Below are 72,089 nucleotides of genomic sequence, written 5' to 3' on the forward strand. Positions count from 1 at the left end.
CCATGCTAATTTTGTCGTTTATGAAAGCATCAAATTATTTGTAGACTGGAACCAAAACTGAAATGTTAAAATTTCGTTTGGATAGACAAGATTACATGCCAGTTATTTCTTTTTGAAAAATTACAACACTTATATTTCCCTTATCTGGTATATTCTGTGTTACTTCCTTCGGCCCTGTATTTTTCCCATTAATCTCAAGGCATAAAAAAAGAGCATGGGTAGATCATGATCACGATCGATCTATGGTGATGAACATGCTTGTGAAAAACTAAAACAGTTTAATTCTCACAAACTATATTCAAGTGATATTCTTACATGCTGAACGATTTCAGCACATTATTAAATCAAAAAATGAAGCATTCATCCCAATGCACCGTGCCGCGCTTTAGCTCCATCACATCCAGCAGCAATGCCTATGCCTAGAAGCATAAAATTTAGTTAATGAGAATGCCGACGAAAAGAGAAATGGATAAGAGAAGACAATAGTAGTTGGTAACATAGTTGAGCTTAGAAATATCACTTGAGCAAAATATCTCATTTCCATCTATATGTTGCATAGTGTTGGTGCTACGGAGGTGTTGATATGGACCTAAGATTAATAACTAGATCAAAATAAGATAAAAGTATTAGATAGAAAATATAACTAGCTTTGAGGTAACAAACATGCCAATTGAGTTACCGATTTGTCATTTGATATGGTATCTCGGAAGAGTGAAAACATCTATACTGGATGATAGTTACTAAATAGTACCACTATATGTCTGTTTGTATATCTAGCATAGGAAGGAATTATAATTAGATTTAAGTTGTTATTAAATAGTATAGTAGCATAACGATAATATTTGGGCAATCAAGTGTAAGATGTAACCAGATCACACACATATAATATAAGGCCTAAGGATGAACAATCACTTGGAGGACGGAACCTCTTAAAAGGATAATAGCGACAGTTTGCATAATTGGTGACTTCATCAAGTTTCTTGCATTGCATTGACTTAAGTTAAACCATATAGACTCCCCGGCGCATATGTAGAACTATTGCTTCAGTATCCTCATCATACCCGAGCAGTCGTGTCTTTTTTATCTTAACCTGAGGACAGATCCCAAGAATTGTGTTGTTCCGCAACAACCAAGTGGTAACACCTTGATAATTGACCTTCATCTGCCACATTTGAATGCTATATTCAGTTAACACGAAAAGACCAACATGACCATCCTCTGCTTTGATGATCCGATGTTTGTGGGGTTCATTAAGACCAGGCCCCTCGATCATGGCGAGCGTCTCTCTATCCAAATCAAATTCAAGTATGTCATCTTTCATGGACAACCAGTAAATGGCACTACCAGTTAGGGTCCCATGATTATGAGCATAGAAAATCGCATGTGGAGCCGATATGGAGACGTAACTACCCCATATACCAGTCTCTGAGGAGTAAATGCATGCGATGACTCTGTTGTAAGTTTCATACATGGACATCAGTGCCACCTTGTATGGGCTGGACTGGCAGATACCGTGCATGCGGTCATGCGCCGTGGCGGCACAAAGCACCACCCCGTTGAGGAGGCCACGGGCCCACTTGAATTCTGCCGGAATCGGCACGCGGTGTTGCTCACCTGTAATGGGTTCGCACACAACAAGCTCTGTCCGCCGCCTGTCTTTGACGAGGACACGACCATGACGGCAATCGAGCACACGGTAATGACGGCGATCGTTGCAGTGTCCAAGGTCAAAACGCTCCAAAGGGGTGCCCTCCGTGGGGTCTAGGATGGGGGTGAACACAATCTCCTCGTCGCTGCACACGAGGGCGCCAACGCGGGGCGTCTCCAAGCGGCGGCGGAGGAACCTGGGGTCGGCGACGAGGCCTCACCAGCGCTTGCAAACTGCGGAGACGCGCCGGAGAGAGGACCGCTGCGGTGGGAGACGGAGAAGGATCTCCTCGAGGAGATCGTCGTTGTCCAGCGGGGAGGCAGGCGCCGCCGGCGAGCTGCTGCTCGTGATAATTTCGTCGCTCATCTCGATTAGGGATCAAAAGTTCGAGACGACAGAGTAGACAGGGAAGTAAAAGAAGTTTTTTTTAGGGAAGGGAAGTAAAAGAAGTTCGGCGCACGTTCCTTATGGAGGTAATATCACAGGTGGTGCTTAAACTTGCCACCGATGTTCACTTTAGTGCCTAAAGTTGAAAAATACACTGAACTGGTTTCAAAACTTGGCACGAGCGTGCAAATACAGTGCTAATCCTATTAGTAGACGTTTTTACGCTGACGTGGCACCGTAGTTCGCTTAGCATGCACAGACAACCTCGCCCTAGCAAACTGGAACTACTGGCGAGTACGCCATACGTTTTCTCATGCATGTTAATGAAAACAGATCTTTTTTTAGAATAATGAAAGCATTTCCTATTTTGTTAGATAAAGAAACACGTTCTTGGGTTTTAATGGCCTGCTGCAGTGCAGCCCAGTTTGCGCATGTTAGTTTGATTTAGAAATTTGTAAAAAAATGTTTGTAAATTATAATCACAGTAATAAAAATACATTTCAAATATTTGTGCTTCAAATTTTTTATAAATACATATAAATTAAATAACTAAAATGTTCATGTAATTTAAAAAAATAGTCAGCTATTTACATGTGATTTATAGTTAAAGATTTTAGTAAATAAATTTTCTAAATTGTTTAGTATATGCAAAAATAATTATAAAAAACTTAATTTTTTGAGTAAATTCCAAAAGATTATGCATGCTTGGCTTATGCTTAAATGAGAAAAAATGTTATAAGTAGAAACATTTTTATTATTATTCACATGTGTATAACTTTCTTTTTTGCGAGAAACATGTGTATAACTTTCATCGTGTCATATATTCAAAAAAAATTATAATTAAAATATAGTCAGGAGTGAATATTTTTCATAAACTGAAATTTTAAATTTTGCATATTCATGAACATTTTACATTGATGAAAAATTCTTAAACAATATAAATCGTAAAAGTGTACATGTAACTATTAAAAGGTTTATGTAGTTAAAATAATATTTATGAATTGCAGTATAGAAAATATTTATAAAATTCTAAATTGTACAAGCATTTTTTATAATCAGAAATACCATTTTATTTATAGGATACGTTTAAAACAAATATGTGAATATTTTTATTACTGTGATTATAATTTACAATCTTTTTTACAAATTTCTAAATGAAACTAAGATGCGCAAACTGGGCTGCGCTGCTGAGCCGATTAAAACCCACGTACGTGTCTCTTCTTTCTTATCTAAAAAAATAGGAAATGTTTTCATTATTCTAAGAAAAAGGATCTGTTTTCATTAACAGGAACGAGAAAACGTATGGCATACTGGCCAGTAGTTCTTTCCTAGGGCGAGGTTGTCTGTGCATGCTAAGCGAACTATGATGCCACATCAGCGTAAAAACACGTCTATTAATAGGATTAGCACTGTATTTGCACGCTCATGCCAAGTTTTGAAACCAGTTCGGTATATTTTTCAACTCCAGACAATAAACTGAACATCGGTGGCAAGTTTAAGCACCACCTGTGATATTACCTCGTCCTTATGCAAGGCAAAAGAAAAGGAACAGCGAATTTTTTGCCAAGTTGTGCGCGTGCGTGCATCCTTTTAAGCAGCCTCGTAAACCCTTCCATACCCAAATCTTTCCCTATCCCTATCCCTATCACTATCCCTATCCCTATTTTATCTCCCCTAATAATAAAGCAGATATTGTTTCTGGTGGTACGTCACATAATTTGCCCTTAAAGTTGCTAAATATTACCCACCTATAAGTAGGAAAAACGATTCAGTTTTCTTTCACAAGTCGTTTTGTTTAGAGGGTTGTCTATAATGCCGAAGAAGGATTCAGGTATTGCATTGGCTGGAGCGTGGGTCTTCTACCCGGGAGACGCAGGTTCGATCCCCTGCCCTGTCAACTTTTTTCACCTTTTGCTGTATAACCTTTATTTTTTCCCTTTTTCCTGTTTAATCTTTCTTTTGTCTGACAGATTAAACTGGTCTTCAAAATATTTATCTTTCAAACACTAACTCAAAAAATAACATCTTATATATGAAAAAGAACTAAGAAAAATGTGTATAAATTTTAAATATACATACGGAAAATCCTTTCGTCGGCCTAATTTTTTTATGTCCGACGGATTAAAATGGTCTTCAAAATATTTATCTATCAAACACTAACTCAAAATATAACATGTTATATATGAAAAAAAAACCTGAAAATGTGTATAAATTTTAAAAATACATACATATCTGAAAAATCCTTTCGTCGGCCTAATGTTTTATGTCGCATTGGTCCGAGTCAGGCACAGACGATACATGCAATTTTTTCGCTCATCTCCCTTTGATATCCCATCTGAATCTGTTGAACGTGGACATAGGACTAGATATGTACATGTATAAAAATATCAGAACCAACACGCTTCTTGAAAAAATAGGCTCGCCTCAGCAAAGTTGTCGCTAGGGCCGCTTGTCGCCGCCTTCAGCGGCAGCCCTAGCATGTGGACGCATGGATCTAGACGCCATGCAACACGTTTTCGATCGGGCACATTAGTACCACTATATTGATCGCATCAGCCATTGCTTCCATCAATCAATCATCAATGGTATAAAGGACCCTCGATGATCACATCGTATGCACATATGATTAGCATATGGGAGTTGGTCATCTTGTGATTGATTATATCATTTATACGTATATGCACTCCATGGAAAGACCGGCACAAGAAGTACTGCTACGGCAACTTTTGATCGCCCTAAACATACTTGTGATTTGGCATTGATTAGTCTACAAGTTTACAACGAGATGGGGAGCTCGCCGATGTTGAGAACCGAGCTGGCTTCACATGCCTTGCTTCCCTCGAGTGGGAGCTCACAGGAGAAGCAGTTGTCTCGATGGGAGGTAGACACGGTCATCCCCGTTGTATCGGTCCCTCACATATCTTCTTTGACTCAGAGCTCAATCTGATGTACATGCCCTTGCCTGCTGACCAACTGGCTGCAACAACACCTGCAGTAATGGATGTCGCAAAATCTAGGTAGATGCTTTCTACCGACCATACAGTATTTGACACGTACTCCCTCTGTAAATAATTGAAGCACTCTTATATTTCTTTAAAGAGCGAGTACTATTTTTCAAGTTGAATATATTTTTAGGTAACCTACATCTTTCTTACCCTTCACCATCATTGGTACCAAATTTTTCCATGTGCATGATCCCACCCAAATATATATGATGCAACATCACAGCCTTCTATTGCAGTTATAATGATTACCATCAAGTGATGTGGACACTAGCTTCAAGAGGAGCATTTGGTTATGTAACCCAGATACAAGCAAATCAAAATCATTAATTTTGCTGACAAGGAAAGTAAAACAGATCAAGGCTCCAGTTATTAAGATGGCACTCAGAGTACGCCTTCACATCCACCTCTCCTTTCTAACTGGCATTTGCTCAGTATGATGATGGAAACCACAAGGCCGTGTACATAATAAAAGTTGCAAAAGGGCGAAAGGAAACTTCCAAAAGGGCAGGAGGATGAATAGGTTGATGACAATGACGAGATGAAGCAATTGTGATAAGTGGCGAAACATAATTTTGTTACCCCGTTGCAACGCACGGGCTCTTTTGCTAGTTTTACTAATAAACCACCGATTGCTTCTGGTCGTCCGTCGTTAGGATTTTTGCAGAAAAGTCCCTCCATTTCTGAGAAATTAACCCGCAGTCCTTTAGTAAGTGAGAAAAACGTTTCGTTCAGGTTGTTTTCCAAAACTCCCCCTATAGTTTTCAATATTCAACCTGCAGTCCACCAGCACAAAAAAGCACGGGCTCTCCCTCGCCTCCCGATCTCAGCCGCTAGGAGGCGGCTGGCCCCGGCGACGCTCGATCCGTTGCTGCGCCGGCCGCCGGTCGACGCCGGCGAGGATTTTCCCCCTCTCCCGACCCACGTCTCTCTCTCTCTCTCTCTCTCTCTTTCGCGAAAATAGGGTTGGGCGCCGCCGCCGTTTTCCTGGTTGAAAGCGGCCAGAGCGCCGCACGGGAGGCCCTTGTTGGGCGAAGCCCCGGATCACGGTGTTCCCGCGGAGGGAGAGGGCGGCGGAGTCGAGGATGGGCGCGGCAGGCGGAGCCCCGTCCTCCTTTGTCCTCTCCCGTCGAGCGCCGGATCGAAGAAGCATCAGCTCCCCCACCTCCATCCCGTGTCCTCTCCTACATCGGCCACACCACGCCGCGCTCGTGGAGCAGAGTCGCGGAAGCACGACGTCGGCTGCGGCGGAGTGAGGAGAGCTCGTCAGGTCATCTTCTCCCTCCAAGGAAGGTTCAGGCCCAACCTCCACGCCATCAGCTCCACCCCATATCTGTTTCCTGTCAGGTTAGTTTCAGGTCCGCTTAATGGACGTCGATAACTGCCACACGTGTGGCAGGAAGGAAGACGCACCACACGCCTCTAACGTAAACAAATTGCCATGTCATCGCATGCATGCATGTAGGAATCTTTTTGGATTTTCAGTTTTTAAAATGTTTTATCTCTTAAACGAAAAATCCGATTGAAGATCCGTTTTCACCATTAAATCCCTCGCGACGAGATCTTTGAAACTAGATCCCATGTTGATATGTTTTGATGATTTTTTTTTGGATTAAAAGTTGCCATGTCTATTGCATATGAATTGTCATGGTGTTTACACTGAAATTGCCATGATATGTTTCAGCTATTTTCTTCTACATTTAAAAGTAAATTTTGACATTTATAAAATGGGGAATTAAGAAACTAGACTTGCCATGAACCATAAACTAAAATTGCCATGATACATGCACGTAAAATTGCCATGGTTCATACAAAAAATAATTTTCATGGTCAAAAGTACTGGAGTTGCCATCATCAAAATACTAAAATTGCCATGATCTACAAACTAAAATTGCCACATGGCAACTTTAGTTTAAGCTCTAAGGCAAATGCAGTGTAAACATCATGGCAACTTCTAGGCAAAAAAAAAATTCGTCAAAACATATCAACATGAGGTCTAGTTTTGAAGATCTTGTCGAGACGGATTTAATGGTGAAAACAGATTTTTAGTTCGCTTTTTTATTTAGGAGATACAACATTTTTAAGCCGAAAACCAAAAAGATTCCTACTGATGTCATCTATTCATACGTGGCAAAATGTGTTGGAAATATGCCCTAGAGGCAATAATAAAAGCATTATTATTATATTTCCTTGTTCATGATAATTGTCTTTATTCATGCTATAATTGTGTTATCCGGAAATCGTAATACATGTGTGAATAACAGACACCAACATGTCCCTAGTAAGCCTCTAGTTGACTAGCTCGTTGATCAACAGATAGTCATGGTTTCCTGGCTATGGACATTGGATGTCATTGATAACGAGATCACATCATTAGGAGAATGATGTGATGGACAAGACCCAATCCTAAACATAGCATAAAGATCGTATAGTTTGTTTACTAGAGTTTTTCCAATGTCAAGTATCTTTTCCTTAGACCATGAGATCGTGTAACTCCCGGATACCGTAGGAATGCTTTGGGTATACCAAACGTCACAACGTAACTGGGTGACTATAAAGGTATACTACGGGTATCTCCGAAAGTGTCTGTTGGGTTGACACGGATCGAGACTGGGATTTGTCACTCCGTATGACGGAGAGGTATCACTGGGCCCACTCGGTAATGCATCATCATAATGAGCTCAGAGTGACCAAGTGTCTGGTCACGGGATCATGCATTACGGTACGAGTAAAGTGACTTGCCGGTAACGAGATTGAACGAGGTATTGGGATACCGACGATCGAATCTCGGGCAAGTAACATATCGATTGACAAAGGGAATTGTATACGGGGTTGCTTGAATCCTCGACATCGTGGTTCATCCGATGAGATCATCGTGGAGCATGTGGGAGCCAACATGGGTATCTAGATCCCGCTGTTGGTTATTGACCGGAGAGTCGTCTCGGTCATGTCTGCTTGTCTCCCGAACCCGAACCCGTAGGGTCTACACACTTAAGGTTCGGTGACGCTAGGGTTGTAGGAATAAGTATATGCAGTAACCCGAATGTTGCTCGGAGTCCCGGATGAGATCCCGGACGTCACGAGGAGTTCCGGAATGGTCCGGAGGTAAAGAATTATATATAGGAAGTGCTATTTCGGCCATTGGGACAAGTTTCGGGGTTATCGGTATTGTACCGGGACCACCGGAAGGGTCCCGGGGGCCCACCGGGTGGGGCCACCTGCCCCGGGGGGGCACATGGGCTGTAGGGGGTGCGCCTTGGCCTACATGGGCCAAGGGCACCAGCCCCAACATAGGCCCATGCGCCTAGGGTTTAAGAGGGAAGAGTCCCACTAGGGTAAGGCACCCCTTAGGTGCCTTGGGGGGAGGGAAACCTCCCTGGCCGCCGCCCCCCTAGGAGATTGGATCTCCTAGGGCCGGCGCCCCCCCTTGGCCCTCCTATATATAGTGGGGGAAGGAGGGCTCTTCATCCACGCCTTTGGTTGCCTCCTTCTCCCTCTCCAACACCTCCTCCTCCTCCATAGTGCTCGGCGAAGCCCTGACGGAGTACTGCAGCTCCACCATCACCACGCCATCGTGCTGTTGCTGGAGCCATCTTCCTCAACTCTCCCCTCCCCTTGCTGGAATCAAAGAAGAAGGGAGACGTTACGCTAACTGTACGTGTGATGAACGCGGAGGCACCGTCCGTTCGGTGCTAAGATCTTCGATGATTTGGATCATGTCGTGTTCGACTACCTCATCCCCGTTCTTTGAACGCTTCCGCTTGCGATCTACAAGGTATGTAGATGCATCTAATCACTCGTTGCTAGATGAACTCCTATATGGATATTGGTGAAACCGTAGGAAAATTTTTGTTTTCTGCAACGTTCCCCAACAGGGCATCATGAGCTAGGTCTATGCGTAGTTCTTCTTGCGCGAGTAGAACACAATTTGTTGTGGGCGTAGATGTTGTCAACTTTCTTGCCGCTACTAGTCTTATCTTGCTTCAACGGTATTGTGGGATGAAGCGGCCCGGACCAACCTTACACGTATGCTTACGTGAGACCGGTTCCACCGACTAACATGCACTAGTTGCATAAGGTGGCTGGCGGGTGTCTATCTCTCCTACTTTAGTTGGAGCGGATTCGATGAAAAGGGTCCTTATGAAGGGTAAATAGAAGTTGACAAATCACGTTGTGGCTTTCACGTAGGTAAGAAAACGTTCTTGCTAGAACCCTATTTCAGCCACGTAAAACTTGCAACAACAATTAGAGGACGTCTAACTTGTTTTTGCAGCAAGTGCTTTGTGATATGATATGGCCAAAGTTGTGATGAATGATGAATGAAATATATGTGATGTATGAGATGTTCGTGCTATTGTAATAAGAATCACGACTTGCATGTCGATGAGTATGACAACCGGCAGGAGCCATAGGAGTTGTCTTTATTTTTTGTATGACCTGCGTGTCATTGAGAAATTCCATGTAAATTACTTTACTTTATTGCTAAACGCGTTAGCCATAGTAGTAGAAGTAATGGTTGGCGTGCAACTTCATGGAGACACGATGATGGGGATCATGATGATGGAGATCATGGTGTCAAGCCGGTGACAAGATGATCATGGAGCCCCAAGATGGAGATCAAAGGAGCTATGTGATATTGGCCATATCATGTCACTATTATTATTTGATTGCATTTGATGTTTATCATGTTTTGCATCTTGTTTACTTAGAACGACGGTAGTAAATAAGATGATCCCTCATAATAATTTCAAGAAAGTGTTCCCCCTAACTGTGCACCGTTGCGACAGTTCGTTGTTTCAATGCACCACGTGATGATCGGGTGTTTGATCCAAACGTTCACATACAACGGGTGTAAGACAGATTTACACATGCAAACACTTAGGTTGACTTGACGAGCCTAGCATGTGTATAGACATGGCCTCGGAACACAGAAGACCGAAAGGTCGAGCATGAGTCGTATAGAAGATACGATCAACATGAAGATGTTCACCGACGTTGACTAGTCCGTCTCACGTGATGATCGGACACGGCCTAGTTGACTCGGATCATGTTATACTTAGATGACTAGCAGAGGGATGTCTATCTAAGTGGGAGTTCATTAAATAGATGAACTTAATTATCATGAACTTAGTCTAAAATCTTTACAATATGTCTTGTAGATCAAATGGCCAACGTTGTCTTCAATTTCAACGCGTTCCTAGAGAAAACCAAGCTGAAAGACGATGGCAGCAACTATACGGACTGGGTCCGAAACCTGAGGATCATCCTCATAGCTGCCAAGAAAGATTATGTCCTACAAGCACCGCTCGGTGATCCACCCGTCCCACAAAACCAAGACGTTATGAACGCTTGGCAGACACGGGCTGATGACTACTCCCTCGTTCAGTGCGGCATGCTTTACAGTTTAGAGCCGGGGCTCCAAAAGCGTTTTGAGAGACATGGAGCATATGAGATGTTCGAAGAGCTGAAATTGGTTTTTCAAGCTCATGCCCGGGTCGAGAGATATGAAGTCTCCGACAAATTATTTAGCTGTAAGATGGAGGAAAATAGTTCTGTCAGTGAGCACATACTCACTATGTCTGGGTTACATAACCGCTTGACTCAGTTGGGAGTTAATCTCCCGGATGATGCGGTCATTGACAGAATCCTCCAGTCGCTTCCACCAAGCTACAAGAGCCTTGTGATGAACTTCAATATGCAGGGGATGCAAAAGACCATTCCTGAGGTATTTGCAATGCTGAAATCGGCAGAGGTAGAAGTCAAGAAGGAACATCAAGTGTTGATGGTAAATAAAACCACTAAGTTCAAGAAGGGCAAGGGTAAAAAGAACTTCAAGAAGGACGGCAAGGAAGTTGCCGCGCCTGGCAAGAAAGCTGCCGGGAAGAAGCCAAAGAATGGAACCAAGCCCGAGACTGAGTGCTTTTATTGCAAGGGAAGTGGTCACTGGAAGCGGAACTGCCCCAAATACTTAGCGGACAAGAAGGCCGGCAAAACAAAAGGTATATATGATATACATGTAATTGATGTGTACCTTACTAGTACCCGTAGTAGCTCCTGGGTATTTGATACCGGTGCAGTTGCTCACATTTGTAACTCAAAGCAGGGGCTGCGGAATAAGCGGAGACTGGCAAAGGACGAGGTGACGATGCGCGTCGGGAATGGTTCCAAGGTCAATGTGATCGCCATCGGCACGCTACCTCTATATTTGCCTTCGGGATTAGTTTTAAACTTTAATAATTGTTATTTAGTGCCAGCTTTGAGCATGAACATTGTATCGGGATCTCGTTTAATTCGAGATGGCTACTCATTTAAATCCGAGAATAATGGTTGTTCCATTTATATGAGAGATATGTTTTATGGTCATGCTCCTATGGTGTATGGTTTATTCTTAGTGAATCTCGAGCGTAATGCTACACATATTCATAGTGTGAGTACCAAAAGATGTAAAGTTGATAATGATAGTCCCACATACTTGTGGCACTGCCGCCTTGGTCACATAGGTGTCAAACGCATGAAGAAGCTCCATGCAGATGGACTTTTAGAGTCTCTTGATTACGAATCATTTGACACGTGCGAACCATGCCTCATGGGTAAGATGACCAAGACTCCGTTCTCAGGAACAATGGAGCGAGCAACCAACTTATTGGAAATCATACATACTGATGTGTGCGGTCCAATGAGTGTTGAGGCTCGCGGTGGCTATTGTTATGTTCTCACCCTCACTGATGATTTGAGTAGATATGGGTATATCTACTTAATGAAACACAAGTCTGAAACCTTTGAAAAGTTTAAGGAATTTCAGAGTGAGGTTGAGAATCAACGTGACAGGAAAATCAAGTTTCTACGATCAGATCGTGGAGGAGAATACTTGAGTCACGAATTTGGCACACACTTAAGAAAATGTGGAATAGTTTCACAACTCACGCCGCCTGGAACACCTCAGCGTAATGGTGTGTCCGAACGTCGTAATCGCACTCTATTAGATATGGTGCGATCTATGATGTCTCTTACCGATTTACCGCTATCTTTTTGGGGCTATGCTTTAGAGACTGTCGCATTCACTTTAAATAGGGCTCCGTCGAAATCCGTTGAGACGACACCGTTTGAATTATGGTTTGGGAAGAAACCTAAGTTGTTGTTTCTAAAAGTTTGGGGATGCGATGCTTATGTCAAGAAACTTCAACCTGAAAAGCTCGAACCCAAGTCGGAAAAATGCGCCTTCATAGGATACCCTAAAGAAACTGTTGGGTATACCTTCTACCACAGATCCGAAGGCAAGATCTTTGTTGCCAAGAATGGATTCTTTTTAGAGAAAGAATTTCTCTCGAAAGAAGTAAGTGGGAGGAAAGTAGAACTTGATGAAGTATTACCTCCTGAACTGGAAAATGGCGCAACTCAAGAAAATGTTCCTGAGGTGCCTGCACCGACTAGAGAGGAAGTTAATGATAATGATCAAGATACTTCTGATCAAGCTCCTACTGAAATTCGAAGGTCCACAAGGACACGTTCCGCACCAGAGTGGTACGGCAACCCTGTCTTGGAAATCATGTTGTTAGACAACGGTGAACCTTCGAACTATGAAGAAGCGATGGCGGGCCCGGATTCCGACAAATGGCTAGAAGCCATGAAATCCGAGATAGGATCCATGTATGAAAACGAAGTATGGACTTTGACTGACTTGCCCGTTGAACGGCGAGCCATAGAAAATAAATGGATCTTTAAGAGAAAGGCAGACGCGGATGGTAATGTGACCATCTATAAAGCTCGGCTTGTCGCTAAGGGTTATCGACAAGTTCAAGGGGTTGACTACGATGAGACTTTCTCACCGGTAGCGAAGCTAAAGTCCGTCCGAATCATGTTAGCAATTGCCGCATTCTACGATTATGAGATATGGCAAATGGACGTCAAAACGGCATTCCTTAATGGTTTCCTTAAGGAAGAATTGTATATGATGCAGCCAGAAGGTTTTGTCGATCCTAAGAATGTTGACAAGGTGTGCAAGCTCCAACGCTCGATTTATGGGCTGGTGCAAGCATCTCGGAGTTGGAACATTCGCTTTGATGAGATGATCAAAGCGTTTGGGTTTACGCAGACTTATGGAGAAGCCTGCGTTTACAAGAAAGTGAGTGGGAGCTCTGTAGCATTTCTCATATTATATGTAGATGACATACTTTTGATGAGAAATGATATAGAACTCTTGGACAGCATCAAGGCCTACTTGAATAAGAGTTTTTCAATGAAGGACCTTGGAGAAGCTGCTTATATATTAGGCATCAAGATCTATAGAGATAGATCAAGACGCCTCATAGGTCTTTCACAAAGCACATACCTTGATAAGATATTGAAGAAGTTCAATATGAATCAGTCTAAGAAGGGGTTCTTGCCTGTGTTACAAGGTATGAAATTGAGCTCAGCTCAATGTCCGACCACGGCAGAAGATATAGAAGAGATGAGTGTCATCCCCTATGCCTCAGCCATAGGTTCTATTATGTATGCCATGCTGTGTACCAGACCTGATGTAAACCTTGCCGTAAGTTTGGTAGGAAGGTACCAAAGTAATCCCGGCAAGGAACACTGGACAGCGGTCAAGAATATCCTGAAGTACCTGAAAAGGACTAAGGAAATGTTTCTCGTTTATGGAGGTGACGAAGAGCTCGTCGTAAAGGGTTACGTCGACGCTAGCTTCGACACAGATCTGGATGACTCAAAGTCACAAACCGGATACGTGTATATTTTGAATGGTGGGGCAGTAAGCTGGTGCAGTTGCAAGCAGAGCGTCGTGGCGGTATCTACATATGAAGCGGAGTACATGGCAGCCTCAGAGGCAGCACATGAAGCAATATGGGTGAAGGAGTTCATCACCGACCTAGGAGTCATACCCAATGCGTCGGGGCCAATCAAACTCTTCTGTGACAACACTGGAGCTATTGCACTTGCCAAGGAGCCCAGGTTTCACAAGAAGACAAGGCACATCAAGCGTCGCTTCCACTCCATTCGTGAAAATGTTCAAGATGGAGACATAGATATTTGTAAAGTACATACGGACCTGAATGTAGCAGATCCGTTGACTAAACCTCTCCCTAGGGCAAAACATGATCAACACCAGAATTCCATGGGTGTTCGATTCATCACAATGTAACTAGATTATTGACTCTAGTGCAAGTGGGAGACTGTTGGAAATATGCCCTAGAGGCAATAATAAAAGCATTATTATTATATTTCCTTGTTCATGATAATTGTCTTTATTCATGCTATAATTGTGTTATCCGGAAATCGTAATACATGTGTGAATAACAGACACCAACATGTCCCTAGTAAGCCTCTAGTTGACTAGCTCGTTGATCAACAGATAGTCATGGTTTCCTGGCTATGGACATTGGATGTCATTGATAACGAGATCACATCATTAGGAGAATGATGTGATGGACAAGACCCAATCCTAAACATAGCATAAAGATCGTATAGTTTGTTTACTAGAGTTTTTCCAATGTCAAGTATCTTTTCCTTAGACCATGAGATCGTGTAACTCCCGGATACCGTAGGAATGCTTTGGGTATACCAAACGTCACAACGTAACTGGGTGACTATAAAGGTATACTACGGGTATCTCCGAAAGTGTCTGTTGGGTTGACACGGATCGAGACTGGGATTTGTCACTCCATATGACGGAGAGGTATCACTGGGCCCACTCGGTAATGCATCATCATAATGAGCTCAGAGTGACCAAGTGTCTGGTCACGGGATCATGCATTACGGTACGAGTAAAGTGACTTGCCGGTAACGAGATTGAACGAGGTATTGGGATACCGACGATCGAATCTCGGGCAAGTAACATATCGATTGACAAAGGGAATTGTATACGGGGTTGCTTGAATCCTCGACATCGTGGTTCATCCGATGAGATCATCGTGGAGCATGTGGGAGCCAACATGGGTATCCAGATCCCGCTGTTGGTTATTGACCGGAGAGTCGTCTCGGTCATGTCTGCTTGTCTCCCAAACCCGTAGGGTCTACACACTTAAGGTTCGGTGACGCTAGGGTTGTAGGAATAAGTATATGCAGTAACCCGAATGTTGCTCGGAGTCCCGGATGAGATCCTGGACGTCACGAGGAGTTCCGGAATGGTCCGGAGGTAAAGAATTATATATAGGAAGTGCTATTTCGGCCATTGGGACAAGTTTCGGGGTTATCGGTATTGTACCGGGACCACCGGAAGGGTCCCGGGGGCCCACCGGGTGGGGCCACCTGCCCCGGGGGGGCACATGGGCTGTAGGGGGTGCGCCTTGGCCTACATGGGCCAAGGGCACCAGCCCCAACATAGGCCCATGCGCCTAGGGTTTAAGAGGGAAGAGTCCCACTAGGGTAAGGCACCCCTTAGGTGCCTTGGGGGGGAGGGAAACCTCCCTGGCCGCCGCCCCCCCTAGGAGATTGGATCTCCTAGGGCCGGCGCCCCCCCCCCCCTTGGCCCTCCTATATATAGTGGGGGAAGGAGGGCTCTTCATCCACGCCTTTGGTTGCCTCCTTCTCCCTCTCCAACACCTCCTCCTCCTCCATAGTGCTCGGCGAAGCCCTGACGGAGTACTGCAGCTCCACCATCACCACGCCGTCGTGCTGTTGCTGGAGCCATCTTCCTCAACCTCTCCCTCCCCCTTGCTGGATCAAGAAGAAGGAGACGTTACGCTAACCGTACGTGTGTTGAACGCGGAGGCGCCGTCCGTTCGGCGCTAGGATCTCCGGTGATTTGGATCACGTCGTGTTCGACTACATCATCCCCGTTCTTTGAATGCTTCCGCTCGTGATCTACAAAGGTATGTAGATGCATCCGATCACTCGTTGCTAGCTGAACTCATAGATGGATCTTGGTGAAACCGTAGGAAAATTTTTGTTTTCTGCAACGTTCCCCAACAAAATGAATGGTCATGGAGGCGTGTGGGCGATGTGCAAACGCCCACACGTGTGGGCGTTAGCTTTTTCCTAATATTTTCAGGTTAGCTCATCTAAAAAATAGTTTCAGGTTAGTCTGCATAATTAAATTAGAAGTGTTATTTGGTTGTCTGTCATTGTTACTTATCCGATCTGAATCTAATGAAATATGTATTGTACCAAAGGATGGTTCAACACCTATTTCTGTGTGATTGTCACTGTTCTAGACTTGTGGTGGATAGAATAACACAAAAGACTTGCAAGCATTACTAGCATAAACCTTGTGCAGGAACCTTGCACAAGCATTTAGTAATGACCATGCTGAAAAAAACATTTAGTAGTGACTGAAGCCTTCCGTGAATCCACCACCATTTTTGCTACATTGCATTACATAGCAGGTTTTTATTTCTTTGAGAAACACTACTGCTACAGCCGTTTGCATGCCAACTGTTCGGTCAATTGCCACAATAGACCGGAGGTAATTTTCTGTTTTTTTACTTAGGTGTTTCCATGTTATCACGACCACTGCCACTGAACAAGACTAATCTTATAAGGAAGGCATCAATAGCGATCTCATCAATGGATTGTCACCAGAGGTATGTAATGCCTCGACTCCCCTCAAAAACAGCCCTGCTGCTTTGGTTGTGAACTTGTGGTGCCTCTGTTCCTCACAGTAGTTGTTTTTGATGTTACTGTAGTTGGTACACCACTGTATGATCGATGAATTCAACCGATTTTCCTTTGTTTGCACTGCTAATGAATGTTACTGATTTGCCCCCCTTAGATCTACCCCTGTTTCAGTTTATTTTTTTGAAAAATTGGTGCTACTTCTGATTGCTCACAATTTCAGTTTGGTGAATATCTACATGGTCGGTATATTTGGGAGTAGCATCTGATAAAATCTCACTGTAGTGGTATCGATTTCAATGTTATTTATCTGCCCTAGAATCTCGGAAGTGCACTTAGTTGGAAACATGCATGCAACATTTACTTTTTTCTACTTATGTTACTTTCCTGCCTGGTCATCATGCCAACTCTAGCATCCATGTATATGATTTCTCAAGGGTCATATTCTGAATAATAACGCAAGGTAATTTGAGTAAAAGTTCTGCAAATCTGAGCTCCTGGAAAGCTAGGATTTGTAGGGACAAAATGTACTCGATTGCTCGACAAAGTATGGCAACAAGCTAAGAATCTGTCATATATCACGAATTTACATATGTTTTGTTCTGTCTAATTTGTTGTCAAGTTTTGGAACACGAATCGGTGGCGAACCAGCATCATTAGTCCTTCATGTCTTCAAACCTTAGATGCCATTGCCCAGGCCTATTTGTATAGAAATCAAAGACTGAGAATATGACGGTATCACCCTGTTTTCCTACTTCATCAGTAGTGCACCTATTTAATCATTACATTGGGGATGCCTTATATGTTGTATTACATGTGCTGTTTTCTTCTTCATCTAGAGACTACTTCTATTCTGCTTAGGATTGTCTTTGCCAACTGGGATGCTTGTATTAAGTAAACAACATCGGTCTCTACTCTACTCTTAAACTAACATAGTCCACAGCTGGGATGCTTAGGAAACAGTAAGAATTTCAGGCATTACCTAAAAGAGTACAATCTGGTATTCCTAGAAATTAAGGAGCTCTTAAAATTATGTTATCCATTCATGACATATCCACAAAACGTGCAATGGTTTCTGAGCAGGCACAAAGTCCACACGTGTCCCAGCCCGAGGCATGAACAAAGCGTCAAAGAACAACAGTAGTACATTTCCTGGACTAAGTATCTCCTTTAATCATGGACATAAATTCTTTTCTGGCTTCTTCTCCACACTTTTCTTTAACAACTCAGTTTCCAACAAGGTCTCTTTGCGGTGCGCAGGGACGGAGCCAAGATTTGAGCATAGGGGGGGCGAAGACAACGGCACAAGAGATTTTTTTCTTCTTAGGTTAACCCCTTTACACTAATTTCACAATAGAACTAACCCGCCTCTTGCAATGACAAAAGGACAATGGTATATAGCAAACTAATACTCCTATAAAGACAACGACACAAGAGATGTAGATTCATGAAATTTTATTAGTGGCATAATTGTTTGATTAGGAGTTTGCATAAGAACTAAATTATGTTCCGGCTATTACCTTGGTTCTTGGAATCCCTACACCTTTGCCTCTATCAATCCCCATATTGATCTTTCCTCCGAAGGGAGATGATTTGGACAGTAACCACCTGATGCAATCAATAGAGAAAAATTATTAAATATCATGTATTATGAAATTCTAAATGTTCGAAATTAAATACTTCTTGCCTACACCATGGCATCAATTGAAGTGTTGCACATGGTTTGCAGTAGCATCGTATTCCGACAGTTGAGAGCTTGAATCAACTGGGTTTAAAAAATATGAATTGATTCTGCTCTCTTCCTCGTCACATCTACACAAGCACAAATAAATAACTGAAAATGACATAATTTGATTCTTAATGCCTACCGTGTATGATTATTCTTCAATAATTTGTAAAGCCGTGAACTAATCTGATGCAAAAATAAAATACCTTTTCCCCTCATGTTGTTGCCGCACATCCATGCGTCCGGCCTGCCGGCAACCTGTCCGTGGTCCGCTGATCGACGCATGTCTGTCCTGGCGTCCCCTTCCCTTCTCCGCTTCTAGATGGCGGCGCAACAGCGCGAGCGCGATGGACAGATCCAATCGCAGCAGGCCTACAGTTCCTGGCGGCTTGGAAAGGAAGATATTAGCAGCAATAGACATGTTTTTTAGATCTGTGCCTGCGTAGTGGCTGCAACTAACAAGCCACTTTGCCTTCCACGATGGCATTTTTCTATCAAAGAGACCACGATGGGCTGCATAGCATTCTTCTTTACGTGGACTTTGTGTTTTTAACTTGCAAATGGACTGTATATGGGCTCAGGCTTCACGTTAATAAAAAGGCCCAAGAGGCATAGGGGGGGGGGGGCGAACGAGCTACGATCAAGTGCGCACGTGATTTTTTTAGTGAACAAGCCATCGCTGTCAGGGACGAGGCGATCGGGGAGGGGGGGGCGCCCCCCCCCCCTCCCCCCCCATTCGTCCCTGGCGGTGCGACGGCACACATAATTTTCTTTCCCTTTTTGAGGCACTGTTGCACATTATGCAGCGAACCATATTTAGGCTGGCTTGGTTACTTTTATACCAAGCTAGCTGATCAAAAGGCACACAATTAGTGTACGCACGCAAGAGTTGTTGGCGGCTAAAATCATGAAGCAACGGACTGAGAAATCGTGGCCAGCATACAGGCAGGCGAAGATAGCCAATGTATTTGCATGTTTTCTTGACTTATATTACAATGCATCCACAATAAAACCTAAATTACATAATGATATTCTCCCATATACAATGAAACTTATCTTTTCATGGAATTCAGTATGTTTTTTAACAGCTCACTCATGTATATTGATCTGGGTAGTTTATATGTTATTCTGGTTGACATTTATCACTTAAAATTAATTGTATACTATAATGGTAATATCCAACTTGGTCCCCTTTGAATTGCTTAGGACATTTATGTTAGATCTTCGAACTTAGTGAATTCCCCAAACATCTTTGTAATGTTGGAATTCTCTGGCTTTTGATAAAAGAAAAGTTCAATTCTAACGGATTAGTTAAAATCCTTCAAATTTACTTTCGGTGAACCATATGATAATGGCCAATCCGCCTTTACAAAGTATACAGTGACAATGTATTTCACATGATGAAATTTTGGTTTCAGGGTAAAGATATTGAATGTATGGCACTTACCTTTTTTTATGGTGGGTGTGTGGCACTTGATGTGATGGAGTGACTCCTGGGCGCAGTGGTGTACATGTTCCTCCACGGCAAGGGCCACCACATCATGGGCCTCCTGACCAAGGTTATGTAGTTGTGTGTCACCAGGGCGATCCCCATGTAACTGATCTTATTCCCCCCTATATGTAGCATGGCCAGCTTGCGTTGATTGATTCAGTAAACGGGGTGTTGGTTTGTGTTTGTTTTTCCGTAGCCTTCTAAATTCCACAACTGGAACGTGTACGGTTTGGGTGCAAAGATGTACTTCAACATGTGATTTGTTCTTTGAAATTGAATTCAGATCTTGAGTACTACTTTTATTTTGAAGAAGTATGTGCATGATTTCACAACTCGAAAATGGCAACGTATATAGCAGAAATGTGATCCCTCTTTCAGTGCAACCAAAATGTATAGCACAGCTTTGTATACATCAATTCCAATATGAAATCTATATCTGAACTTGAACATTTGTCTCACCTGCATCCAGAGAGAGAACACACTATGTAATCGATGAGATGGTCTGATCATATACTGGAAACATCATTAGTATTAGGTTCCCTTTCTGGGTCTACGATATTTTGTGCTCGCACTTGATTGTTTTTTCATGTACCACAGTATTTTAGTTTTCAAATAGATTGAAATAGTCTTTCTGTACAAATTATGTACTCCCTCCGTTCCTAAATATAAGTCTTTGTAGAGATTTTACTATGGATCATATACATATGTATCTAGATGCATTTTAGAGTATAGATACACTCATTTTGCTCCGTATGTGGTCAATAGTGAAATCTCTCCAAAGACTTATATTTAGGAACGGAGGGAGTAGTTTTCACTATAGTTATTTTTTATTCCAAAACACGAGGAAATCTGATGGTGCAGACAATGCCACATTGAAAGATAGGCCTGTGAAGATTCGGCTTGAAAGTTCATGAAGGGTTCTTATGTCTCGATCACAATAGAGCATCTACAGCCGGGCTACCCAAACTGGCCGGGTGGACGCCCGGTGTCCCAGTCGAGCTTCCCAAACGGGTCGTAGACGTCCGGGCTATCCGGCATCCCTGAAACCCAGCCCAAATCCATATAACCTCACTTCGGATGAACACTAGACTTAAATCTAAGACAATGCCATGTTGAAAGATGGGCTTGCGAAGATTCATCTCAAGAATTCCCGAGGGTACTTCCGTGTTTATCATATTTGTTTTCACACCTTGGACATTGTGTTTTCCCGTTGCAACGCACGGGCATCTTTACCTAGTAACTATATTACATTTAGATGTGACTTGGCAAATCTGATAAGAAAATGAACCTTTTCGACAGATTTGCACCAAATATATTGTTGCGGGTGTTGGTATCTTTGAAGGCCTTCAATCTTTAAGGATAGAAGATAGTCTCTTCCTTTTCTCCGTCTGGAATGATATAAAAAATGAATGTTCTTTTTGGAGGGACGGGGAGATAAGAAGAAACATGAACTAAGAAGAACAACACAACAATAGCATAATGAATCGTTTTCCCTCATCTGTTATAAATATCTTTATATTCAACCATGTTTTCCATTGTTAAGCGACCCCATCGAACAAGTATCAGATCCCACACCAAGAGATATATCGTCATGATATAAGAACGCATTACACACAGAAAACGGAAATCAAACTGTATGTACACATAACCCATTTCACGAATCTTGGCGTAAATCGGCGGCACATGATTCCCGTGCACCTGGACCCGCGTGGTCCCGGTCAATATGCTCCAGCTTGCGCACAGGTTGAGCATATTGCTGGAGTAGTAATTAGCTCGATCTTACGTAATAACGGAGGGTCAGACTATTCCAAATCCAAAGATAGAAAAGATAGGAAAGCAGTTACGTTCCTAGACAGAATAGGAAGCAAATAATTACTTCCCCCTTCCGAATCTTATCGGACAAGTAACTTTGCTCTATATGTATGCAAAAAAGGATGATGTCTCTCGCCTCCATTCGGCAGAAGATTTAACTAGAGTTATATAGATGTGATAGTTGTGATCGAGTAGATGGAAGGAGATCTGCGAGGTCGACCGGCGGATGCAAGAGAGAAACGCCGGGATGCAGCCAGTTCGGCCGCCATCGTCATCATCTTCTTGCTGGTCGCGTTGACGCACCTGCTCGTGTTGGCCTCCCACTTCGGCGCTGCCGACCCTCTGATCTGGTGGCAGCAAAGGGCGTACGCAGCAGATGACGGGCCTGGCGGCAACGCGGTGGCGCCCGACCGGCTCCTCTCCCCGTACTTGGAAGACAACAATCCGGCGGCGTGCCTCAGCCGGCACGAGGCCTCCAGGCGCTGGAAGCCCGCGGCGTTCCCTGTGCCCCCCTACCTGGTGGAGAGGCTGAGGCGGTACGAGGCCAACCACCGTCGGTGCGGCCCGCGCACGGCGCTCTACCGCGAGGCCGTTTCGCGGCTCCGGTCTGCCTCCCGCAACGCAGACCACGCCGCCGCCGGCGATCGTCATCATACATGCAAGTACGTGGTGTGGATCCCAACCGAGGGCCTCGGCAACCGGATGCTCAGCCTCGTCTCCACCTTCCTATACGCGCTCCTCACCGACCGCGTCCTCCTCGTCCATGAGCCCCCGGAGATGGAGGGCCTCTTCTGCGAGCCCTTCCCCGGGACCACGTGGCTGCTCCCGCCGGCCGATTTCCCCCACAAGCTCGACGCCGCCGCCTTCTCCTCCCGCTCCAAGGAGAGCTACGTCAACATGCTCCATAACAACATCATCCGCTACGGCTACGACGCGCAGGTGCTGCCGGCTTACGTCTACCTCCACCTGGAGACCGTGTTTCTTCTCACCGAGAGCATAAAGCTCCGGCTCCAGAACCACACGTTCTGCGAAGAGGACCACCGTTTGCTCAACAAGTTCGACTGGATGGTGGTCAAGTCCGACAACTACTTTGCGGTGGCGCTGTTCATGATGCCCATGTACCGCCGCGAGCTTGAACGGATGTTCCCGGCGAAAGGGGCGGTGTTCCACCATCTTGGCAGGTACCTCCTCCGCCCGGGGAACCGGGTGTGGGGGATGGTGGACAGGTTCTTTGAGGGGTACCTCGCCGGTGCCGACGAGCGTCTCGGCATGCATGTGCGCAACAAGCAGATCTTCCCGGTGCCGCCCGAGATCATGTTCAAACAGATCCTCCGGTGCGCGCGGGAGCATCATCTTTTGCCGCAGGTACTAGCCACCAGCGAACCACCGACGGCGGAGGCGAAGAAGAAGAAGGCCGTCGCAGTCCTGATGCTTTCCCTGAAGCCTGAGTACCATGACAAGCTGCACGCCATGTACTACACGAACGCGACGGTGGCCGGCGACGTGGTGGTGTCGGTGCACCAGCCGAGCCACGACGGGGAGCAGCAGTCGGACGCGCGGGCACACAACGAGCGGGCCCTGGCGGAGATCTACCTGCTGAGTTTCTGTGACAGGATGGTGACGACGGGGTGGTCCACGTTTGGGTACGTCGCGCAGGCGCTGGCTGGGATTCGGCCGTGGATGCTGTTGCCGGTGAACCGGAGCAAGATGAGAGCCGACGTGGCTTGCGTGAGGCCGCCGTCTGTGGAGCCCTGCATGCATCCGCAACCGTCATTGCTCACGTGCCAGCAGGGGCCGCGGCATCTGGACGATCCCGTGAAGCGTGTGCCGTTCCTGCGCCACTGCGAAGACGTGCCTCTTGGTCTCAAGCTCTTGGATTGAGCTAAAAACTTACTCCAGTTTGTTGTATCCCTGGAATTATAGATATATAATTTCGCAGCGGGAAATCATTTCACCACTCTTCCGCCAAACGCAATGTCATTACTTTTCTTTAGAGAAGAGGCATGAGCCCGACTTTATAAATAAAGTCACCAGGCAGTGTTCCAGACAAACCACACAGCAACGGCCACGGCCAAGAGCATAACGAAAGTACTGGAGTACGGGGTACAGGGCACACAGGCCACCATCACGGCACGCAGGCCAGAAATGAGATAAGAGCTAACACCGAAGAACAGACGAAGCCACCAACTAAGTCAAAATGATCGCCAAGACAACTATTCAGCTAGCTCCTGCCGCGATAAGGAAGACGCCGAAGCCCGAATTTTAGAGAATAGAAGATCAAAAGTGCCCCGGTCTTCCATCTTAGTCAATGATCTCCACCACTGCAGGAACAAGCAAGACTTAAATAAGCAGTAAGCAAGTTTAGCAGGAAAAACATGCTCAATGGTAAACTTATTTCTGGTATTCCACAAGGCCCAACGGATCGCTCCCAGACCAACTCAAAATAGCTGCTTAGTAACCCCAACCAGGCCATTGGCGAGCACCCGGAGCTCAAAGAAGGAGGAAGGAGCCCAAGACACCTGAAGCCATGACCTAAAACAACTCCAAACCAGTTTAGCCAGCACACACTGGAAGAAAATGTGGTTCGTGTCCTCCAAGGCATCGCGTAATGCACAACGATCCGAGCCCGGGCCATTATGTTTACAAATTTGGTCAGCCGCAGGGAGACGGCCCTTGAAGGCTTGCTAGAGGAAAATCTTCACTTTAGGAGGGATACGAGCACGCCAAATCGGACTGAATTTGTTAGTGGGGGAGACACCAATAAGCTTAGTATAAAGAGACTTAACAGAAAAGCGACCAGAAGACGTGTGGGCCAGACCACCGAGTCGGTAGTCTCCAAGAGCACGGGGAAGAGGGCAGCAAGCCGCTGACATTCCTCCAACTCTACAGGAGACAGCGAGCGCCGGAAGGCAAGGTCCCAATTATTAGCCGAAAGATCCACAATGGAGATGTCCGGGTTCGGGCAGTAAGAAAATAACGTGGGGAAGACCACCGAGAGGGGTGAATCTCCACACCACCAGTCGAGCCAAAAGCGAATGGAAGCTCCATTACCAACCACAAACTTGACGTGGTCCTTAAACAAAGGTCGAACCTTGACAAGGTCATTTCAAAACTGAGACCCTCCCCGAGAGGAGGCGAACATAGGGTTTGAAGTTGGGAAATACTTAGCTTTGAGAATAGAAAACCACAAGGTGTCAGCTCCCGTGGTCATGATTTTCCAACACCATTTGATCATGAGGCATCTGTTCATAATAGCAGTGTTAGTGATCCCCAATCCCCCTAGGTTTTTGGGTCTACAGATAATTTTCCACTTAACTAGTCTGTATTTGCGTCGATTGTCCGCAGAGTTCCAGAAGAAAGCACCCCTATGCTTATCAAATCCGGCATGAGTACCAACAGACAGGAGATAAAAGCCCATGATAAACATCGGTAGGAAGGAGAGGTAAGAATTAATTAAGGCAACCTTCCCAGCACTCGTATTATATCTGCCCCGCCACGGGAGCACCCTATTCCCCACCTTAGCAACGGCAGGAGCAAACTCCTTGGCACATAAATTGTTCGGGGAGATCGGGAGGCCCATGTACTTGAAGGGAAAGGATCCCAGGATGTAATTAAGAAGGTGGGCCACCCGTAAAGCCTATGTATCATCAACACCAGTGACAATTGAAGGAAATATGCCCTAGAGGCAATAATAAAGTTATTATTTATTTCCTTATATCATGATAAACGTTTATTATTCATGCTAGAATTGTATTAACCGGAAACATAATACTTGTGTGAATACATAGACAAACATATTGTCACTAGTATGCCTCTACTTGACTAGCTCGTTAATCAAAGATGGTTATGTTTCCTAACCATAGACATGTGTTGTCATTTGATTAAACGGGACCACATCATTAGGAGAATGATGTGATTGACATGACCCATTCCATTAGCTTAGCACCCGATCGTTTAGTATGTTGCTATTGCTTTCTTCATGACTTATACATGTTCCTATGACTATGAGATTATGCAACTCCCGTTTGCCGGAGGAACACTTTGTGTGCTACCAAACGTCACAACGTAACTGGGTGATTATAAAGGAGCTCTACAGGTGTCTCCAAAGGTACATGTTGGGTTGGCGTATTTCGAGATTAGGATTTGTCACTCCGATTGTCGGAGAGGTATCTCTGGGCCCTCTCGGTAATGCACATCACTTAAGCCTTGCAAGCAATGCAACTAATGAGTTAATTGTGAGATGATGTATTACAGAACGAGTAAAGAGACTTGCCGGTAATGAGATTGAACTAGGTATTGGATACCGACGATCGAATCTCGGGCAAGTAACATACCGATGACAAAGGGAACAACGTATGTTGTTATGCGGTCTGACCGATAAAGATCTTCGTAGAATAAGTAGGAGCCAATATGGGTATCCAGGTCCCGCTATTGGTTATTGACCGGAGACGTGTCTCGGTCATGTCTACATTGTTCTCGAACCGTAGGGTCCGCACGCTTAAACGTTACGATGACAGTTATTATGAGTTTATAAGTTTTGATGTACCGAAGTTAGTTCGGAGTCCCGGATGTGATCACGGACATGACGAGGAGTCTCGAAATGGTCGAGACATAAAGATTGATATATTGGATGACTATATTCGGACACCGGAAGCGTTCCGGAGAAGTTTCGGATAAAACCGGATCACGGGGGGTTACCGGAACCCCCCGGGGGGTTAATGGGCCTCATGGGCCTAAAGTTTCGAACATTTATTTATTACTGCTTTGAATTTTGTTCCTTTGTACTTATTAGTTATGTTAAATACTTAAAATAATATTTTTATGAACATGTTTAAACTATGATTTTAAATACTTTTTCGTTCAAACCTGGTATGCTCGCATAGGTTGGTTCATTTCAAGAATGTCCAAAAAAATATCATGTTTAACGTAGGGTGTCCGAGTAGGCCGTATGCTCTGTCTAAGAGCACATTGTTTCTCGACATGTGTCAAATGACCCTAATTTTTGTCATTGGCTTGTAGGACCAATTCAAGGCACCATGCCAATTTGTTTTGACTTTCGATAAATTCTGGTGTTTCTGGAGTTTTCTCACACAAAAAAGGCCGATAAATGGTCAGACATATCGCAACTTGCATACAGCGTCGGAAATCGTTCAAACCTGACATGGATGGCAACCATGGCCACGCTCACCTCCTTGCAAAAGTTGGAGTCATTTCAAAATTGTCCAAAAATAGACAATGTTGAACGGAGGATGTTCAAGTAGGCCAGAAAGCTCCACCTAAGACCAAGTTGTTTCTCAACATCCTTGAAATGACCCCATCTTATTAACATGGCCTTGTATGACCAATTCCATGCATCATGCCATGTTGTTTTGTTTTTCGACAAATTTTGTATTTTATGGAGTTTTCTCGGTCAAAAAGGCCGATAACAATGGTCGGCTGTGTCGTAACTTGCATACGGTGTTGAAAATCACTCACATCTGACATGGATGCCTACCATGGGGCATGCCACCTACTTGCAGAAGTAGGAGTCATTTCAAAGATTTCCAAAAAAAAGACCATGTTAAACAGAGGGTGTTCGGATAGATTAGAAGGTTCTGTCAGAGAGCATATTGTTTCTCGACATCCTTGAAATGATCCTAATTTTTTTATGCCCTTGTATGACCAATTCCAGGCATCATGCCAAGTTGTTTTAGTTTTCGACAAATTCAATATTTTCTCTAGTTTTCTCGGCCAAAAAATGTAGATAAAGGTCGGACGTGTCGCAACTTGTATATACGTGCATACACTCACCCCGATGAACGCACACACACCCTACCCTTATGAGCACCTCTGAGAGACTGGGACGGCATATCATCTTGAGATCTTACTAAGTCACCATAAACACCTCGTAGTCGACAAGAACGTCTCCTCCAACTAAACGTGCATCACCGAAAATCCCGAAATAAATCTAAGATAAATACGAGCACCAGGATTTGAACCCTGGTGGGCTGGGAATACCACTATCTACCTAACCATCTAACCATGGGTTGGTTCCCTAGTTATCAATCAAAAAAATTCTTGTGTCCTAATCATTTCTTGAAATTTGTCAATAGAAAAAAATCACACATTTCAAAAAACAGAAAAAGGAAAAGGAAATAACTAGAATAAAACCCATTTAAAAAACAGGAACAAACCTTGAGGGTTGGAGTTCGAATCTCCTGTGGCGCACATTTTTTGAAGATTCAAAAAAGAAAAGAAAAAATGCTGACAGTGTCGAGTTGGGTTTGAGTATGTCATGTATGCCGGGTCGTGTACGGACAGTACGTACACAGGCCGCCTATCGGGGGCCTCCCATTAAGCCGGACGCTAGATGGGCCAGCCCAAATGTGCGGGAGGGCACAACCTCGTCTGTTTTCACGTTTTTGTTTCCATTTTTTAAATTTATTTTTACTTTCATTTATGCTTCCAAATATTCCAAACAGATATATTATAAAAACAATTTACCTAAAGCATTTGAAAAAAAATGTTAATCAAGCATTTTGAAAAATGTTAAATGTATAGAGAGAAAAATTTTCTGATGTACACAAAAATATATAATTTGTGTTAAATTAGTTGAACACAAAAGTTAATCCAAGCATTTGACAAAAAAGTTAAATAAGTATTTTAAAAATTTTAACCAAGCATTTAAAAATGTTAAATGTGTATATATAAAATGTTGACCATGTATTATAAAAAGTTAAACTTTTATTTGAAAAATGTTGATCCAAGCATTTGAAAAAAATATTTGAAAAGTACTTCAAAAAATTTAGTCAAGATTTTGAAAAATGTTAAATATGAATAGAAAAATGTTAATCTTGTATCCGAAAAATGTTAATCAAACATTTGAAATATGTTAAATGTGTATAGGAAAAATATTAATGCTGTATTAAAAACAGTTAATCTTGTATATTTGGAAAATGCTAATCAAGCATTTGAAAAATATTTAATGTTTATATAAAAAACTGTTGACCATGTATTAAAAAATGTTTATCTTGTATTTGAAAAACAGTAAAATGTCTAATAGGAAAAATATATTAGATATATACAAAAATGTGTTTGGAAAAACACTGAAACCTGAGAGAAACAAAAAAACCCGATAAAAAACGAGAACGGACCAAACAAAACCAATGATGACGAAAAAAGTCATTGAAATCCAAGAAAGAAACAAGAAACTCGAAGAAAAAAATAATAACACAGTGAAAACCAAGAAAACCGGTGGACAATAAAGGAAAAAACGAAAACAGAAAAAAAATAGGTAACCAGCAGAACAAATCGCCTCCTTTACGATGAGTTGCTTGCGCCCTACTATTTTATGACTAAGTTAATAGTTAGCTAGTGGCTTGTGTTGCAATCCTGCATTCAGGAGACTTGGGTTCAACCCTTGACTTCTTCCTTTTTCACCTCTATTTATTTTAAGTGTTCTAATGGGCCGGGTCATTACTGTAAATGCCTCAAGCGATATATAGGCGCGCTGGGCGTGGACAACATTTTTTTTAAAGACCGTCATACTCTTTTTTTTTCACTCTTTATTGTGAAGGAGTATGAAAAGATTGTGGACAACATATTTTTTTGAATACCATCATACGTTTATTATGAAGGGGTATGCAGAGATCACAGTTAATATTTTTAAAGGGAGTGTACTGAAGCAGAAGTGTACCAACAATAACTCAATGGGTTTTCACGTGCTATGTGTACTGCTTCACTGCAGCAGATATCATACACTTGATTCGGAGCCCATGCACAACACCTAAATCAAGTGATTTGCAAAATAAGTCGGGTGTGAGAAGGCAAAGGAAATTAGGCGGGAGAGATACGTGATGTTGGATATCAGCAAACACTTGTGGAAATATGAAAACTCCAGCTAAATCAATATGAAATCTAGCAGTACTTAGCATGGAAAGAAACATGGGCATAAACATATATTTCTTCTTCACTGCTTTCAGCGCACAAGTACTAGTACACATAGGAGGTGTCTATCATACAACTAGGATAAGTACTACTCCCTCCGTTCCTAAATATATGCACATTTTAAGATTTCAATACAGACTATATACAGAGAAAAATGAGCTAGACTCTAAAACACGTCTAATATATGTTTGAGGCCGTATTAAAATCTTTGGAAACGGAGGGAGAAGTCGGGTCATTACTAGAAAGATCTGAATGTAGACCGTATTAAAATCTTTTAAAAAAAGCCTTATATCTAGAAACGGAGGGAGTATATTCATTCCGCCGCTTCCCTTGAAAGTGCAAGATCAACATCAACAGGCCTAGACACTATGAAGGCACCCCAAGTTGGGGGTAAAATCTATGGATCGTAGCCCCTTGGGTTGTTAAGGTTTTCAATTTGATTTCTCTCGCACAAATACAGGTGGGGATTCCTCCCCCCTCGTGACTGATTCAAAACTAGGGCCATTCTTACTGTAATGTAAATATAAGTGCATCACCACATGGTAGGCCAAAGCAGCTTGTGTATATTTGCCTTCTCTGCGAAAATGAATGTATATTCATTTGAGCGACAAGTAATTTCGGACGGAGTAGAATGCAAGGGAAGGCGGCACAGTATGAACAACTGCATGACCCAGATTGTGTCTATATTCTATACCAGGGGCGAATCTGTAGTTGGTTGGGCAATTGTCATCGCAAGCAATCTCAATCATTCTACTGGACAGATGCATTCTTTGGACTCCGATCCTCGAACTCCGATCAATCTGGTGTCGCTCAGTGCCTGGGCACTGAGCTTGAAGTAGCGACTGCATTGCGCGAGTTGGGAGCGTTTTGGCAAGTGTAGAGGCTTCTCTCGCCAAGCTTCAGGTTGTGCCCGTTGTGTCCCTGCTGCCCGAAATCCAGGTTGGTTTTGCTGACGGGGAAGCAAGCATGTATGGAGATCTCTCCCCTCATGCTACATCTCGCCCGTTGTCGCTGCCTGTCATGCCGATTGCTTCTGAGAGTGAAGCCGTTGTTGAGGTCGTGGCACCAGTGCTGCAAATTATGCCTGAGCTGCAGAAGCTTTGTGGGGAGCCCACTTCGCCTATTTCGATGGTGCTTCCTACGGAGATGGAGTCGGTTGGAGGGGCCTTGGCGATGCCGATTGCGACCTCACCGCCGTTGTTGGAGCCCAGTCAGCCTCTCGCATTGGTGGATCGTGGAGGTTTGGATGCTGCTATTGTCTTGTCACCTGTGGTTGTGGGCCAGGTGGCACCTGTGGGTGCCGAGATTGATGAGGTAGGTGCTTTGGCACCAAATTCTGAGGCGCTAAAGTCCATCCGGTCGCCCATCTTTGACCGTGAAGCTATGTGGGCACGTATTGATGAGGTGGTCTTCGCGAAAAAGCTTGGCCGCTTGCTCGCCGGCTTGGAGGCAGCTAGCCCTGGGTCTGGCAAGACAATTGCTTGCTTACTAGTGGAGAAGGCTTCTTCGGGTAAAATCAAGAAGGTGAAGAAGGCTCTCAGGAGCATAGGCAAGAAGAGTGGCGCCATTGGTAAAGCGTCCGCGGCTGCTTAATGAATGATACTCAGTCTCTTCGGCCATCATCTGTGATTGGCTCATCTTGGTGGGTTTGCTGGTGTTTGTTGTCTACAGCTTTGGATTCGTTGGGGTTTTCTTTGCGATGTAGAAGTGCGAGCGATTGTGGTTGTTGCTCGTTTTATATTTTTGTCGGGTTGACTGTGGGGCCATGGAGTTTCTTTCTTTGCGAGTAGTCCGCATGTGGTCTATATGTAACGGTTTTCGCCCGGTTTTCCGTTAATTAACTGGGCAATTCTCTTCCTCTTAATTAATCGATGAGGCAAATCTTTTGCCTCTGTTTGGAAAAAAAAAATAAGCAGTACCAGCAGCAGCTTAAGTGTAATACACAGTTGCAAAGTACGTACTACTCTGCTGCTGATCATCAGAGCGGAGCGGAGAAGTGAAGGAGCTAAGGATACATGAATAAACAAAACAGAAACAACTGGTGAGGAAATTGTTTTTACACAATCCACTAAAATTAAGATTGCTCGCTCCAGCTCCAGCTCCTTGGAGATGCTAATTATTCGTAGAGATGCATGCACATTGTTGGGTATATATATGGTTTCCAAACAACAGGGTGCTTCATTCCCTATAGCACACGCTTTATGACCATAGTTCGATACTAACTGTATTTATTTGGAACCTATGAACAATTTCACCATGCGTTGAAAATGGAATGTAGGTCACAAAATCCGAAGGGATAAACCGAGCATGCAAGCCACACCCTTGTGCTCGATTGCCGCCACGGTCGCGCCCTATCCAGATACCAGGCACGGGAAGAGGCCGCCGTGTCTCGTGTGCGACCCCACAGCAAAAGTGTGCCTCCACACACCTACTTTATTCCTCTGCTGACTCTGACAAAGCTGGTGATTCTAGCCCTGCAGGGCACCAAATTGTTGTAGAGCTGATTTTAGGATATCTGGGGCATAACCGTCGACGGAAGCAATTCCTGGCTTGTCAAACGATACGACATCCTCTAGCGAATAGTTTCTGGCGGCATGAAGCTGGTTTGGCGCGGAATTAAATGAGCCTTTGAGTATGATGGTCTTCTGCACGCCTCCGAGTAGCCCTTCATAATCTGTATCGCCGCTTTCACCAACAACCACCGTCATGTTCGACAGCTCTACGCCCCACCTTATATACAAGTACCTGGACAAAGATGAACAAACATACCATCAGGACTATGTAGTTGCCAATTTTTGGCAGATTTGTCTGAGCATGCAGTTATTAGTATACATGAAAGAGCATATCGCACCTTCTCATTAGGTAGGAAAGTAGTCTAGATACAACAATGAGGTGTCAAACGACCCTACAGGAAAGAAGAAAAAAAGAACACTAAAGGAAAGCCTAAATCTAACTGTGGTCCAAAGCCCAAACACAGGTCTCGCCCTTGCTAGCCTTCAGCCTTCTGATGCTTAATAGATTTTGTCAGCCAATCGGTGCTTGCAGAACACGCCTACATACATCTTACTTCTCTTATGTTTGTATTGGGAACCAGATTATTAAAGTTTCTCCAGCAATCCATGCCTCTTAAACGAATAAAAAATACTCCCTCCATTCCTAAATATAAGTCTTTTTAAAGATTCCAGTATGAACTACATACGGAGCAAAATGAGTGAATCTACACTCTATAATACGTCTATATACATCCGTATATAGTCCCTACTGAAATCTCTAAAAAGACTTATATTTAGAAACAGAGGGAGTACTGTGCATGGCACATTACTAACTTCTACTATATCTTTACATTTATTAAACAATGAATAATGTCATTTCAACATCAAATATGTATTCTAGTATCAGAGTATAATATAAGTCATTCAGAACATTGATATAACGATGTTCTACTATGACCGCTATTTTCTATTGTAATATATGCGATCAATCTATATACTCTGTTACCTCGCAAAAACACTTCATACAAATTGATGATCAGAACTACAAACATCCTAGAACGGTTAACATGTAGTGGCAGATAGATTATAACCGTACAAAGTATAGCATTTTACTCAACTGTGGACTGAAGGCTGTGTTCAGAAAATATATACAACATTTATAGGAATAAACAAACCTTAGTGCTTGGGATCGTGATGCTAGAACAGGTATGAAGTTCAACTTGCTGCCATCATGGCTGTACAATACATGACAGCGCAATGCTTGAATTCTCATTGTCTTCCTAAGATCCTTCACAGGAGGGACCTAAAACAGTTGAAAGTTGAAGCATAATAAGAACACCGGCTATAGTAGGGAAGGTTGAGAAAATCAGTGAAGAAGTAGATGAAGAGGGCATAACAGGACGAAGAACAAACGTACAGCCTCAGTATTCTTCACTTTAAATGAAATGCAGTAAGTGGATGAACATTCGTCATCTTCAACAACTGCTTCTTTTCCACTCTCGCTATTCTTTTCTGCTGCCCAACGAATTAGTGTCTTCCTTAAACCTTCTCCTCCCCAACGATATTGAATCTGAGAGTGATAATCAAGATCGATCATAAATGGAAGCTCGGCAGGGCTAAGCATGTCTTCTGAATTTGAAGATGGATAGCAAAGATCACTGCCACTGCTGCATATGAAGGCATCAAAATCAGTAATTTCTATGCCCCCAGATGTTAACAAAGGATGTATCTCTGATGCTGCTCGAGATGTTGACAATACAAAACCAAGAGCACCAGATGATTTTTCTTTGTTTGAAGCCTGAAAAATGTTTTTGATAATCTGAACCAAGTCCGCATCTTGCACAGAATCTACAGCAATAACAACGATGTGTTTTCTCCTTCGCAGAGATGGCCATTTATTGGAGCCTGTGGTGGCCCCAGCTTTCTCACCAGACTCATCCTTTGTGCCAGCACTAACAGCTTCTGAAAATTTTTGTACAGCATCCTCAAGGTTTCTCCTATCACTGGTTGAACTCCTTCCATATTTTGACATGCTGCCTGATTTTTCACTGTCCAAGGAGATCTTCAAGTTAAGTGATATATCATGAATATCCCTCAAAGAGTCACCAGGTGAATCTGTTTCAGAAACTTCAGTAGCATCATCGCTCTTTTGCCATCGTGGATGTCTAGACTTGAGCGTACCAACCCGTGACAAATAGTTTTTGCAATGTTCAGGCCAAGAAAATCGATGGATATTATCCAGACCATTCTGACGGCATTTTGCCCACAATTGCTTATCAGAAACAAGTCTATAAAGTGCCTCAGCTATATCATTTTGATTGTGGGGATCAACAAGAATGCCATTGTCAAGAACCTGAATAAAAAAGAGGACATCAATAGGCAGAACAAAAAGTGAGTCACTGCAAAACGTAAACCAAGATAGCAGAACAGTACCCGGTGTATATCGACAGGCCCACCATTTTGGGTAGCAACCATAGGTAGACCATAAGCAGCAGCCTGGCAGGCAACAAGATGTAAAGCTTGCATAAACATTATCAATCCACAGATAAAGTAACAATAAAATGAAATGTTGCAGAAGTAACCTCGATCAAGGTGAGCCCAAATGGTTCAATATAAGCACAGTTAATAAACACCCCCTGGAAACAACAGAAACTAAAATAAGCATATATTTATGTATAAAAATGTGAGTAGGGCACAAAGAAGCAGCACGGTCAGTTTGTTGCTGCAAGTCAGAGTGAGCAAAAAAGACTAGGCAAATTGCCAAAGCCATTAAAATTAGAACACAAGATATGCATCAGCTAATTACTCCCTCCGTTCCTAAATATAAGTCTTTCTAGAGATTCTAATATAGACTACATACGGAGCAAAATGAGTGAATCTACACTCTAAACTATGTTCATATACATCCGTACGTAGTCCATAATTAAATCTCTAGAAAGACTTATATTTAGGAACGGAGGGAGTAATACTGACAGATAGTTAAAAATGTGAGAACCAGTAGGCCCATTGCATCCAATCATAACTTAATTATGATACGATGTCAGAGAATCCACTAGCACACTTATTATAGAAGGCCACCGAAACATTTCAAAATATAAAGATACACTTGGTTACCTTTGTTCTTGCCGCTAGACGATAAATATCTGGAACTTCAGATTGCTTATGGTGCTTGGGGTATGCCACTTGCCCATATAGATCATACTTGTCAATTAACTTGAGTACTGATGTCAAAACAGCTCCATTTGTGCTTGACATTTCATCAATAACATCACGGTTACCCATGATCAACGTCTGCCGATAAAGAATAGTTATAAAGACTGGGAACAGGCAGTGATAGTTGATGGCAGAAGATTATTAATGATAACTAAACCGCCGTATAGCAAAAAAAATAATATAATTAAGGCAACAGGAGAAACTACACAGTACTGGCACATACAAGGTTTGCTAAATTTCTCAGTTCATGGTGTTCACCAAATGCCTTAACCAGCGTAGTGATGTTCTTCTTGGGATCTGGACGAGCAAGAGCGAGAATCATGGGCTTGCGAGGGTTCGAGAAGAAGCGCATTATCTGAAATTGTTTTAACCAGAAAAGTAGGTAAATATAACACGCGATCCCAGTGGAACATCAACAATTATTCCTGCATATCTCTTTATGGGGGGATAAAATGGAGAACCTACATCGGCCCAAACAGGTGGATCTGGTGAATCTGAGCCAACTTCATTCGCTTCTTCACTATCAAGATCAACATCATGAGGCACTATATGGCTGAACTCCATACCAGGAGGAATTGGCTGATCATATCATATAACAGTAAGCATATAATATAGTGAAATAATGAAATCTATTAGACCAGAAAGGAATCAATGTAGATGGACTTACAATCATACGAGGCATTTCACGACCATAGCAGCTAACACCACGCTTTATTCTTGCTCTAAGTTTCCTCTCCATAATCACATCAAATCCATTATATAATCCCCATTGTTTATCTATCTCTTGCCTAGTGCTAGTGATTACAATTTCAGATGCATCAAGACAAAGTTCCTCAGCCTCAATCCGTCGCATTATCTTGTATGTTGCATTTACTTCATCCCTGGTTTGACGCCCTTGCTTTAGAAGTTGCTCTAACTTGTCTCTGCCAAGAGAATGACCTGTGAAGACCATTGGCACATTGAGTGCCCCAGATAATAAAGCAGCAGAATCGCCTGCATCAGCATAGTGTCCATGGATAACAACAGGCCATACTGGTTGGCCATTGCCAACTTGTTCTCCAAGAACCTTGGACATTTGCATGATATGGACAAGTGCACCGTCAACAAATTCCTGGATGTGGGGCCAGAGCTGCTCTTTAGGGATATACTTTTCTCTTGGCCCAAATGGTATCCTGACAATATAAGCACCACTGCTTTCACCCATGTCATCCCCAAGATTATCTGAATTTCTTGGACTCAGCATCTCTGTAGGTTCCCCATAACTCCAATCAACATCAGGTGCAGAAATCTGCCTTGTCAGCAGATCCACTCTATATACTCCAGGTGTTTCACCTAACGCCCTAGCAAGCTCTACAACATATTTGACCTACAGGTTATGGAACCAGTTAGTTGAACTCAACCATCAATGGCATATAGACCAACCTGTAAGTATTACTCCCTCCTATCCATCTTAGTTGTCGCTGAAATGGATGTATCTAGACGTATTTCAGTGCTAGATACATCCGTTTCAGCGACAACTAATTTGGATCGGAGGGAGTACGTAGCAACTAGCAACAAGATAAACAACAAGCTAACCAACCAGGAATGTAAGTACAGATATGAAGCTAACATCAAGGACGCAAACACGAAAATGAGGGAGACGCAAGAAGTACCTGGCCACCTGTATCTGAATCACGCCCAAGCTCCATATTCTCACCACGTATAAGACCATGAATGCTGCACAAAGACAGAAGATGTCAAAATAAAATCATCCATGTAAACAATGTTCATGTACTTCAAAAAAAATTAATAGCGCCTCTTCCTTGGGCTACTAACATTATGAAAACCTAAAATCAAGTCCAAGGGGCCCCATGATGAGGACGCGTGCATGTTCCATACAAACAGAGGTGACTTCACTCCTCTTTGAGCTCCCTGTGCATTTGGATGAGACTTGGCTACTACCCCAATCCAGAACCCTATGCATGCTTAGGTACGAAGGCAAGGACTATGAATGAGACTTGGCTACTATCTCAATCCAGCATGTAGTGGATATACTTTGTGCACATTGGCAGAACCAGGTCCATAGGTAGACACAACAAAATTGCAAGGCCCACGTGCATCTAAACCATTAAAATTTCATGGAAAAACCATGACCTCTGCATAGTGGGTGTATTCATATCCACTAGATACCACCTACTCTTTCACAAATCGCTCTTTTGTGGATTGGAGCTCCACAGTATTTGGAGCAATCAGGTAACTATGTTTAAACAGCCATAAACTCATAATGCATTGAACTGTCACTCTGATCATTCCTACTTCACCAAAAGGTATCTATTTGAAACCGCTATAACTGAACTTTCTAAAAGCAAACACATAGGGTGAGACCAATATGATCCCTAGAACAAAATTAGAGCCATACCTTACTAGCACTATGTACAGTTTTTTATCTTTGTGCTGATTTGCCCAAACATCAATAGCATCAGTTGAACCTATCCTTGGCATGTGTCCCCTTGTACTCTCAGCGTGAATAGATGATTCATTAATATGTTCTCCTTTTTCTCCGTCAGATAGGTCCTCAGACAAATCAGCAGCAGCATCTCGACGGGCCTTCTCACGCTCAAGACGTTTCTTCGATGAGCGGGAGGCTTCCTCGCCTTCAATCTGTATTAAATAATTCAAGATGGAAAATATTAAACATCGTGATGTAAAACTGAAATGTTGGCGGAAACATGTGCTCATGTTGATGTATACTTGGGGAATGAGGAGTGTTCAAATCAGTGTTTGTATTTACTCCTTTTACTAAAATTCAAGAAGCTACCAGGGTAAAAACTCCTTCCATGATTAGTGTATAAGTAAGTAAATATGATATCATAAATGGCATGAGAGATAGTATAGTCACTTGGGGGCTCAGAACAATTGAGATGATTGGTTCAAGAAATGTGACCAGTAAAAAAAACTCCCATCTAACCAGAAGGAATATTGTGTGTGCACCTGTGATAAGTGACCTTTGGTGATTATATTAGAAGTCTTAGGAGAACATGATTACTAGCTAAAGCAGTTAATTATTTCACTGAACACAAGAGCCAAGTGAAAGAACAACATTATTCTCAAGACTGAAGGAGCATCAAAACCACAAAGGTCAAGCAACATATATGTGTATGGCAATTGACTGACCATCATGAGTTACATCAGAAGACATAGTAACAAAATCATTAGTTGAACACTTGATTATTGCGGTCGGAGTGTAAAAGCATATTCGAAACACCAAAGTTTGACACAGAATAGGAGTATGAGAAAACTAGAATGCGTGACTGATATAAAATTGCTTGCCTGAAAGGAGAATGTTCTGGGATTAGCAATGCGCTTGGTATGCTGTGATTGGTATAACTAGAGTGCGTTTAGAATCCATGTACTATCATTAGCTGTAGGGCTGTAACTACAACTATAAGAAGTACATGTAGTTGGAATATCAGTGCTAACGCCTTGACAGAACTAGAATAGATCCCAAACTGTGACGCGCAGTTGCTTTTCAGCAAAAGAAACAGAATTACAGGTCTAAATAGCAGGGCCACAAAAAGAGTAGCACCAGGACAGGCCGTTGGCCCTGATAGCTAGCTGAAGATGTCCTATGAATCATGAATTGTGAACTGTCAGACATAACATTTATTTATTTTCTGAATCACACCCGACAATGGACTACTACTGTCGTTTGAATGGTGATACGAAAAGACTTTTTATCACGAAGGGTGGACAGTCAGTTGAGGCTGGATAAGTGGATACCCATTGCAGTCCAACTTGTGCAGGCGTGCCAAATCCTTCAAGCAGCATATGTGCTTTGTGACAGGAGAGAGTTCATCCAAAACAACACATTAAAGAATTGGGGCATTCTAGCTAACAAGAAGGAAGGAAACAGAGCAGTTATATGCTACAATGGGGACCCATCATTACTGTCAGCACCACCCGGGGAGCCAATGCATATGCGGAACGACTACGGTTCAGCATTCCCTGGTGCAACAGAAACAAACATGATGCCCAGCCACATACATAATCACTAACCAACAGCTACACTAGTTTAATGTGTTTGGCTGGCACCAGCACTGAACTGCCCCCAACAGTTTGGCACCAGCAGCGCTGCTACTTAGAGAGTACATAAAGTTGACAAGCAAATCGGGGCAGGCATACCTGCTTCTTCTTCCTGGCGAGGTTCCAGATCCGCCAGGACATGTTCTCCAGCCGCGTGTTCCGCTCCTGCGGGCTCCTCATCGCCGACGTCTGATGCATACAACAAAAATCCATAATAAATCACCGGAAACAATCAAAATCTCGCCACCTAAGCTAATCTAATCTAATCCAATCTGGAGCAAGCAGCTAGCTAAGACACGAGGAGCGAGGAGGGGCGGCGAGGAAGGCTTACGCGGACCCAGGTCTTGTAGAGGTCGGTCTCGTCGAAGCCGGAGATGACCTCCTCGACGAAGTAGCGCGCCGGGTTGAAGCGGCCGCGCTCCCGCAGCATGAGCGACGACTTGTCCCGCCTCTTCTCCGCCGCGTCGCCGCCGCCCCCGGGCGCCGTTGAGGCGGCCGAGATTTCCCCCGCGGCGCCCCCCGCGTCCAGGATGGCCTCCAGGTAGCTGTTGATCCAGTCGTTCCCCACCATCGCGCCGCCCGCGCGCTCGCTCCCCGGTGCTCTCTCCGGCGACGAGATGAGATGAGATGCGGTGGGGGGCGGGGAGGTGGGTGGGGGATCGGAGCGGAGCGGGGCGGGGAGGGTTGTGGAAGGATTGGGAATCGGTGGCAGTGCTAGCGACTGCTAATGATGACCATGGTTTGAGCCTTCCCGAAGCAAAGCTGGCAAAGGGAGATTCGCAGTGAAGATACCACCGGTGGGTGGGGTGGGGTGGGGGGGGGGGTGGTGGACTCCCGTTTCCGTAGGTTTCTTCTCCGGTTGCCGTCAGCGTGCGCCACGTCGCGTCCCGGGGTGGACAGCTGTGTCCAAATCAAAGCATCTTCAACAGTTGAAATCTCCTGGAATATTAAACCCGGGGGGAATATCCCCCTCAACCGACGGGTTTTTCTTTCAGCCCCCGTCGACCGACCGACCAGAGGACGCCACATGCCCACTTGAGCCCGCATCACTGCTCTTTTTTTTTCCTTTTATTTACGAGTAGCAAATATGTACGTGCGTTGCAGCGGAGGAAAACTGGAGGCCGGAATCGGTGGGATCGAAGCGCGGCGAGCGGGCCGGAAGGCGGCGGCGACGGCAGAGCTCGAGTGTTGTCAGCAGCCGCGCGGAGCTTGGGGGATGGCGTTGTCGGGTGGCTGGAAGGCGGGTCCGATGGCGGACGGACGGCGGGATTCTGACTGGGCCGACGCCGAAATCGCTCGTCATGGTGGCGGAGCTTGAGGACGAGCGGCGGCACCGAGCTCAAGGAATGGCGATGGGAAACTTGAAGGCGGGCGGTGGGGGTCGAGGGGAGCGCAGGTCCCGCAATGGACGACTGAAATAGGGCGGCGGTGGTGTGAACCAATCGCGGGAGTCACAACGGACGGCTCCGAGCAATGGGGCTAGGTGATGGCGGGGCTCGGGTGGCTTGGTGGCCAGAATCGACGGGCACAAATGCAGGGTGGGCAGCGTGTAGCATGGAATTTTATCGAACGGGGTTGGGGTTGGCGCTTCGTTTCTTATTGGTGTTTCGGTAGATTGGAAGAGAGAACCAAATATGGGTCTTAGGTAGCAAATTTTAGGAAGTTACCAGAAGATTTTCGGTTTCATTCAATTCAATTGTATGTGTGCTTTTCGAGCCTTTTTGGGAAATCCAAAAATATTAAAGTTCTGGAATTTTGTTTAAGGTTTGCTTGACAGAGATGCTAGAGCATCTCCAATAGTTGCCCTATATAGGGCACCCAAAAGAGCTTGAAGCAAAATTTAGGACATGCAAAGTGGATTTTAGGGCACGACAAAGTGAGCATCTCTCACAACTGCCCTGAATAGGACAACCAAAATAATCATTTCACATTGCATTGTATACTTCGATTACAACTTACGCCATGAATCAATTTGTGGTTGGATGGTTAGAGGAATTGTGTAACCCCAGTCCACTAGAGTTCAAATCCTGGTGCTCGCATTTATTCCTGAATTTATTTTAGCATTTTTGGCGATGCACATTCAGTAAGAGAAGATATTCCCTCGATGATGAGATGCCTACAGTGACTTCGTAAAAAAAATTACAACTTACGCCCATGACCCACTTTGTGGAGCCCATGTCTTACATTTCAACACGGCATCATATTTGTGTCGACTTGTTTAATCTAATGTGACAAGCTTAGCCATCGCATATCACACCGGACATTGTACCATGCTAGTTCAAGAGTACTTTTAAAACTTAAAAAATAATCTCATTGAGCTGGATGTGAGGCTTGCCCTTCACGATTGAATATATGTTTCAGTAAGAGAAGATATTCCCTCGATGATGAGATGCCTACGGTGACTTCGTAAAAAAAATTACAACTTACGCCCATGACCCACTTTGTGGAGCCCATGTCTTACATTTCAACACGGCATCATATTTGTGTCGACTTGTTTAATCTAATGTGACAAGCTTAGCCATCGCATATCACACCGGACATTGTACCATGCTAGTTCAAGAGTACTTTTAAAACTTAAAAAATAATCTCATTGAGCTGGATGTGAGGCTTGCCCTTCACGATTGAATATATGTTTCAGTAAGAGAAGATATTCCCTCGATGATGAGATGCCTACGGTGACTTCGTAAAAAAAATTACAACTTACGCCCATGACCCACTTTGTGGAGCCCATGTCTTACATTTCAACACGGCATCATATTTGTGTCGACTTGTTTAATCTAATGTGACAAGCTTAGCCATCGCATATCACACCGGACATTGTACCATGCTAGTTCAAGAGTACTTTTAAAACTTAAAAAATAATCTCATTGAGCTGGATGTGAGGCTTGCCCTTCACGATTGAATATATGTTTCAGTAAGAGAAGATATTCCCTCGATGATGAGATGCCTACGGTGACTTCGTAAAAAAAATTACAACTTACGCCCATGACCCACTTTGTGGAGCCCATGTCTTACATTTCAACACGGCATCATATTTGTGTCGACTTGTTTAATCTAATGTGACAAGCTTAGCCATCGCATATCACACCGGACATTGTACCATGCTAGTTCAAGAGTACTTTTAAAACTTAAAAAATAATCTCATTGAGCTGGATGTGAGGCTTGCCCTTCACGATTGAATATATGTTTCATAAAAGGTATTGTTTTATTTTATTCTTGAGAAGTCAAGGCATTGCATATTTTTCATTGCATATTTTATTCTTGAGAAGTCAAGGCATTGCAGAGAAAGGGCTCAGTGCTTTCGAAAAGACATTTTTTGTTTGTTATTATTCGTAATTTAATTCAAAGCCCAATGCTCATCGGCACAGAACATGCGAACGTGATTGTTGGCGCCCACAACGACTTGTAGCGAGCGGGCTCAACATTCTTCTATTCGAACAACAAACGCAAATAAAAAAATAACCTCTAGATATAGAGGGTGTTTGAATCCAAGGGACTTATTTTAGTCTGACTAGAAATAGTCTTTTTAAGAGGCTAAAGTTTCAAGCATCCCTGATTAAAGAGGGTCTAAAACTAGTCTTGAGACTAAAATTTTTAGTCAGGCGTACCCCTAATAAAATATGGATTAGTCATCTCTCTCCTCATTTAACTCCTCTTCTTTAACACAGGCGAGTTCTGGATTGGAGGGTTTGAAAGATAATAAATACTCATTAACTTGATTTTAGTCTCTTTAGTATTTGGATCCAAACATGGGTGAGGCTAGCAAGTTTTAATCCCACTACTTTTAGTCATGAGACTAAAACGTATCCAAGCACCCTTATAGTTCTTCTGAGAGAAGAAGGACTTGAACTGGGCACCAAAACGATGACAACCGTAGCCAATAACCACTAGGTTGCATTCAGTCAGTTGTGTATAATTAGGAAACAGTGCTAGTTGACCTTGTTATAGTACAACATTAATACACAATATATGTCCAATATAAATATTTGAAAAAGAGAGAATAAATTTGAGAAAGAATTCTTCAAAATATTGAAAACAAGCAAGAATTGAAAAAAGTTCAAAAAATTTGAAGAAGTTCATCAATGTTGAAAAAATTCATCAAATTTGAAAAAAAATCATCAAATTCTGAAAAAAGTTCACCGGATTCTGAAAAAAGTTCACAGATTTGAGAAAAAGTTCATTTCGATAAAAAAGTTCATCAAATTTGAAAAAGGTTCAGAAATTTGAAAACAATTAATTGAATTTGAAAAGGTACATCAAATTTGAAAAAATTCACAAATTTGAAAAAGAATCATTGATTTTGAAAAAAAAGTTCATCAAATTTGAAAAAAAAACTTCATCGAATTTGAAAAAAATCATCTCCGAGAGACTAAGCCGACACATAATCTTGAGATCGACGAAGCCACCACAGGTGCCTCCATAGTCGACGGCAACGGTTGCTTCCACTGAACGAGCATTCCCGAAAGGCCTGAAATAAAACCAGAAAAATGAGAGCACCGGTGCCAAATCTATGATTTTAACCTTGGGCTGGTTTTACTACAAACCTAACCATCAGAGCTAGGCACAGTACACTAGCACCGACAGGCTAACAGACTAGACATGATGAATAAAGATTGTCACTACCGGGCCAATCCGGAAACTGGTACAACTTTTTAGTACCACCTCAGCCAACTTATTATGTTCACTAATTATTATTATTATTATTATTATTATTATTATTATTATTATTATATGTCCGTGGGCGGACCAAAAAATTGGAGAAATGCGCCGTCCTTTATTAGTAGGTATAAATTTATCTTCATCAAATTGAGCGCATATATATCTTTTCCCCAACCTTGTCTCCAACCTCCAGACCACTCCTATGAATGTGCCTCCCCTCAAGCATGCACCAAACCGTACCAAATGTTGATGCTTCGCCGCCCGCGCCTCTCCTCTTCTCCTCCCTCGACCTTTCCTCTCTTTCTTGTGCAAGGCGCGCCGCCGTCGGAGTTCCGTCCGCCATAGCCCACCATCCACGTCGCCGCCGTCTTAGAGGAGCACCGGCGTGCACAACCATGGTTGCCACCTCCTCAAGGTCAGCCACAAATGTCAGTACCACGCGCTACAGTTCCCACAAAAATTGTGTATGGCAGTTGTGATGCGGTGATGTTTTCTGTAACATGATCTTGGTTGAATTTTTTTTTGTAACAAGGGTCATCAAAGGTGTCCTATCAAGTTATCCGAAATGGTTCATGCATCCCTGTAGACTCCTCGGTCGATCGATCAACATCTTACGCATGGTGATGAGGACACCATAACCATCAACAAGTCTTCAACAATTATAGGTTCGATCACAAGAAGTCGTGCCAAACAAATAAGTGACCAGGTGAACGCTAACTTAAGTTTACTTTGTAACCTTGATGACACAACTATGCTTTCATCCCCATTGTTGTTGGTTGAACTTAGGTATAACACGGAAGAAACCCAACAACCTATGAGCTCTTGAAGAAACCGGTTTAAAGGAACAGTTTGGAGAAAACAAGTTTCAAGTGAAGCTAATGCTGCCAGTTTTTACCTCTGATGTTTTGTTGTGCCACACTCATGTGGTTGAGAGACGGGGCCATAGGGGTACATCAACAGAAGCTACATCAAATTATCTTTTCAATGCAAAAAACCTCACACCATTTGGATTTGTGAGTCAAAAGTACTAGTCATTCTCGTGAAAGGTGTCCAGGCTGTCAGGCTGGTCATAGTGGGGAGTAACTTATACTAGTCTAAGTTATTACCTTCATAGTGCAAAGTAACATAGTAATAGTGTCATAGAGGACTTCATTTATTAGCTTGTAGACTCATCTTGTCTTGGAAGGCGCTATGTTACAGCAACATATTATGTTACCACTTATCATTAACTACATTGCCACATAAGCAAAATTTTCTTAAAGTGCGCTATGTTACTAGCTAAGTTACTCCCACTATGACTAGCCTCAAGGCTTCGCGAATTTCTGAGGAGCTCTCCAACAACTCCCGAAGTTGACTGCTTATTCACCTAAGGAAGCCATGCAAACCTTCTTACTTTTGAAACCATTTTCACACCTAGCTAAGGGGGTTGTCCCTGCTATAAAACCCCATCTCACCCATCCTCTTAGAAACCTTTTGTCAAACCATTCAGCTACAAGCTTACTCCCTCTTTTCCAGTTTATAGGGCTTAATTTAAAAATCTCTTCAACCAAGGTAGATGATGAATGGTGGAATTAATTCTGTAGTTTGCAAAATTACTTAATTAGTACTCTCATTTTTCTAAAAAATGTGTAAACCGATGCATCAATTACACCACATGCATGCATGACCACTTAATGACCAAGAACTTCAACATGTATTGGTTCTTCATCCTTGCATGCATTTAATACACCTTGAAATCTGAACATGTGATGAGTAGTAGAATTGAGACTTATAAAACGGAAAAACGAACTTTTTAAGATGAGCCCTATAAACCAGAAAGGAGAGGGTATGCAGCAAGACTGCTAGAGAGATCCGAGAGATCTTGCTACCTTTGCTCTTGTGAGTTCATTTGGATTCACGAGAAGGAGCCTCTGGTTCCCCCTAGTTTGTGCTCTACGGTTCTGGCCGTTTTGTGTGGATTAGTCCCGGTTTGTGGTTCTGCGATTGTTCAGACAGCGGGTTGGAGTTCTTGTAGCTTCGACCAGTCATCCTCAACGTACGGGTTGCATCCAACCTTGGCAGGTATAAAGCTAGTTATCCCGGATGCTTGCAGCTAGTTATCCTTTTCGAGTTGATCCTACGACGTGAAGATCGGGCCACCCTCGGGCATGAACTCGATCATAGGGTTCCCACCTATCATCTGGCATCAGAGCCTTCGTTGACACGGTAGGATCTGTTATCCAAGTTTATCTTGCTATCATCCTTTTAGATCGAGTGTTTTTCATGCTATATTTTCTGTCCAAGAAGTCCAAAGCCCCACAAAAAAAATCAAAAGTCAAATAAAACCCCACAGCTTAAATTGACCAAGACATGGGAAAAATAGGGATTAGTATGATGGCTAGGAAAAGGGACATGAGAGAGTTGAGAGAACCCAATTCCGTGTTCTTTGTACTTTTGTACAAGGACAACTTTCTTTCTACTAATGAATTAACCCCCACCACTCCTAGTGTTGTTGTTGAAATTTTGCAGGGGTATGAAGATGTGTTCCACGAGGAGATACCACCGGGGCTGCCACCGCAAAGAGGCATTGAACACCAAATTGATTTGGTTCCAGGAGCCCCATTGTCGAACTGACCACCATACCGCACAAATCTGGAGGAAACTGAAAGTGCGTTATATCGACTAGAGGGGGGGTGAATAGGTGATTTTTATGAAAGTCTTCAAAACGTGGAAGTTATGAAGACAAACCGTAGAGATATGCCTATTACTATGCAGCGGAAGTTAGATTACACTAGGCAAGCCATAGTCAAGTATTCAATAGAGTGAAAGCACAGTGACAAATAGCTGCAGTGTAATAAGGATCAGGTAGGAAGATTTTATGAAGCCAAACAGATCATACAGTCATGTTGTGAAGACAAAAGATAGAGCAAGCATGCAATGACTTCACAATGAGTAACAGTAAGTAAAAGGAAGTGAAGATGAAACCAGTGACTCGTTGAAGACAAAGATTTGTTGGACCAGTTCCAGTTGCTGTGACAACTGTACGTCTGGTTAGGGCGGCTAGGTATTTAAACCAAAGGACACACAGTCCCGGACACCCAGTCCTGAACACGCAGCTCAGGACACCCAGTCCTCACCGTATTCCCCTTGAGCTAAGGTCACACAGACCTCGCCCAATCACTCTGGTAAGTCTTCAAGGTAGACTCCCAAACATTCACAGACTTCGTTCACCGGCAATCTACAATGTCTCTTGGATGCTCAGAACGCGACGCCTAACCGGCTGGAGGATGCACAGTCCTCAAGTGTAATAAGTCTTCAGATCACTCAGACAAGAAGACTTAAGTGATGCCCAATTCTCTCTGGCTCTGGGTGGTTAGGGCTTTATCCTCGCTAGGAATTCTCTCTCTCAAAGGCTTCAAGGTGGGTTGCTCTCAAACGACAAAAGCCGTGCACTGAAATCTGAGCAGCCAACCGTTTATGGTTGTAGGGGGTGGGCTATTTATAGCCACTAGGCAACCCGACCTGATTTGTCCGAAATGACCCTGGGTCACTAAGGAACTGACACGTGTTCCAACGGTCAGATTTCAAACTCACACGGCAACTTTACTTGGGCTACAAGCAAAGCTAACTTGTCCGACTCTGGACAAGATTTGCTCTCATAATCTTCGCTCGAAGACATAGGTTTTTTGTTTAGGCATCACTTCAGTCGTTCTGACTGGTTCTCTTGGACCCCACTTAGCAGTACGGTGGTTCCTATGACTCAACGCAAATAAAAGAGAACTACGAAAGATCTAAGTCTTCGAGCTCCATAGGCTTCATGCGGTGTCTTCTCTTGTCATAGTCTTCAAAGTGAATATCTTCATATACCACCATTGACTTCAATGTCTTCATACATTTTTAGGGGTCATCTCTGGTAGTAAAACCGAATCAATGAGGGACTTCTACCTGTGTTATCCTGCAATTCTCACAAACACATTAGCCCCTCAACTAGGTTTGTCGTCAATACTCCAAAACCAACTAGGGGTGGCACTAGATGCACTTACAATCTCCCCCTTTTTGGTGATTGATGACAAACTAGTTGAAGTTTTCAACGGGGAATATAATCTGTGAAATTGTAAAGGATAAGGAATTGTCTTCATAAGTTGCAAGGGCTCCCCCTGAAGATGTGCATATAAGTAATTTGCTTTTGGAATGCAAATGCACATGGCAGGTTGTACTTGTGGAGATCCACTTCAACTTATGATGACAATTCACTATGCATGTGAGAGTATATGAAGATAATGACATGCATAATGAAAAATGGACGTCTACAGAATGATCTAAGTGCGGAATTTATAGTCGCACATGCGGAATTTATCTTCGCAAAACAAGGTGGCAAACAAGTAGCAGACGACCATCGAGTTTAAGTGTGACAACTCAAAGAACCAAATGTAGCAAAATGAGAGTTGTGAGCACGAAGCAAAATATAGCAAAATATTAAAGCACCTGCCCATATGGACCCGCTTGAAGACTATCAACCTCATATGCTTCTCCCCCTTTTGTTAGTAAGGACCAAAAAGGTTTGAAGACATAGAGTTTTCTACTCGTTCCCAGGAGCAGCAGGGTCGTTGGTGGTGGTTGGCGGTGCTGAAGAGCTTGGTGCAGAGTCGACGCGTGCTGAAGGAGGTGGCGGTGATGTAGCATCGTCTTCATCCTCTATAATTCGGGCAGTCACGGTGGCAGCAGATGAAGAGAACTCCGAGTCTTCAAGGGATGGAGTTCCTCGCAGCACAGCCATTCGAGGAGGTGTGGAGTCAAACTTGAATCGCTCTGTGAAGCCATCCTCTTGAAGATCAGCTTCAGAACACAGCACCGTGAGTCCTTTCCACGTGCGTCGACAGGTTTCGTGTGCAACGAAAGCATTCTTGGTGGCAAGATTTCGAATGCGATTTACATCCACCAAGAGGCTTTTCATCTGATGCTTCAACCAGTCATGATGCCTATCCTGTTTTTGATGAAGGGCCACAAGAAGCTCTCGGTCAGTGAGAACACGAGCGCGCTTCTTGGGTCTTGGAGCAGTTGTGCTGTCAGTGGCTTTAGTGGAAGCAGGGCGTGGTGCACGTGTAGTGCCAGCCAACGGATACACCCGAGAGACTGCTTCAATTCCTTCAATGTTTTGAGTGAAGCTCTGGTGTTCTGCATTCTGAAGACTCAGAGGTTGCTTGTCAGGCTCAGGATAGATGGCTTCAGTAGAGGTATCCACATCAGGCAATAAGATTCGATGGTTGCGCCTAAGGGCTGATACGAGATAGCAGAGTGAATCTTGATCAGCCGCATTACCCAAGGGGCATAGAACTTCAATCCAAACAGATCTAAGCCTGATGCAGCACGTTGGCGTATGAAGAAGTCCTGTGCGTTGAAGCATTTGCCATGAAGGATACAGAATATCAGAGTCTTCATTGCACCCTCCATCTTGGCATTTGGAGAGTGCCCTTTGATAGGCCAGAGAGTCCTCCTGATGATGTGATAGATGGTTCTGGGCAGGTACTCAAGGTCTTCAACGAAGAACTCTGTGGGATAAGGAGCATCTTGGGGCAATGGCTTCATCATGGAGAGCATTTGACTCGTGTCAGGTTCTGGTCGCTGAAAGATGCTCTCAATAGCTTCAGCATGTAGCTGACAGCCTTGCTCGAAGAGATCGCCAGGAGTGGGCAAGCCAGTGAGCTCAATGATATCAAATGCATTGGCTTCGTGATGAACATTGCCAGTCATCCACTCCAGGACCCAAGTCTTCAGATCTCTGTTGTACCCTTTGATGTGAAGGGTGGCATAGAATTGTAGCAGGAGCTCTTCATTCCAATGCTCTTCATCAGTAACAAACTGCAGCAGACCCACTTGCTTGAAGCAAGCCAACGCTTCTTCTAGACAGGGCAGACTAGGAAAAGTGCACATTTTGCACAGACAAAGTTGCGTTTATTGGCTTTGTTGTTTCAGGCAAAGGTGTGGAGGTAGATGAGGACAAGGTCAAAGCCATCCGTGAGTGGATGCCTCCACAAAATGTAAGTCAAGTACGAAGCTTTCTTGGTTGCTGGTTTCTACATTCGGTTTGTGAAGGACTTCAGCACCATTGCTGCCCCAATGAATGAGCTAACCAAGAAAGATGTTCCCTTCAAGTGGGCAAATGCACAAGAGAAGGCCTTCCAAGAGCTGAATGAAAAATTGACATCTACACCATTGCTTGCACTACCCAACTTTGGTAAGACTTTTGAAATTGAATGATATGCAAGTGGTGTGGGTATTGGAGGCATACTAATGCAAGAAGGTAGTCCTATTGCATATTTTAGTGAGAAGCTAAGTGGTCCAACTCTAAATTATTCAGTTTATGACAACGAATTATATGAACTTGTGAGATCTTTGGAAACATTATTTGTGGCATAAAGAATTTGTGATACATTCCGACCATGAATCTTTAAAGCACCTTAGGGGTCAACAAAATCTGAACTGTAGACATGCAAAATGGAGTGAATTCATAGAATCTTTTCCCTATATTGTCAAGTACAAGAAAGGAAAAGATAATGTTGTTGCCGATGCTTTGTCTAGACGCCAACTTGATACTAAAATTCTTGGGTTGCAAAGCATTAAAGAATTGTATGTAAATGACCCATATTTTGCTGAACCACACTCAAAGTGTAGTGAGGGAAAAGTTTCACTTGCATGATGGATTCTTGTTTCGAGCTAACAAAGTGTGCATCCCAGATTGCTCTGTTCGTTTGTTGCTTTTGCAGGAGGCTCGTGCTGGTGGTCTCATGGGACATTTTGGAGCAAAGAAAATTGAGAGTGTGCTGATTGACCATTTATTTTGGCCAAGGATGAGGCGTGATGTTGAGCACTACGTGCTACATTGTGAGATTTGCCGCAAAGCTAAGTCACGTTTAAACCCTCATGGACTTTATATGCCTTTATCAATTCCTAGTACACTTTGGGAAGATATTTCTATGGACTTTGTTCTTGGATTACCACACACTAAGAGGGGGGAGTGATTCAGTTTTTGTGGTGGTTGATAGGTTTAGCAAGATGGCTCATTTTATCCCATGTCATAAGAGCGATGATGCTTCACATATTGCTGATTTGTTTTTCAGGGAAGTCGTATGGCTACATGGAGTATCACGCACTATTGTTTCAGATCGTGACACCAAGTTTTTGAGCTATTTTTGGAAAATGTTGTGGGCAAAGCTAGGAACAATGCTTATTTTTTCCACTACATGCCACCCACAAACGGATGGACAAACTAAAGTTGTCAACCGCGCACTGTCCATGATGCTAAGAGCAGTTTTAAAGAAAAATTTGCAGATGCTTCTTTTATGTTGTGTCAACACCTTCTAAAATAAGCGCCAGAACTTGAGAGCACTGCTGTCATGCTGATGCATTGTGTGTAGCTAATGTTGGGTGCATCATGACTGGATCTTTTCTACCATGATTTACAATGTTTAGTCGCTGCTTGAACTTTGGAGGTGCTCTGCATTTATGTTTTGCGGTCTCACAAAGGGCTGATATGTCTCCAATGTATCTATAATTTTTTATTGTTCCATGCTGTTTTATTATCAATCTTGGATGTTTTATAATCATTTTATAGTCATTTTATATCTTTTTTGGTACTAACTTACTGACATAGTGCCAACTGCCAGTTGCTGTTTTTTTCCATATTTTTTACATCGCAGGAAATCAATATCAAACGGAGTCCAAATGCCACGAAACTCCATGATGATTTTTGATGGGCTAGAAGGAAGGCAATGGGCCCTGGTTGCACCTGGGGGGAGTCCCGAGGAGGGGACAACCCACCAGGGCATGCCAGGAGGCCCAGGCGCGCCCTGGTGGGTTGTGCCCACCTCGGGTGCCCCCGGACCGCCTCTTTGCTCTATAAATTGTTGGGGAACGTAGTAATTTCAAAATTTTCCTACGCACACGCAAGATCATGGTGATGCATAGCAACGAGGGGGAGAGTCTGATCTACATACCCTTGTAGATCGCAACGGAAGCGTTGACACAACGTAGAGGAAGTAGTCGTACGTCTTCTTCCCGATCCGACCGATCCAAGCACCGTTACTCCGGCACCTCCGAGTTCTTAGCACACGTACAGCTCGATGACGATCCCCGGGCTCCGATCCAGCAAAGCTTCGGGGAGGAGTTCCGTCAGCACGACGGCGTGGTGACGATCTTGATGTATTACCGATGCAGGGCTTCGCCTAAGCACTACAACGATATGATCGAGGTGGAATATGGTGGCAGGGGGCACCGCACACGGCTAAGGAACGATCTCAATGATCAACTTGTGTGTCTAGAGGTGCCCCCTGCCTCCGTATATAAAGGAGCCAAGGGGAAGGGTGCGGCCGGCCAGGAGGAGGGCGCAGGAGGAGTCCTACTCCTACCGGGAGTAGGACTCCCCCCCCAATCCTAGTTGGACTAGGTTTCCCCAAGGGGCAAAGAGAGAGAGGGGGGCCGGCCACCTCTCCTAGTCCTAATAGGACTAGGGGAGGGGGGAGGCGCGCGGCCACCTTGGGCTGCCCCTTTCTCCTTTCCACTATAGCCCATTATGGCCCATATGATTCCCGGGGGGTTCCGGTAACCTCCCGGTACTCCGGTAAAATCCCGATTTCACCCGGAACACTTCCGATATCCAAATATAGGCTTCCAATATATCAATATTTATGTCTCGACCATTTCGAGACTCCTCGTCATGTCCGTGATCACATCCGGGACTCCAAACTAACTTCGGTACATCAAAATGCATAAACTCATAATAACTGTCATCGTAACGTTAAGCGTGCGGACCCTACGGTTCGAGAACAATGTAGACATGACCGAGACACGTCTCCGGTCAATAACCAATAGCGGGACCTGGATGCCCATATTGGCTCCTACATATTCTACGAAGATCTTTATCGGTCAGACCGCATAACAACATACGTTGTTCCCTTTGTCATCGGTATGTTACTTGCCCGAGATTCGATCATCGGTATCTAATACCTAGTTCAATCTCGTTACTGGCAAGTCTCTTTACTCGTTCCGTAATACATCATCTCACAACTAACATATTAGTTGCAGTGCTTGCAAGGCTTATGTGATGAGCATTACCGAGAGGGCCTAGAGATACCTCTCCGACAATCGGAGTGACAAATCCTAATCTCGAAATACACCAACCCAACATCTACCTTTGGAGACACCTGTAGAGCTCCTTTATAATCACCCAGTTACGTTGTGACGTTTGGTAGCACACAAAGTGTTCCTCCAGTAAACGGGAGTTGCATAATCTCATAGTCATAGGAACATGTATAAGTCATGAAGAAAGCAATAGCAACATACTAAACGATCGGGTGCTAAGCTAATGGAATGGGTCATGTCAATCACATCATTCTCCTAATGATGTGGTCCCGTTTAATCAAATGACAACACATGTCTATGGTTAGGAAACATAACCATCTTTGATTAACGAGCTAGTCAAGTAGAGGCATACTAGTGACAATATGTTTGTCTATGTATTCACACAAGTATTATGTTTCCGGTTAATACAATTCTAGCATGAATAATAAACGTTTATCATGATATAAGGAAATAAATAATAACTTTATTATTGCCTCTAGGGCATATTTCCTCCAGTCTCCCACTTGCACTAGAGTCAATAATCTAGATTATACAGTAATGATTCTAACACCCATGGAGCCTTGGTGCTGATCATGTTTTGCTCGTGGAAGAGGCTTAGTTAACGGGTCTGCAACATTCAGATCCGTATGTATCTTGCAAATCTCTATGTCTCCCACCTGGACTAGATCCCGGATGGAATTGAAGCGTCTCTTGATGTGTTTGGTCCTCTTGTGAAATCTGGATTCCTTTGCCAAGGCAATTGCACCAGTATTGTCACAAAAGATTTCCATTGGACCCGACGCACTAGGTATGACACCTAGATCGGATATGAACTCCTTCATCCAGACTCCTTCGTTCGCTGCTTCCAAAGCAGCTATGTACTCCGCTTCACATGTAGATCCCGCTACGACGCTTTGTTTAGAACTGCACCAACTGACAACTCCACCGTTTAATGTAAACACGTATCCGGTTTGCGATTTAGAATCGTCCGGATCAGTGTCAAAGCTTGCATCAACGTAACCTTTTACGGTGAGCTCTTTGTCACCTCCATATACGAGAAATATATCCTTAGTCCTTTTCAGGTATTTCAGGATGTTCTTGACCGCTGTCCAGTGATCCATTCCTGGATTACTTTGGTACCTCCCTGCTAAACTTATAGCAAGGCACACATCAGGTCTGGTACACAGCATTGCATACATGATAGAGCCTATGGCTGAAGCATAGGGAACATCTTTCATTTTCTCTCTATCTTCTGCAGTGGTCGGGCATTGAGTCTGACTCAACTTCACACCTTGTAACACAGGCAAGAACCCTTTCTTTGCTTGATCCATTTTGAACTTTTTCAAAATTTTGTCAAGGTATGTGCTTTGTGAAAGTCCAATTAAGCGTCTCGATCTATCTCTATAGATCTTAATGCCCAATATGTAAGCAGCTTCACCGAGGTCTTTCATCGAAAAACTCTTATTCAAGTATCCCTTTATGCTATCCAGAAATTCTATATCATTTCCAATTAGCAATATGTCATCCACATATAATATCAGAAATGCTACAGAGCTCCCACTCACTTTCTTGTAAATACAGGCTTCTCCAAAAGTCTGTATAAAACCAAATGCTTTGATCACACTATCAAAGCGTTTATTCCAACTCCGAGAGGCTTGCACCAGTCCATAAATAGATCGCTGGAGCTTGCACACTTTGTTAGATCCTTTTGGATCGACAAAACCTTCCGGTTGCATCATATACAACTCTTCTTCCAGAAATCCATTCAGGAATGCAGTTTTGACATCCATCTGCCAAATTTCATAATTATAAAATGCGGCAATTGCTAACATGATTCGGACAGACTTAAGCATCGCTACGGGTGAGAAGGTCTCATCGTAGTCAACCCCTTGAACTTGTCGAAAACCTTTTGCGACAAGTTGAGCTTTATAGACAGTAACATTACCGTCAGCGTCAGTCTTTTTTTTGAAGATCCATTTATTCTCAATTGCTTGCCGATCATCGGGCAAGTCAACCAAAGTCCATACTTTGTTCTCATACATGGATCCCATCTCAGATTTCATGGCTTCAAGCCACTTTGCGGAATCTGGGCTCACCATCGCTTCTTCATAGTTCGTAGGTTCATCATGATCTAGTAGCATGACTTCCAGAACTGGATTACCGTACCACTCTGGTGCGGATCTTACTCTGGTTGATCTACGAGGTTCAGTAGTATCTTGTTCTGAAGTTTCTTGATCATTATCATTAATTTCCTCACTTATTGGTGTAGGTGTCGCAGAAACAGTTTTCTGTGATGTATTACTTTCCAACAAGGGAGCAGGTACAGTTACCTCGTCAAGTTCTACTTTCCTCCCACTCACTTCTTTCGAGAGAAACTCCTTCTCAAGAAAGTTTCCGAATTTAGCAACAAAAGTCTTGCCTTCGGATCTGTGATAGAAGGTGTATCCAATAGTTTCCTTTGGATATCCTATGAAGACACATTTCTCCGATTTGGGTTCGAGCTTATCAGGTTGAAGCTTTTTCACATAAGCATCGCAGCCCCAAACTTTCAGAAACAACAACTTTCATTTCTTGCCAAACCATAGTTCATAAGGCGTCGTCTCAACGGATTTTGATGGTGCCCTGTTTAACGTGAATGCGGCCGTCTCTAGAGCGTATCCCCAAAACGATAGCGGTAAATCAGTAAGAGACATCATAGATCGCACCATATCTAGTAAAGTATGATTACGACGTTCGGACACACCATTACGCTGTGGTGTTCCGGGTGGCGTGAGTTGCGAAACTATTCCACAGTTTTTCAAATGTACACCAAACTCGTAACTCAAATATTCTCCTCCATGATCAGATCGTAGAAACTTTATTTTCTTGTTACGATAATTTTCAACTTCACTCTGAAATTCTTTGAACTTTTCACACGTTTCAGACTTATGTTTCATTAAGTAGATATACCCATATCTGCTTAAGTCATCTGTGAAGGTGAGAAAATAACGATATCCGCCACGAGCCTCAATATTCATCGGACCACATACATCGGTATGTATGATTTCCAACAAATCTGTTGCTCTCTCCATAGTGCCGGAGAACGGTGTTTTAGTCATCTTACCCATAAGGCACGGTTCGCAAGTACCAAGTGATTCATAATCAAGTGGTTCCAAAAGCCCATCAGTATGGAGTTTCTTCATGCGCTTTACACCGATATGACCTAAACGGCAGTGCCACAAATAAGTTGCACTATCATTATCAACTCTGCATCTTTTGGCTTCAACATTATGAATATGTGTATTACTACTATCGAGATTCATTAAAAATAGACCACTCTTCAAAGGTGCATGACCATAAAAGATATTACTCATATAAATAGAACAACCATTATTCTCTGATTTAAATGAATAACCGTCTCGCATCAAACAAGATCCAGATATAATGTTAATGCTTAACGCTGGCACCAAATAACAATTATTTAGGTCTAATATTAATCCCGAAGGTAGATGTAGAGGTAGCGTGCCGACCGCGATCACATCGACTTTGGAACCGTTTCCTACGCGCATCGTCACCTCGTCCTTAGCCAATCTTCGCTTAATCCGTAGTCCCTGTTTCGAGTTGCAAATATTAGCAACAGAACCAGTATCAAATACCCAGGTACTACTGCGAGCATTAGTAAGGTACACATCAATAACATGTATATCACATATACCTTTGTTCACCTTGCCATCCTTCTTATCCGCCAAATACTTTGGGCAGTTCCGCTTCCAGTGACCAGTCTGCTTGCAGTAGAAGCACTCAGTTTCAGGCTTAGGTCCAGACTTGGGTTTCTTCTCTTGAGCAGCAACTTGCTTGCCGTTCTTCTTGAAGTTCCCCTTCTTCTTCCCTTTGCCCTTTTTCTTGAAACTAGTGGTTTTGTTAACCATCAACACTTGATGCTCCTTTTTGATTTCTACCTCCGCAGCTTTCAGCATTGCGAAGAGCTCAGGAATAGTCTTGTTCATCCCTTGCATATTATAGTTCATCACGAAGCTCTTGTAGCTTGGTGGCAGTGATTGGAGAATTCTGTCAATGACGCAATCATCTGGAAGATTAACTCCCAATTGAATCAAGTGATTATTATACCCAGACATTTTGAGTATATGCTCACTGACAGAACTGTTCTCTTCCATCTTGCAGCTATAGAACTTATTGGAGACTTCATATCTCTCAATCCGGACATTTGCTTGAAATATTAACTTCAACTCCTGAAACATCTCATATGCTCCATGACGTTCAAAACGTCGTTGAAGTCCCGATTCTAAGCCGTAAAGCATGGCACACTCAACTATCGAGTAGTCATCAGCTTTGCTCTACCAGACGTTCATAACATCTGGTGTTGCTCCAGCAGCAGGCCTGGCGCCCAGCGGTGCTTCCAGGACGTAATTCTTCTGTGCAGCAATGAGGATAATCCTCAAGTTACGGACCCAGTCCGTGTAATTGCTACCATCATCTTTCAACTTTGCTTTCTCAAGGAACGCATTAAAATTCAACGGAACAACAGCACGAGCCATCTATCTACAATCAACATAAACAAGCAAGATACTATCAGGTACTAAGTTCATGATAAATTTAAGTTCAATTAATCATATTACTTAAGAACTCCCACTTAGATAGACATCCCTCTAATCCTCTAAGTGATCACGTGATCCAAATCAACTAAACCATGTCCGATCATCACGTGAGATGGAGTAGTTTCATCAGTGAACATCATTATGTTGATCATATCTACTATATGATTCATGCTCGACCTTTCGGTCTCCGTGTTCCGAGGCCATATCTGTATATGCTTGGCTCGTCAAGTATAACCTGAGTATTCCGCGTGTGCAACTGTTTTGCACCCGTTGTATTTGAACGTAGAGCCTATCACACCCGATCATCACGTGGTGTCTCAGCACGAAGAACTTTCGCAACGGTGCATACTCAGGGAGAACACTTCTTGATAATTTAGTGAGAGATCATCTTATAATGTTACCGTCAATCAAAGCAAGATAAGATGCATAAAAGATAAACATCACATGCAATCAATATAAGTGATATGATATGGCCATCATCATCTTGTGCTTGTGATCTCCATCTCCGAAGCATCGTCATGATCACCATCGTCACCGGCGCGACACCTTGATCTCCATCGTAGCATCGTTGTCGTCTCGCCAATCTTATGCTTCCACGACTATCGCTACCGTTTAGTGATAAAGTAAAGCATTACATCGCGATTGCATTGCATACAATAAAGCGACAACCATATGGCTCCTGCCAGTTGCCGATAACTCGGTTACAAAACATGATCATCTCATACAATAAAATTTAGCATCATGTCTTGACCATATCACATCACAACATGCCCTGCAAAAACAAGTTAGACATCCTCTACTTTGTTGTTGCAAGTTTTACGTGGCTGCTACGGGCTTAAGCAAGAACCAATCTCACCTACGCATCAAAACCACAATGATAGTTTGTCAAATAGACTCCGTTTTAACCTTCGCAAGGACCGGGCGTAGCCACACTCGGTTCAACTAAAGTTGGAGAAACAGTCGCCCGCAAGCCACCTGTGTGCAAAGCACGTCGGGGGAACCGGTCTCGCGTAAGCGTACGCGTAAGGTTGGTCCGGGTCATCTCGTCCAACAATACCGCCGAACCAAAGTATGACATGCTGGTAGGCAGTATGACTTGTATCGTCCACAACTTACTTGTGTTCTACTCGTGCAAATAATATCAAACCATAAAACCTGGGCTCTGATACCACTGTTGGGGAACGTAGTAATTTCAAAATTTTCCTACGCACACGCAAGATCATGGTGATGCATAGCAACGAGGGGGAGAGTCTGATCTACGTACCCTTGTAGATCGCAACAGAAGCGTTGACACAACGTAGAGGAAGTAGTCGTACGTCTTCTTCCCGATCCGACCGATCCAAGCACCGTTACTCCGGCACCTCCGAGTTCTTAGCACACGTACAGCTCGATGGCGATCCCCGGGCTCCGATCCAGCAAAGCTTCGGGGAGGAGTTCCGTCAGCACGACGGCGTGGTGACGATCTTGATGTATTACCGACGCAGGGCTTCGCCTAAGCACTACAACGATATGATCGAGGTGGAATATGGTGGCAGGGGCCACCGCACACGGCTAAGGAACGATCTCAATGATCAACTTGTGTGTCTAGAGGTGCCCCTGCCTCCGTATATAAAGGAGCCAAGGGGGAGGGTGCGTCCGGCCAGGAGGAGGACGCAGGAGGAGTCCTACTCCTACCGGGAGTAGGACTCCCCCCCCCAATCCTAGTTGGACTAGGTTTCCCCAAGGGGGAAAGAGAGAGAGGGGGGCCGACCACCTCTCCTAGTCCTAATAGGACTAGGGGAGGGGGGAGGCGCGCGGCCACCTTGGGCTGCCCCTTTCTCCTTTCCACTATAGCCCATTATGGCCCATATGATTCCCGGGGGGTTCCGGTAACCTCCCGGTACTCCGGTAAAATCCCGATTTCACCCGGAACACTTCCGATATCCAAATATAGGCTTCCAATATATCAATCTTTATGTCTCGACCATTTCGAGACTCCTCGTCATGTCCGTGATCACATCCGGGACTCCAAACTAACTTCGGTACATCAAAATGCATAAACTCATAATAACTGTCATCGTAACGTTAAGCGTGCGGACCCTACGGTTCGAGAACAATGTAGACATGACCGAGACACGTCTCCGGTCAATAACCAATAGCGGGACCTGGATGCCCATATTGGCTCCTACATATTCTACGAAGATCTTTATCGGTCAGACCGCATAACAACATACGTTGTTCCCTTTGTCATCGGTATGTTACTTGCCCGAGATTCGATCGTCGGTATCTAATACCTAGGTCAATCTCGTTACCGGCAAGTCTCTTTACTCGTTCCGTAATACATCATCTCATAACTAACATATTAGTTGCAGTGCTTGCAAGGCTTATGTGATGAGCATTACCGAGAGGGCCCAAAGATACCTCTCCGACAATCGGAGTGACAAATCCTAATCTCGAAATACGCCAACCCAACATCTACCTTTGGAGACACCTGTAGAGCTCCTTTATAATCACCCAGTTACGTTGTGACGTTTGGTAGCACACAAAGTGTTCCTCCGGTAAACGGGAGTTGCATAATCTCATAGTCATAGGAACATGTATAAGTCATGAAGAAAGCAATAGCAACATACTAAACGATCGGGTGCTAAGCTAATGAAATGGGTCATGTTAATCAGATCATTCAACTAATGATGTGACCTCGTTAATCAAATAACAACACATTGTTCATGGTTAGGAAACATAACCATCTTTGATTAACGAGCTAGTCTAGTAGAGGCATACTAGTGACACTAAGTTTGTCTATGTATTCACACATGTATTATGTTTCCGGTTAATACAATTCTAGCATGAATAATAAACATTTATCATGATATAAGGAAATAAATAATAACTTTATTATTGCCTCTAGGGCATATTTCCTTCATAAATACCCCAAAATACCATAACCCTAGGGGAATCGACGAAATATTCATCCAGCCGCCGCAGAGTTCAGAACCACCAGATCCAATCTAGACACTATCTCGGATGGGGTTCACCACCTCCATTGGTGCCTCTCCGATGATGCGTGAGTAGTTCTTTATAGACCTTCGGGCCCGTAGTTAGTAGCTAGATGGCTTTCTCTCTCTCATTGAATTCTCAATACAATGGTCTCTTGGAGATCCATATGATGTAACTATTTTTGCGGTGTGTCTGTTGGGATCTGATGAACTTTGAGTTTATGATCAGTCATATCTTTTTATATCCATGAAAGTTATTTGAGTTTCTTTGATCTCTTATATGCATGATCTCTTATAGCACTAGTGCAGAACCGGGCTTTAGTCCCGGTTCGTAAAGGCCTTTAGTGCCGGTTCCACAACCAGCACTAAAGGCCCCCCTTTAGTATCGGTTCGGCACGAACCGGCGCTAAAGTGCCACCACGTGGCACGAGCCAGGCCACGGGTGCGGTAGATCATTAGTACTGGTTGGTAACATCAACCGGTACTAAATGTTTGTGGGTTTTGGTTTTATTTTTTATTTTTCCTTTAAATTTGTGTTATCAATTTAATTTAGGATTGTTTTACGTTATAATGAGTTGTTATACTTGATATGGATATGGATATGGCATATATATATACTTGATCACTTAGCTAGGATCCATCCAGTTCAAATTAATTTGCGGTTTCTTTCATAAATGATATATATAATAACTCATCATCATCATCACATATTAATAAATAAATAAACTCTTGCATCATATCATCACCAACAACAGTATATATATATACACTAGCTAGCTAAAAATCATCGTAGTCGTCATTAATTACTACTATTTAATCATCATAGTCATTACCGCTATCTAATCACCACCAACACTAGCTTAAAGAAGAAACATTCACTTGTAACAGAAGCAAAGATATCATCGAGTTCAACATGGTCATGATATTATAAGCGTTCACAAGCAAATCACTATTTGAGATTAATTAAGTTCAGGACAATACGGACATGACAGAGGACAAGTACTAAGAGCATGAACTAGCTAAATCACTTCTGCTGCTCCCTCTCAGGTAGAATAGCATAGAACATGTATAGCTCTCCTGATTCATCATACTGGAGCATGCAGATGAATCTGTCTCCTAATCTTGGGTTGCGCTTCTCCTTGCTGCCCCCTAGTACTTCTCTGCGATCGTTAACAATTTTGCTCCAATCTTTCACTATTAAGCATTCATCGCTTTCAGAAATCCTGAATGCACTCATGTGCAATGTAGGAAATCTTGGTCGTAAGCTAACCATTGACATGCGACCTTTTGTCTCGATCCACTGAGGCACAACTATCATCGGGAGTCCCTGTTGAAGAACATCGTATAGTAATTAATATACTTAGCAATGAAAGTTTAGCTTCAAAAATAATGTATCCAAAGGATGCACTAAGGACAAATAGTAAAAATCTTACCATCTTTCGATTATAGATGTGACCGTAGTTCAATACGATCACTATTGGTCGCACGTTTTGAGTACTAACATTTCTAAGTCCAGGAAGAAAAATTTGTCTTGACATTATGAAGATCCTCAAGCCATGAAACATAATGACTTATCTCCTCGCAGTTTAGTTCAGCCCCGGGCAGTAGTAGGTCCTGTCTACCAAGCGCCGGACGTGTTTGCTTGAACCGAAATAAGCTAACAATACAAATTAGTTGTCAACTATTTTTGAATAAACAATATCAAAGACATAAACATATGCATGCATGGTTGAGAAAAACTCACATAATGGTAGAACTGGAGGCATTTGCACATCAACCCAGATGTCTCTATTACCTTCAATATCATCTTCCGGGCGAATATCAAAGATGATAACCATATCAGGCTCAAATGCATAAGCCTTGCATAGTGTTTGCCAAGTTTTGCATTCAAAATGGGTGTATGTGTCTCCATTGTATAATTTGACGTTGAAAGTATACCCATGCTCGGTCTTCAAGTAACTCTCTTTACCTGCATATCATCTATAGCACTAAAACCTATCTTATCCAAGACAAAAATTCTTGCATGGCAGGGGATGCACTAGTAGAATAGTGAAAATTTAGAATTATAAGTTGAAGCAAATGAAGCATAAGTCATGCTTTAAAATTATAAGTTGAAGCAAATGAAGCATAAGTTTTGCATTCAAATAATAATTGCCGTTGTGACTTACTGTATCCACTTCGAATGTCTCATCCAGCTTGATGCTGAAGCGCCTACCATCAACAAGGAAATTTCTGTCGCACAGGCCGCGCTGGTCTTCACAGTGTTCGCACATAATGAAATCTTTTTCGTCGACAGATGACATTTCCTATGTTCATATAGGTGAAACATTAAACACTTCTTACTATCTAACATTAATTAATATCTAGCTAATTCAAATATATATTCATCTAATATTTGACATTAATATATCTAACTATATTCATCTCTAACAATTGACTTTACTATATATTTAACTTTTCTATCTAATTCATCTAACATTCGACATTAATCTAACATTTATATAAACTAAAAATATATAAAAAATTAAATAAACAGAAAAACTCATTAACAAATAATATTTTAATTAGATCATCAAATCTCAGATACCTAAATTTTCTTACTAAAAATAAACTAGTTATATAAATTATTCAACTAGTTCAAATCTCATATACCTAAATAAACTAGTTCGATTATTTTCTTACTGAAAATAAACTAGTTATATTAATTATTCAATTAGTTCAAATCTCATATGCCTAAATAAACTAGTTCGACAATTTTCTTAATAAAAATAAACTAGTTATATTAATTATTCAACTAGTTCAAATCTCATATACCTAAATAAACTAGTACGATTATTTTCTTACTAAAAATAAACTAGTTATATTAATTATTTAACTAGTTCAAATCTCATATACCTAAATAAAGTAGTTCGATTATTTTCTTACTAAAAATAAACTAGTTATATTAATTATTCAACTAGTAAAAAAATGTGTATGTGTATGTGTGTGTGTGTATGTGTGTGTGTACTGCGTGTATACGTATACGTGTGTGTGTGTGTACGTATGTGCATGCGCAGTACGCCGCGGGGGCGCCGGCGCGTACGGGGCGGGGGCGGCGCGCGGCGTACGGGGCGGGGGCGGGGGCGGCGGCGTACGGAGTGGGGGCGGGGGCGCCGGCGTACGGGGCGGTCGGGAGAGACGTACCGGGCGCGGCGCCGCGGCGACGACGATAGACGGCGGCGGCGTTCGGGGCAGCGACGACGATGGGCGACGGGCGACGACGACAGACGGCGGCGGCGTTCGGGGCAGCGACTACGACGGGCGACGGGCGGCGACACGACGGCGACGGGATCGAGCGGCGCGCGCGGTTGGAGAGACGAAGTGGGGGATGAAACTGAAAATTTCGTAAGTGCTATATATATAGGATGGGCCTTTAGTACAGGTTGGTGGCCCCAACCGGTACTAAAGGCCTATTTTCGCCAGGCCAAGCGGCGGGAACCGTTGGCCTTTAGTACCGGTTGGGGCCATCAATCGGTACTAAAGGCATGACCTTTAGTACCGGTTGGAGCCACCAACCGGTACTAAAGGCCTTGCGCTGCCACCCGCAGTGCACAAAGTTTAGTCCCACCTCGCCGGGCGAAGGGCAGCCGCACTGGTTTATAAACCCAGCCGCGGCTGCCTCTTTGAACTCTTCTATATAGCAGGCTTCTAGGCCTAACTTCTGCGCGCTGCCCTGTGAGTCTGCTGGGCCTTTAGGGCCTGTAATTGCACGCTCGTGGCCTAGCAGGCCCACAGGGCAGCGCCCCAATTTTTTTATAGTCTTTTCTTTTCTGCTTTATTTTCTTCTATTTATTTATGCGTAGTTTTTTGTATAGTTTTTTCTTTTCTGTTATATTTATTTTCTTCTATTTATTTGTGAGTATTTTTATCTAGTTTGCCAAAATTCAACATTTTCAGAGTTCATTTTGTAGTGATTTTCAATTTCACGGTCATTTGGCTCTCTAAACAAATCAGTAAACGAATAAAAAATAGCAAATATAGTTTTTTTTCTTTTCTACTTTATTTTTTCTTCTATTTATTTCTGAGTAGTTTTTTTCTTTTCTGCTATATTTATTTTCTTCTATTTATTTCTGAGTAGTTTTTTATATAGTTTTTTTCTTTTCTGCTATAGTTTTTTTCTTTTCTGCTATTTTTTCTTTTCTGCTTTATTTATTTTCTTCTATTCATTTATTTTTATATACCATGCCAAGTTGATGGTTAAAACTTGATGGTCAAAGTCTGGAGTTATAACCAAAGTTTAAAAAAATGAAATGCCGAAGTGCAACTAGTTTTTGCCATAACAGAAGAAGTCCGGAGTTGTAATAAGTTATTAAAAATAAAAAGGAGGTGCAATGCTCATTAATTAGCTTCAAGCCTTTCGGAATAGTGTAAACTGCACTGCACATAGCTCCGTGCAGTCTACCATATTCCTCAAAGCTTGAAGCTAAGCAATGTGAGCATTGAGCCTCTTCTTCATCGTCTCTGCACTCAGGGCTTATAAACCGCTCCTAGTCCCTCTCTCTTCGCGAGGTGGGACTAAAAAACAACTTACTAAGAAACTGTAGAACTGGTTCATGCCATGAACCGGTACTAAAGGTGCTCGTGCGGCCCTAGCCTTACCTGACACAACCTTATTAGTACCAGTTCGTGGCACGAACCGGTGCTAAAGGTTCGCCATGAACCGGTACTAAAGAGCTCCTCCCGCCTAGCAGTTGGAACCGGTACTAAAGAGCTCCTCCCGCCTAGCAGTTGAATGGTGCATACTGAATGCACAAAAAGTCTGGAGTTGTAATAAGTTTTAAAAAATGAAATGCCTTTGTAACAGATGAGTTTAATTTCGCCAGAAACCCGAATACTTCGAAAGAGATTGTCCAGTTTGCAAACGAAGTGCATCCAGTTTTTGCCGTAACCCTCTCTACTTTTTTGAATATGATATGTGGGTAAAATGATGATACCATGCCAAGTTTCAACTTTTTCAGAGTTCATTTGTAGTGCTTTTCAATTTCCAGATCATTTAGTTCTCAAAACAAATCATTAAATGCATGAAAAATAGCAAATGAAGGCATAAATGGTTGAAAGTTGATGGCGTCGCTTTGAATGGTGCATACTGAACGCAAAAAATATATGAGCATTTAGATCATGATCTTATATTTCTTTATAGTCTGAATTGTCAATATGATCTTATACATCAAAAATACTTTGATCATCAATGATCTTTTTGTGTACAATCTGAATTGTCAATATGAGTCCTCAACGATTTGTAAACCGGTGAAGACTCATATTGCGGCCACAAATTCTACACATAGAGTTCAATGAAGACCAAGTGCTTGTGATAGTTTGAGAAGTAACATATTTAAGGCGGTAAAAGCCTTGTTAGGGGAGCGAGGTGGGACTAAGAACAGCTTGCCATAACCTCATTAGTACCGGTTCATGGTACGAACCGGCACTAAATGGTGATGGTGGGGCCATAGCCTGACCGCAGGCTGCCACAACCTCTTTAGTACCGATTCGTGGCATGAACCGGTACTAAAGGTTCGCCACGAACCGGTACTATTGATCGCCGCCACGAACCGGTACTATTGATCATATTAGTGCCGGTTTTTTACAAACCGGCACTAATGTGCTTCACATTTGACCCTTTTTCTACTAGTGTAGCCTCGTATTTCTTCTCCGGTATTTGGGTTTTGTTTGGCCAACTTGATTTATTTATTTTGCAATGGGAAGAGGTGCCCGATAGTGGGTTCGATCTTACGGTGCTTGATCCTAGTGACAAAAAGGGAATCGACACATATGTATCGTTGCTACTAAGGATAAAAATATGGGATCTATATCTACGCAATAGATAAATGGATCTTGTCTACATCATGTCATCGTTCTTATTGCATTACTCCGTTTTTCCATGAAATTAATACACTAGATGCATGTTAGATAGCGGTCGATGTGTGGAGTAATAGTAGTGTAATAGTAGTAGATGCAGGTAGGAGTCGGTCTACTAATCTTGGACGTGATGCCTATGTAATGATCATTGTCTGGATATCATCATAATTATTTGAGGTTCTATCAATTGCCCAACAGTAATTTGTTTACCACCGTTTGCTATTTTTCTCGAGAGAAGCCACTAGTGAAACTTACGACCCCTGGGTCTTCTTCATCATATATTTGCTTGCGATCTACTTTTTCTTTGCATTTTTATTCAGATCTATTAAACCAAAAATACAAAAATAATTTGCTGCACTTTATTTTATTTGCGATCTATTATTTCAATCTACTACAAATTTCTGGTATCTTTACCCGAAAGGGATTGACAACCCCTTTAACATGTCGGATTGCGAGGTGTTGTTATCTATGTGCAGGTGCTGTTTACGTTGTGTTGCCTGGTTCTCCTACTGGTTCGATAACCTTGGTTTCTTCACTAAGGGAAATACCTACCGTCGCTGTGCTGCATCATCCCTTCCTCTTTGGGGAAATACTGACGTAGTCCTAGCAGACAGGAGCTTTTATGGGGCTATAGTCAGAGAGCGATCAAGGGCTAGTGAGATACCACTATTGTCATATTATATCATGGTTGTTTTGATAATGTGTTGCCGTTTGAGATATCTTATTATTGCTCGCTAGTTGATTATGTCATTGATATGAATTAATACAATTTTAAGAGTTATTGTTGGCATGGTTAGTTATAATGATTGGCTGAAAACCTGGGTGCTGTTTAAGCTTATTTATGCAAACAAGAGCAAAAGAGTTCATAAAAGTTTTACTTTTTCACTTTCAGTTTATCAACTGAATTGCTTGAGGACAAGCAAAGATTTAAGCTTAGGGAGTTGATACGTCTCCAACGTATCTACTTTTTCTAACGCTTTTCCTCTTGTTTTAGACTCTAATTTGCATGATTTGAATGAAACTAACTCCGGACTGACGCTGTTTTCAGCAGAACTACCATGGTGTTGTTTATGTGCAGAAATAAAAGTTCTCGGAATGGAACGAAACTTTGCGAGGATTTTGTATGCAAAATAAGAGAATTTCTGGAGCCAAGAACCACCAGAGGGGGGCACCTGGGTGGGCACAACCCACCAGGGCGCGCCCCCCTCTAGGCGCGCCCAGGTGGGTTGTCCCCACATGGTGGCCCCGCGGACCCTGAAACCTATGCTATAAAATCCTATTTTTGGAGAAAAAACAGGGAAAAATAATTATCGCATTTCACGAGACGGAGCCGTTGTCACCTCCTGTTCTTCACTGGGAGGCCCGATCTGGAGTCTGTTTGGGGCTCCGGAGAGGGGGATCTTCGTTCTTGTCATCACCAACCCTTCTCCATCGCCAATTCCTGATGCTCCCCACCGGGAGTGAGTAATTCCTTCGTAGGCTCGCTGGTCGGTGAGGAGTTGGATGAGATTCATCATGTAATCGAGTTAGTTTTGTTAGGGCTTGATCCCTAGTATCCACTATGTTCTGAGATTGATGTTGCTATGACTTTGCCATGCTTAATGCTTGTCACTTTTGGTCCGGGTGCCATGATTTCAGATCTGAACCGTTTATGTTATCACCATTATATCCATGTTCTAGATTCGATCTTGCAAGTTATAGTCACCTACTACGTGTTATGATCCGGCAACTCCGGAGTGACAATAGACGGGACCATTCCCGGTGATGACCGTAGTTTGAGGAGTTCATGTATTCATCGTGTGTTAATGCTTTGTTTCGGTTCTCTATTAAAAGGAGGCCTTAATATCCCTTAGTTTCCAATAGGACCCCGCTGCCACGGGAGGGTATGACAAAAGATGTCATGCAAGTTCTTTCCATAAGCACGTATGACTATTTACGGAATACACGCCTACATTATATTTATAAACTAGAGCTAGTGCCATATCGCCCTAGGTTATGACTGTCACATGATGAATATCATCTAACAAATTATCGATCCAATGCCTACGAATTTATCTTATATTGTTCTTGCTAAGTTACTACTGCTACTGTTACTGTTACTGTTGCACTTGCTACAAAATCACCGCTATCACTGTTACCGTTATTATTGCTGCTACTGCTACTATCAAAACTATCATACTACTTTTCTACTGATCGCTTGCTGTAGATAATTAATCTTCGGGAGTGGTTGAATTGACAACTCAACTGCTAATACTTACAAATATTCTTTGGCTCCCCTTGTGTCGAATCTATAAATTTGGGTTGAATACTTTACCCTCGAAAACTGTTGCGATCCCCTATACTTGTGGGTTATCAACGCACACACACGCACGCGCGCGCACACACACACACACACACACACACCGCACGCCCATGGCCAGAAGCGGCGGCAACTCGGTAGGCGAGCGCGGCGGTTGGCTCGGTCGGGAGCGGCGCGGCGCGCACACGGCGGCGGTGGCAGCAGCAAGCGGCCGCATCGCAGCTAGCAGCGCGCGGGTGGGGGTGGTGGTGGGGTGGGTGCCGGCGACTTGGGGGCGCCGGATGGCCGCCCCGTGGCCATCGGCGCCATGGACGGGCGCCCCGCGTCCACGGGGGCGCAGTGAACAGGGGAAGGGGACGGGGAGGCCAGATGGGCTGGGCTGGCTACTGTGCTAGCTGGGCCGAAGTGCACAGTAGCACTTCACCATTTCCCTTTTTCTTTTCTTTTTCTTTATTTTTTCTGTTTCTTTATTCATTTACTGTTTCTATTTTATTTCAATAGCAAAATAAATTTGTTGCTTCTGAGCAGGCACTATTTTGAGTCATATATAATTAGTTGCAATTTATTTGAAAGTTCTACACATTTATTTATATTAAATTGGTTTAAATAAAATGCCATTGAACTAGTTTTAAATAGCTAAGGGGCATTTTAATATTTTGTAAAATATTGATTCTTTCATTACAACTAGTTAGTGAATATTTACAACCCAGCGAACATTTTTTTACCGCTTGAAGAAATAATTATTTGACTTTATTTGACTTTGAATTCGGTTTGGATCAAAGTGAGGTTTAGAAGATTAATTGCGATGACATGGCACCATTAGTGTGTGTGTTTTTTGTCGCTTAACTATCAGGGTGTTACACATGAGCCCCGGGAACTGACTTTTTGCCTTCTCCATTTCCGCCTCGACGCTCTCCAGCTCCGCCTCCGGAGTCCCGGGAAGTGAAGTTGTCCGCCTCCATGTCGTTGCCATGCGGTTAATCGACCAAAAATGTTCAGTCCATCAAGCTTGGCATCAACGGGATGGGAAGAGCGGTGGCCTTCTTGGGACCCGAGCGGCGATGACCTACCATGCACTACTCTTCCTCGCTATTGGTGGTGCTCGTGGACGTGCCAACTTCGTGGTCATGGCAGCGGGGTGTGGCCTCGACGCTGCTGGCGATGTCCTTCGCCTCGTTGTCGGTCTTGCCCCACACTTCGTCGAACTCCTTGTAGGCGGCCTTTAGTTCCGCCTGACGCTGGCGAATCTCACGGGTGGAGCGGTACGACTCGAGCAACGCCTCCTGCTCTGCCACGTCAGCATCCGACGTGATCTCCCTGCCGGCGCTGAGCCGCTCCTCCGCCTGCTGGTGCTCTTGGAGGAGCTGGAGGTTGTAGGCTGTGTCGGCCTGCGCCTCCTGGAATTGCTCCTCCCGCACAATGTGCATGTAACGGGCACGGGCCTCACCGATGGTCATGATGCAATGCAGCGGCGTTGTTGGTGCCAGCGAAGAGGGCGGCGCCAGCTCGTCCTTGGCTGCATTCTCCATTGAGACGTCGTCAACCTCTGGCCGGCTGCCGGCTTGCCAGCCGGTAGCAATGGCAGCCATCTCTTTCTCTGCTCCGGTGACAGTTCATCCCAGAGAGCTTGGCGCGTGAGGAGGTGATGGTGGGAGTGGTGCGAAAAAGGAGAAAGGGACTGGAGGAGGATGAATGCGGCTATGTCGAGGCTGTAGTTTATATAGCAAGTGAATGACAATGACGGGCGGCAAAGGGATGGACGGGTGGCACCAGAATAGGTTCCTCGGCAACTGCACGACATTAATGTGGGCGACAGACGGACGAACAGATGGTCATGGTGTCGTTTCAATGCGGAGCAGCCGCGTGCACCGGGAAGCGATGCATCCGGCGCTCTCTCGGCCGGCGCCAGTGAGTGGTCGCGACCGCTCTGACCAGGCATGAGTGTGACACTGACGCTCTGAAGCGGCGCTGACCATTGTGGGCGGGAAGTGCGGGCTGGCGAGGGAGGGGGTTTGGGTGGGGCAGGGCGATTAGACGTAGGCGTGGCAGCGGTCTAGCCGCCCGCAAAGCCCTCCACGGCTGTCTTCGGTTTATGGGAGAAAACACGCCCGTACCACTCGGCGGACCGATACAGGTCCGCATTGGATGGCACAACATGTCCGAATGGCACGGTCGAGGTGTGTGCGGGCGGCTTGAGAGTGGGCATCGGAGATGCCTTTACAGCATGCGGGCTCCAAACAACAGAAAGGAAGTACTATGTTCAAATCACTTATTACTACAAGACAGCAGCAGAGGCTTCATCGATTTAATTTTCTGGGAATAATTAACACATCATTGAGCGAGAATCTATAGTCTTCTCGTTGATATAATTTTCTCGGAATAATTAGTTCAGTAATGTGGTTGAACGTTATAATCTGTTGTCTTGCTCGATTGAATTGGCAATGGAATAATTAATACAGTAATGTGGTTGAGCAATGTTGTCTTGCTCGATTGAATTGGCAATGGAATAATTAATACAGTAATGTGGTTGAGCAATAAGTCACGGCCGAAAGTTCAAGGTTGCTTCCAATACATGACTACTAGCCCTCGTTCCTCATACAAGTCTTCTTTTTGCGGAAAGTGGTCTCAAGTCGCTATCGCAAGAATTAATGCCACCAAATGCAACTGAGAGAGACCTGAGAACAGAGAGAAGGAGAGGGGAAAACCCTCTCCTTCTTTATCTAATGAGTCCTTCCACTATTGCAGAACATTACCTGAACTTCTTCTTTATCTAATGAGTCTTAGCCATTCTCACGAACAACAATCCCTAGTTCATTAGAAATGAACCATTGGTTTTATTTTTGCCCACGGTTTCAGTTTTATCCACCAAGGTCAGTTTTTTTACCTTTCAGAAAGAAAAAAAAAGGTTCAGATAATTTTTTTTATAAAGACAATAGAAAGAAATTGTTGAACGAACCTCATATCTTAATATTCAGTGTCCTGGGTTCGACTCCCTGCCTGAGTCAAATTCTACAAGGCTTTTTTCAATAAATGACCCATCCAGTATTATATTTGCGACAAGGTTTTTTTAATAAATGATCCATCTAGTATTATATATTTGCGACAAGGTTTTTTTTAATAAATGATCCATCTATACTAGTAGTATATATTTGCCCATGCCTGTGCGTCAATCGGGACAAAAGATGGAAGACTCTGAAAGAAATAGTGCAGGAGACTGGGAGTTGGAGGATTCCACCAGCGAAAAGCCGCCCTACAAGCTC

General features: G+C 43.4%; 3 protein-coding genes and 1 long non-coding RNA gene across 4 annotated transcripts in view; 3 read left to right on the forward strand and 1 right to left on the reverse strand.

The window, feature by feature from the left end:
* Nucleotides 1–6,348: 6,348 nt before the first annotated feature.
* On the forward strand, nucleotides 6,349–20,053 carry LOC125547547. The gene is made up of 3 exons (XR_007300707.1): nucleotides 6,349–6,384; nucleotides 16,463–16,556; nucleotides 19,732–20,053. It is a non-coding gene; the product is annotated as an uncharacterized LOC125547547 (long non-coding RNA).
* A 1,595-nt stretch (nucleotides 20,054–21,648) lies between these two features.
* On the forward strand, nucleotides 21,649–23,635 carry LOC125547549 (probable fucosyltransferase 8). The gene has a single exon (XM_048711375.1). The coding sequence runs from the start codon at nucleotides 21,813–21,815 to the stop codon at nucleotides 23,496–23,498; it is 1,686 nt and encodes a 561-aa protein (XP_048567332.1). The 5' UTR covers nucleotides 21,649–21,812; the 3' UTR covers nucleotides 23,499–23,635.
* Nucleotides 23,636–31,540: 7,905 nt separating this feature from the next.
* Nucleotides 31,541–40,068, reverse strand: LOC125542318 (probable sucrose-phosphate synthase 4). The gene is made up of 13 exons (XM_048705302.1): nucleotides 39,642–40,068; nucleotides 39,410–39,499; nucleotides 37,647–37,888; nucleotides 36,901–36,964; nucleotides 35,916–36,614; nucleotides 35,714–35,827; nucleotides 35,472–35,603; nucleotides 35,150–35,326; nucleotides 34,618–34,671; nucleotides 34,469–34,531; nucleotides 33,453–34,388; nucleotides 33,211–33,338; nucleotides 31,541–32,288 (listed from the first exon to the last, which is right to left on the reverse strand). Exons 1-13 carry the CDS (start codon nucleotides 39,879–39,881, stop codon nucleotides 32,012–32,014), a joined length of 3,216 nt encoding a protein of 1,071 aa, XP_048561259.1. The 5' UTR covers nucleotides 39,882–40,068; the 3' UTR covers nucleotides 31,541–32,011.
* A 31,943-nt stretch (nucleotides 40,069–72,011) lies between these two features.
* LOC125546446 (SNF2 domain-containing protein ENL1-like) overlaps nucleotides 72,012–72,089 on the forward strand; it is a 14,243-nt gene continuing 14,165 nt past the window's right edge. The window contains exon 1 of the mRNA XM_048710710.1: nucleotides 72,012–72,089. This exon is cut by the window's right edge and continues 126 nt beyond it. Within this exon, the coding sequence (XP_048566667.1) occupies nucleotides 72,012–72,089 (78 nt within the window).

Source organism: Triticum urartu, chromosome 3, assembly GCF_003073215.2.
Source record: "Triticum urartu cultivar G1812 chromosome 3, Tu2.1, whole genome shotgun sequence".
In the NCBI taxonomy this organism is placed as follows: Eukaryota; Viridiplantae; Streptophyta; class Magnoliopsida; order Poales; family Poaceae; genus Triticum; species Triticum urartu.

Excerpts from the sequence above, each read along its gene's own strand:
- LOC125547549 (XM_048711375.1), top strand. The coding sequence starts at position 21,813 with ATGGAAGGAGATCTGCGAGGTCGACCGGCGGATGCAAGAGAGAAACGC.
- LOC125542318 (XM_048705302.1), bottom strand. The coding sequence starts at position 39,881 with ATGGTGGGGAACGACTGGATCAACAGCTACCTGGAGGCCATCCTGGAC. Across the intron at positions 34,672-35,149 it reads GTCTAGCGGCAAGAACAAAG|GGGGTGTTTATTAACTGTGC; the intron begins GTAACCAAGTGT and ends TGTTGTTTCCAG. Across the intron at positions 32,289-33,210 it reads TCACGATCCCAAGCACTAAG|GTACTTGTATATAAGGTGGG; the intron begins GTTTGTTTATTC and ends ATCTTTGTCCAG.